Source organism: Copidosoma floridanum, unplaced genomic scaffold, assembly GCF_036245765.1.
Source record: "Copidosoma floridanum isolate Cflo_tuat_1 unplaced genomic scaffold, Cflo_Japanese_pri ptg000019l, whole genome shotgun sequence".
Taxonomy (NCBI): domain Eukaryota; kingdom Metazoa; phylum Arthropoda; class Insecta; order Hymenoptera; family Encyrtidae; genus Copidosoma; species Copidosoma floridanum.
Genome location: NW_028321896.1, coordinates 16480261 through 16551128, shown reverse-complemented (window position 1 = coordinate 16551128; position 70868 = coordinate 16480261). Strand labels below are relative to the sequence as shown.

General features: G+C 40.2%; 6 protein-coding genes across 8 annotated transcripts; 1 reads left to right on the top strand and 5 right to left on the bottom strand.

Moving 5' to 3' along the window:
• Positions 1-15046: 15046 nt before the first annotated feature.
• Positions 15047-30847, bottom strand: LOC106636670 (uncharacterized). Its single transcript, XM_089592550.1, has 19 exons — positions 30743-30847; positions 25957-26052; positions 24899-25742; positions 24096-24388; positions 22539-22634; positions 22235-22414; positions 21938-22153; positions 21565-21821; positions 21105-21294; positions 20808-21024; positions 19149-19243; positions 19011-19034; positions 18698-18742; positions 18386-18453; positions 18143-18303; positions 17295-17421; positions 17108-17215; positions 16867-17019; positions 15047-15736 (listed from the first exon to the last, which is right to left on the bottom strand). Exons 3-19 carry the CDS (start codon positions 25410-25412, stop codon positions 15676-15678), a joined length of 2805 nt encoding a protein of 934 aa, XP_089448676.1. The 5' UTR covers positions 25413-25742; positions 25957-26052; positions 30743-30847; the 3' UTR covers positions 15047-15675.
• Positions 30848-33621: 2774 nt separating this feature from the next.
• ena (ENAH actin regulator enabled) lies at positions 33622-59912 on the bottom strand. Of its 3 annotated transcripts, XM_014349161.2 has the most exons (9): positions 44719-45430; positions 42079-42400; positions 41373-41542; positions 40926-41002; positions 39903-40149; positions 39245-39506; positions 38434-38622; positions 38082-38352; positions 33622-37987 (listed from the first exon to the last, which is right to left on the bottom strand). In XM_014349161.2, exons 1-9 carry the CDS (start codon positions 44991-44993, stop codon positions 37959-37961), a joined length of 1842 nt encoding a protein of 613 aa, XP_014204647.2. In that variant the 5' UTR covers positions 44994-45430; the 3' UTR covers positions 33622-37958. The 3 variants fall into 3 exon arrangements, with proteins under 3 accessions (XP_014204647.2, XP_014204646.2, XP_014204645.2); XM_014349160.2 differs by lacking the exon at positions 44719-45430 and adding an exon at positions 58609-59912 and having other exon boundaries at positions 39245-40149; XM_014349159.2 differs by having other exon boundaries at positions 39245-40149.
• Positions 59913-60371: 459 nt separating this feature from the next.
• Positions 60372-62031, top strand: LOC106636554 (corrinoid adenosyltransferase MMAB). The gene is made up of 4 exons (XM_089593079.1): positions 60372-60402; positions 60639-60756; positions 60972-61308; positions 61458-62031. Exons 2-4 carry the CDS (start codon positions 60680-60682, stop codon positions 61692-61694), a joined length of 651 nt encoding a protein of 216 aa, XP_089449205.1. The 5' UTR covers positions 60372-60402; positions 60639-60679; the 3' UTR covers positions 61695-62031.
• Positions 61967-63498, bottom strand: Sbds (SBDS ribosome maturation factor). Its single transcript, XM_014348953.2, has 2 exons — positions 62921-63498; positions 61967-62787 (listed from the first exon to the last, which is right to left on the bottom strand). Exons 1-2 carry the CDS (start codon positions 63049-63051, stop codon positions 62160-62162), a joined length of 759 nt encoding a protein of 252 aa, XP_014204439.2. The 5' UTR covers positions 63052-63498; the 3' UTR covers positions 61967-62159.
• A 137-nt stretch (positions 63499-63635) lies between these two features.
• LOC106636552 (chymotrypsin-1-like) lies at positions 63636-64942 on the bottom strand. Its single transcript, XM_014348952.2, has 5 exons — positions 64854-64942; positions 64612-64762; positions 64346-64454; positions 64104-64265; positions 63636-64019 (listed from the first exon to the last, which is right to left on the bottom strand). Exons 1-5 carry the CDS (start codon positions 64903-64905, stop codon positions 63702-63704), a joined length of 792 nt encoding a protein of 263 aa, XP_014204438.2. The 5' UTR covers positions 64906-64942; the 3' UTR covers positions 63636-63701.
• A 273-nt stretch (positions 64943-65215) lies between these two features.
• Positions 65216-67571, bottom strand: LOC106636628 (RUS family member 1). The gene is made up of 9 exons (XM_014349048.3): positions 67435-67571; positions 67201-67355; positions 66964-67124; positions 66688-66880; positions 66495-66607; positions 66227-66426; positions 65902-66161; positions 65655-65835; positions 65216-65589 (listed from the first exon to the last, which is right to left on the bottom strand). The coding sequence occupies exons 1-9, from the start codon at positions 67508-67510 to the stop codon at positions 65531-65533; spliced, it is 1398 nt and encodes a 465-aa protein (XP_014204534.2). The 5' UTR covers positions 67511-67571; the 3' UTR covers positions 65216-65530.
• Between the last annotated feature and the right edge of the window lie 3297 nt (positions 67572-70868).

The following is a 70868-nucleotide window of genomic DNA, read 5'->3' as shown; positions in this document are numbered from 1 at the left end:
TTTGAAGTTACTGTATTTTTTAGATTATGTGTAAAATCCAGATATTTTTTTTCCGTTGTTTCGCAATATCTTTTTAATACATGTAACGCTCATTTATACGTGTAATTTTTAATGTAGTTACACTTTCACTCTTACATCAACAAAGTATTAATGTATTATTATAACTATTTAAGCTGATTAATGATCAAATTATACACATAAAACTATCGAGATACATGGGTTTAAAATGAATTTTATGATACATATAGGTATTACATGTATCACATGTATCCCAACAAAAATATAAGCTCACGATGGAAGAGCACAAAAATGTCGGTAACTTCCAGATTTGTAGAAAAAAAAAAAAAAAAAAGTTTTCTTTCGTATTTATTTTCTCCCTACGTTACGTGCAAACTTTTTCCTCGCGCACACGCACGCGTACGTCGACAACTAATGAAGTATGATCTCGCATGGGTATAATAATCACGAATTACAGAGAAAATCCTTTCCTCGGCGAGCTTCAATTTTCAATAAACTCCGTAGGTACGAGTAAAACGCGGTTCTCGAAAGTCACATCCGGCAACGAAAGAGTCGGAGGAAAAAAAAAGGCGGACGAAGGAGAGTATACGCCTGCACACACACACGTACGTAACCATTACAGACGCTAATTGCAACTCGAAGCACCGGCACCACGATATTACTGCTCCCCGGGTTTTTCCGCTAAAAACAATACTTTCTTCTCTTAAACGCTCCAAGACTATGTTGTATGTACGTCGTATCTTTCACATGTGCCTTGTACCATCAGCCGGGCGCGCGTACTTATACACGTGAGTACGAGTAAAAGGTCAATTAGCCGAGTCGGTCTTTACACGCTCGGTAGTCCGGCAAATGAGCGGAGAAAAATGAAAATTGCAGTGTTACACGTGGTTACGTCGTGCGCAAACGGAAAATCCAATATTTTTCCAATCAATCCAGAGTGTAATTACGTACAGCGCGCCGAAAACATTTACCCTTCAAATTGAATGATGGCCGCGCCCCATCACGGCTCCGCCGAACGAGAATCCCGTCCTCCGCGTTTTTTTGCGCCCTAATCGATCCATCGCTTTTTTGCGACTGTACACAATCAACCGTATCCTTCGTTAATGTAGCCATTTCACGGATCCGATGTTCGAAAGATGCGCGTTTTTCCGTATATAGGTGTGGGAACAACACGTCAATGTGTACCTCTATATAGGTGATGGTAGGTGCACCCAGTCACTGTGCGATGCGCAGTTTTGTGCGGTATATGCAATCCACATACAACACACGAGGCGAACCACTTGTAACGCTCGGCTTTTCATTGTTCAAGGTTTCATTGCGCATCATATTATTATTATTTTTATCATCAACATACACGCGATGTCATATCTGTTTCTTGCGCGGTAACTACATCATTACACATATAGGTATAATATAAGGTGGGTTATGAAAAACGTTTATATACACCCCTTTTATGCGTGCGGTTGTATAGAAAACAAATAAAGGATGTATCGATGCAACCTTGAATAGGTTTCGAGGCATTCACCTCGTTTCGCGAGTCCACGATTCATCAACGATTATCTCGCACTCCGCGTCATTGATTCTTGCCCCTTTCCACCTTCGTGTACATTGGTTGATAGCAAACAAGCTCTTCTTCATGCCTCCTTGCGTTAGATTACCACCTCGGACTCGGCCAAGCGGTTCGCCTTTCAAGTAAATATCGAAGAGAGAGAGAGATGAAGTATATAGGTGCGCGCAGTACAAACTAGGGGGTGAAGAAAAAGGCATCGCCTTACAGCCTTTGCACCTCGGCTCGGAAGAGCGGAATTACAGAATACGAGGGCACGAGATTATAGTCGATACGTGAGTATATAAGTAACGAGTTCTTATTCTCATACACATCGGCGTACAGTACACACGTGTGTGTGGACGTTTGCGAGGGCACGTGCATCTGTGGTATATCAAATTATATACAGATATTATATAAGGTGGCGGCTCCTTTCGCCCACGCCGAGTGGCTACAGTGTATATATAATATGATGTACACGCAGTCTCGTGCGAGGGTACAAATTATGCGAGGCGAGACAAGCCAGAGGAAGAATCGAAACAGTAACCCGGCACGCTTTATCATTACGACTTAGTACGTATAACATGTATGTATATACATGTATACCTGACATCACTCGTTCGTCAATAATGTACCGAGGCTGCGTCGTGCATCGCTGTATCTTTAACCATATATCAAAACAGCCTCGTTGCTTCTCTGTACATACTCCCCGGTTGCGCTCTTAGCGAGTGCGTGTCTGTATAGGGCAATTATGTGTTATAAGTGCACGAAAATATAAGTTCTATCATTTTTGGCAAAGATGCCGATATGGATGATTAAGTAATGAAGGATGGGAGTACCTTCGATGCCGGATGGCTCGATCGATGCATAATACAGTTACACATCAGTCGGCTGCACAAGTGGGGTACAATAATTTACGGGCTCTGATTTCACCTGTACGGGCGGTAACATCGCGTGTACGTTTTTTTTTTTTTTTTTTTTTTTTTTCTTATCCCTGATGTAAAAGTGTGCGCTCGGCTTTGAGAGAAAGTCCGTTCGATAGTTGATCCCTTCGATAGTGATCGTCCAATTTTTTTGTTTTTCTTCAAGTATAATTAATAATCATAAAATTAAGATGAAGGAAGACGATCAAACAAATTTTCACCAGTCCAAAAAAAAGGTTATTGACACAAATTCGGTTAACGATACCAGACAGACTATACCATGAGAGCACTTTTTATTTCCTGAGTAAAGTCAGCATTTCATCAAGCAATCTTTTTTCTTTTTTTTTCTAATGCAAATAGTTTTTAGCGTCGTTTTTCTCAACTCGTCAATGTTGGCACTAACGATTTTTTTCCCCGTTGGACGGCAGAGTACTTACTTGAAGCAAGGAACAAATGATGGCCTACGTTGGATAATAGAGATATCGCATCGAACCACAAATCATATTGTCGTGGAGCCCTACACACGTGTATACTGTACGAGCCATATAAGCTTTATAGGTACGTGTGTCTAATCATGTGGCTAGAGACTATGGCCTCCTGGGCTCTTTAGCTTTACGTCGGAGATGACGATAACATGCAACGCGTGTCGCGAACGAGGATGAAAGTCTGTCATTATACCTTGTTCGATCGCCAGTTGGCTTTTTCATCTCGCGTTTTGCTGGCAACAAGGGGAATTAGTGGCTGTACTACATAAGTGTTATTATACAGGCTCATCGAATAATTGTGGCACGGGGCGCCTTTGATCGTTTTCAAAAACTCGATCACCATGACTCTGTGTGAGAAATGGTAACGTATTGCGTGACAATCAACATTTTATCATAGAGATTGCGTTTAAAAGATTAACTTGATTGGTAAAAATAAAATTAATTTTTTTTGTGAGCGAAAACACAAGTATGCTTACATGGTTTGGCTTTTTTTGAGTAATGTCTGTATGTGGGTTGGCCAAAATGTTTATACGTTACGAGCGCAACGTAAAAATAAAAAAATTGCAAAAATTTGGGTGCGCACGACCGCGCTTGAGCCAGGTATTAGCTGACCTGTCATCCCTAGTAGTTGTTATTACAATCTTCTATCACCCTAGTGAGAGGCTCCTGGCTCAGTTTCCCTATCCTACTTTCTATCTGACCCTACAACCCTCAATGTGCTAACTTATGATTCTACTTTAGATCTAGGATTAATTCTACCTTATTTCTATTTTTCTTATTCTACCTTACACCTATTTTTTTATTCTACGTTATTTCTAATTATTATTCTAATTATTCTACCTTAAAGATCTACTCTTATTGTTCTACCTTACATCTAGTCTTACTACTCTACCTTAAATCTACGATTTTTAATTCTACATTAAAATCTATTTGCTTACTGACTAAGGCTTATAGATTAATTAATTTCTACCCAACACCGCTTAAAAACTACGTCGAAGGTTGGGTCTCGAACCCGGACCTCCTGGCAACTCAATATCTGATAGTTAAAGCTTTCATACGCACTTAACCACGCAGCTACTGAGCTCTTAATGCCAGGCTTGTTTAATAGTAAATTTCAATCATTAGTTTGGTATAGATAACAAAATGCCTGTAGGTGAGATACTTGTGTATGTGTTAATTGCTTGGCGTGTCGGTAAGTATATCTATATGCCCGACCAACTTGACTGTAATCGGTTATACAGATATACTGATATCATGCTAGACGTAGGCCGCCCAAATAGTTCTCAAATTCCTTATCAGAGGACGTTGTTTTTGACGTCGAGACCGGTTAACACGTAATGGATAATTTGTAAACGGAACAGTGAGTATACACATCTCAAATAATGACAATCTACCATTTTGAAGTACATTGGAAGAAAAACGGCAACATGAAGCTCTGCGGATGCCATAAACGACGTATTTTAGAGGGCAATTTCCAAGTTTCTCTTAATAAACACAATTGGGATATAATATTATAGTTTTGCATTGGGCTACATCACACAAGGTTTGTATATTTTCAACTTACAAAAAATGTTCTTAGTCTGTTGAATTTCTGTTAGACGAGATACTTGTGAATGTGTTAACTGCTTAGCGTATCGGTAAGTATATCTATATCCCCGGGTAACGTGCCTATAATCGGTTATATAGATATACTGATATCATGCTAGGCTCAAATAGTTCTCACGTTCCTCGTTGGAGGGCACCACTGCGCTCGAGAGTCAAGGCCAGCTGACATGTAATTAGTAATTTGTAAATGCAGCAGTGTGTATACATCTAAAATAATGATATTCTGTTATTATTGTTCTGTTGATTCGATTTTTTGACATTTTAAAGCAACAGTTTTTTGTTATATACTGTGTTGGGACGACATTTTAGACGGAAATGGCAATTGCAAAATGTATGTTCCAATAAAATTCATAACTTTGTCGTTAAAATTTCATCCAAATTTGATACGGAAAAGTTCGATGCTATGAAACGAAATTTTGGCTTTTTTTTTTTAAACGTTTTCACCGTGAGATAACCGATAATTATGTCCTTATACGTGGTATATAGTCATACGTTTTGCACTGATGAAAATATAAATTACTTTTGTGAAACTATCGTACCTAACGAAAAGAAACCGAGAGAAACTATAGAGGACATAGGTAGCGACAGAAACCAAGTACAAACAGTAAAAGGTGTTCGTTGCGAGATGAAAATTCAACCCAAGCCTTTCAATTTCTCCGATGTACGGTAAATAATTATGTTCCAGGTAAAAATCATTTGCAGCCCTCCGTACGAAAGGTATCAGTACACGCCATATATAAGCAGCTGCAGCGGACACCTTTCCAAGACTCCTCGGTTCCGTGAAGTCAATTTCGTGCTGCGCGCCGCCACACGGGGAGCGTATAGGCATTTATTTTTATCCATCGTAATCGTTCTAGCCCTGATGTATGTACCTATACACCCCTTTGAGCCTATTACGTGTATGTCTCGCGGAGGTGCTCCCCGTTCTCTGTCCAATGGAACGATGTAATGGCGCACTCGTATTCAATGTTATCCGCTGGTGCAGGCTGGCTTTCGAAAATAAAGGAAGTGCGTCGACGTCCTTCCATAACGAGCCCTCGACGTGCAGGAATTGATCATCAAACGAAGGAAGATCTCGTCTCATCCTACCAGCCGCATATGAGCACAGTATAATGTTTATGTATAGTGTACCTGTTGTCTTATATACATTGTACCAATATTTTCGTTAGGAATAAAATGTCCCGGAGGAACAGCGAAACAATGCCCCAATACGGATAAATGGGTTTTTTAAGGTAAAAAAAGCTCTGTTTTTTAACGAGCCCATTTTTTTCCCACTAGCTCGACGTGTACATGCGCGGAAACGAGTCGGATCTTCATTAGGCTTCAGGATCAAAGGCAACTCTATCGCACGCTCGTAGACGCGCGCTATTGAACTCAATTAAGATCGCAATCGCGCCATGGGTACTATAACAAATAAAATTGACGAGAGGAAAAAGCAATTATTTTTCTTTTTTTTTTCCCCGCGAATAGCTCGCACGGGTTATTGTACATCGAGCGCGTAAAGTACATGCACGCGGAAACAAAAATTACAGGGGAGCGCGTATATAAGACACGCTCGGTGATGATGTTTATTTTGCGTAATGGTATTTTTTTTTTTTTTTTTTTTATTTAGCGCATCGTGTAACAGGTGCATGTAGAATTTCCAGGTTGTAAATATATATACTCGGGTGCGATTTTTCTCATCGAATAATACGTACCGCGACCGAAATTAAGGTTGAGAAGCACAACTGTGCGAAAACTCATCAGTCGAGCGCTTATTGGTAAAAAAATACCCTCCCAACGCCGAACTCGAATCAAAATGGTAACAGATATTGCCGGAAAAGAAAGAAAAAAAAAAAAAAAAAAAAAAAAAAATGGCCAGGGGTGCAGCTCGCGACAAACGATCGATTGCATAATAACATCTCCGAAGCGACCGATCAGCCGACCAATTCACGCGGTTCACCGCAAACTCGAATAAGACAACAGCCATCCCCCCCACCCACCGTATCCCCCCTCACCATTACAACGTTGATCGAGCAAAAAACTAAAAGGCAATACCACTGCATCGCCAAAGTGCATTACGATATCGCGGAGTGCACCGCCCCCACGGTCGCTCTCACACGGTAAATTATCCCACGTTAGCGCTCCCCACGCGCGAGCGAGCGAGGGGGGATGCGACGACAAAAACACCGACCGCCCCTTTGAAGAGGAAGGAAAAAAAAAAGAAAGAAAGAAAGTTGGTACCTGCGGAGGAAGAAGGAGAAGAAAGACTCGGAACAAAAATCGAGGCTCTCTGCGGTCGAGCGATTCCGTGGGCACTGCCTCCGTACGAATACGTCCCGGAGCGGAAAACGCATTAATGGGGAGGGGGGAGGGGTGGAAGTTACTGCTCTTGTTGCGCCACAAAGGACGGACCGATTGCGTTCTCAGGCGACCACCGGGGCGATGGTACACGAGAAAGCCGGATGATTGGCATCACTGGACTACTTCCTTGCACTTGTCGAATTAGCGGGCGCGGGCCATCAGCACTTGGGGAACGTGATGAATTGTCGTGCCGAAGGAGGAGCCACAGACAATTTCAATTACCTTTTTTTTCTTTTTTGTTGGAGGTGGCATTTATTGCAGAAATTGGTGCTTCCAATCACCTGGGAAGAGGGGTTGTTGCGCACTACGGGGTGATTTTAACTCGCGTTTCGAGGGAGGGGGCGGGATGAATTTTTATTCTGTGCTGTGTACTGTGACACCCGAGTGTCGGGAGTGCAAACACGTGTGTTATTAGTCCTCGGGCGGGTGGAAAACAGCTCGCGATTAATGAGATCGGCGGAAAATAATTACCCAAGGGGGCTCGCGGTTCAAGGGCGTGGTAGGTGTACGTGCGCGTCGGAAGTGTACGCGTAATGAAATGTGGGAAACGCCCTGTACGCGCACTCGAGGAGAAGAGGTAATTGTACGATTTTGCACCTGTCACAAGCGCGGTTCTTTCAATTATCAATCAACGTTGCGTTTCGGACTTTTTTTTACCAATTCACGTGTAATCTTCGCATACGTTGGAGGAAAATGTTCAAGTATCAACGATATTCGTAATTTTTTTACCGGACTCAAATGCACTCGATTACCCGTGATTAATGTACATTTTTTTTTTTTTTTTTTTTTTTTTTTTTAGAGTTTTATCAAAATCCACGCATACAAGTCCGATCTAAAGTGTTAAATAGGCATTATTATTACATTCATTTCTATCTAGTTTATTGTAGAATTTTCATTTATTGCCAGCTATTACTTTAATTATTTATTATTCGAGTAACACGTTCTGCGTATATGCACAGGGGTACTCGATCACCTACGTTTTGTATGCATTGATGATGGAAAGAGCTTCAGTTTATTTTCACAAATGAATAGAAATAAATAAAAATGTTTTTCTACGATTCGCCAATAGTTACGTTCGACTCACCATCCCCCCCCCCCCCCGATGTCATATTATATTGATTTCTCCCTCCTTGAAATGCGGTACTATTTTTGCCAATGAAAATACTTAGCTGTGAAAATATTTGAGACAACACTCTCTGTCTCTGATTTAACGTACATTTTGATACGTGCACCCGTGCACCCGCGTTGCATGTACACATGTATATGTACGCGCGCATCGTGTCGTTCTCGGGGCCAAATTACGATTTACGAGAGCTTGCCATCAGAGATCGAGAGAGGAAGGGTATAATATATATATGTGCTTCGTGAAATTGGCGGTGCGAAGAGAGGAGGGAACTCGCTGCCTCTTTATCGTCGCACATTACACACGAGAGAAAGGGTTTTTACGATGGGTTTACATGGGGTACGGTAGGGAGGGCCCTCGTATTAGAGATCGTAATGTAAAATTGAATTGAAAGGGGAAAAAAATAATAACAAGAGAAAAGAGCCAACGTACACGTACACCTATATATGCACCTCGATGTGTACATACATACAGGTATATATGTTATATCAATTAAGAAAATAAAACGAATCGGGGGGGGGGGGCGAGAGTATCTCAAAAAGGCAGGTACAGTCGTAAAGAGCCCCGACGCGGTTTCACCGCTTTGCTCTTCTGCAAATGCAATTTTCGCCACTTTCTTGTACGTGCAGCAGTTATTATTATATTGCGCACGCGCTCTTTTCGGGCCCTCGCTACAGCCATTACAATATATTATGTACGCAGGTATGCGGTGTACGACCTATCGGTTTTTTTCACAGATGATGCGTCCTCTCGTGTATAGTGCCAATGGAAGTAGTCGACGCGCGCGACACAAGTCTTGTACAATGGGCGCGTGTGTATACGCTACTGCTATTGTTGCTGCTTAATTTTTTTTACGAGCCGCGCGATACGGGCGTTCCCTTTCAAGGCCTCGAGAGAGGACCACTTTGCGGATCGTGTGAGCTTTCGTATATTGACACGCCAACGTGGAAGCTGCCAGTTGAAAGACTTTCTGACCCTTGTATCTTTGCTACTTTACAACGCTATATATAATATGTGTTTCTTCGTTCAAAGGCCTTTGGAATGTACACGTGAAAAGAGAAACAATAATGTATACACCTATACCCATAGTTGGTTGCCGTGCGTTTTGCGAATATTGATTAGGTGAATGGGAATATACTTTAGCGTGTGCACAAGTATTAACTCGAGTCTTGGGGTGGTTTACGAATTTTTTTTTATTTATTTTTTATGTCAATCAATTGGCAAATTATTACAATATGTTCCGACTCGTTGCAAAAGACACAAAAATCTATACCAAACCGACTTTTTTTCCCCCGCAATTATCTGTTATGAAAATTCAATACTTTCCCGAGATTTTCATTTGCTTGATGATAGACCGAATGGATTATTTTAAGACACAGCCCTAAACATCTGACTTTGTGTTTCACCTTGAGAGAACACATTTATAACCTTACAATATTGTTTGGGTTACTTCTCATTCCTGCCCACGCGATGTATAAAATGTGCTATTACAGCACTGTGCGAAAATTGGGCGCTTTGCGCACGGGTGTTCGAACACCGAAGTACGATTAAGTAGAAAAAGTTCAAGTGGGTGTAAAAAATGTGCCATATTTTGCCTTTGCGTAAACACCATTATGCAAAGTAGCCGTTTTGCGCATGGCAGTGTAATCAATCACTTTACGCAGTAGAACGCGCAGAAAGGAAAAGCAATGAGATTTTTATAGCTCCAACTTTGGTTTTGATTTCACTCCGTTTCGTTTGTTTCTCGCCTCGAATCAACGAGTCGTTTGAAAATGAAACTAGCCGCGGACATACAAGCTACACTATCCCCTCATTTGTCACTCCTTATACGACACCGGTCGACAGTGCATGGGAGAGAGGGAGCTGCCTCTCGCGTTCCCGACAGAGTCGCGCGAAATGCTCCGAGAAGGCGTGTCCGGCTGACGATCTGGTAACTGCCTGTGAATAATTTAAGCCTTCCTTTGCTCCCTCATTCGCCCGCGAGGGGGAAAGGGATGCGACGTCGCTCGATCTCATCCGTGGCGAACCGCAGATAAGTGCTTTTTTGTATACACGTGTATATGTATATATACGTACGTACGCCTCGAACTTTTTGCTCGCTATCTTTGCTGTTATTTTTTATTACCCTACAGTCGATTGTACTTTGTTTTACCTTGGTTTCAGCTGCATGTAGCCTAAATAGATTTTTTTTTTTTTTCCTTTATTTTGAAGCGCGTGATAAAATTTCGCGGTTGTTGTTGCTCGTGGGACGGAAAAAAAAAAAAGAAAAAGGAGTAAAACGACATGGTTTAGAGGAAAAATTGTGGTTCGCCCGCAAAGTACATAATTTGGTACACCGCCAAAAACACGATTTTTAATAAAGAAATAATTTTGTTTCTCGAGTATATAACGACTAACCGCAATCTAGTTGTATGATTCATGAAGGTCGATGCTTTTTCGTGTACATATAGGCACACAATGTGCGTCGAATAAGTAGTAATACCCGTGTTGGGTAAGACACTTAGTTTATACGGCTAGTTTTATTAAATTGTGTAATACTTATGGATGGCCTGCCAATCTTGAGGACAATTGTTTTATGAAATTTTCAAACTCTTTGGAATAAAAATTTTTTTTCCTAGAAGTCTAATGTAAACATTTTTTTTTAATTGTTCAGTACAGCTTGTAAGGTACTTGATAAAATTATTTCCAGTGAATAATAGTGTCATAAAATAAATGTTCACTCTGTTTTCTCCTACATTTTTTTCTGTTTTAAAATATAATTCATAATGCATTGAAAAAATACAACACAAATAAAATTATATTACGTAAATTGGACCTACTATAATAAAAATAACTGAGATAACAAGTCTAATTGATTGCTATATAAGAAAAATTTATGTTATGTGCATTAATTGTGTCATGATAAATATATTAGTATTTACAAGTACTACTTGTTTTTTGAGTATCGAATTCAATCGTATGAGACATGGCTTAAAGTATGTTCTGATAAAGCAATCAGCGTTGTATGGTTAGACTGGTTATTGGAGCTCATCTACAAAATACGATCGATACATCAAGTTATTGTGAATCATAAAGTATTAACAGAAATAACTGTAAATTCACTGAAGCGTAAATACTTGGATTGGCGGGTAAAATGTAGCGAAAAATGATGAGAATAAATAAATGAAAAGTTCTCCCACAAGGCTCCGTGCACCCTAGCGATCTCAATACATATTTCACGAGCGCAAAATTTGCAAACTTTTTTTTTCATTTCTCCATCTTCCCCACGGCACACCCATACTCGTCCCATCGTTATACTTCGCACAACCCCCGTACTTGGCATCGATCGACAAGTTTGCGGTAAATGTCCACACACTGTACAGGCCAATACGCAACTTTACAATCATACATCCACTTATCCTTGTATGGATTAACAAGTACGGGCTTGCGTGCGCAGGGATAAACGAGACGCCCTCAATAATCGATTAACCACGAACTTGTTGTACTTTACGCAGCTTTGTATGCCCCTCTACCATGTAATATACGAGCGCGGCAGTGGCTATAGGTACGACGTCCGTCAGTCTGGCTTTTGATGAATTACCCGAGGATATATGTATAGTATGTGTAGTGGATTAGCGAGTGATTGTTTTGATGCGAGTGATGGATGACAAGCTGGAATTTTCGTTCTAATAGCTGCTTATTTTGTGTGCAAGTGTTTTTTGCTACCCCCATTCCCCTTATTTTCGGAGGGAGTCGTAACTGCTTATTGGTGCAAATTGATTTGACTTGACGATTTCGAGGTGATGGACTTCTTCCGTTGATGAGCTTGGTTGTGCTTATTTTCCTGACTTCAAAGGCCAGCACTTTGTTGTTGCAAAAAAATTAATCGTTTCGCTCCTTGCTCGTTGGTTATTCCATTATCTTTGCGGTTCACCTGGATTAATATTTATTGAAAAATTACTGCCTTGCAACTACAGACAAGGGTATTTTTTTTTTTTTTTTTTTTTTATATCCCATCGTATAGTTTTTATTCGTAATATCATCTTCCGTTATCATCAAGACAACTCATCGGAGGCCCAGGAACTATCCCGACGAAAACTCGTTAGCTGGAGAAATAATGTGTACATACAACATCCAGTTGATGCGAAGCTTGCCGAAGTGCGTAATAGAATAGTGCACTCTATATTACCGCACCAAAGTGCGTACACTTGTACTTTGTTGTTAGGAAACGTAAATACAATTTCCGGTAGTATCTTTGCAATTTCCAATGTCACTTTTTCGAGCAATTTCACCCTGATTACTCTTGAGCACAAACTCATGCCACAACCCTCTATACTCATCGGCGTACACGTTTGTAGTTTTATTTCATTATTTTCCTTAGTATGCTATTCCGTGACGTATGATGAAGTTTTTATCGACATATTTGAGCTCGGGACACATTACACCATGACTTCAACGATATGGCAACGTGGCGCATGGGTGGTGATGAGTTACGCGATTGTATAGACGCATAAAAATTGTAATAACCGTAGTTACGGGGTAACGCGGTGCGACAAAAAAAAAAGCAACAAATCACCAGATCATTACACGCGCATACAATTAATTATCCAGGCAATCCAATGAGAGGCAGAGGAAGGGGGTGAAAAGAGAAAAACCAAAACGCGCACGTTTCGCTCTCTCTGCGTCCATTAGGGCAAGATTCATCTCTGCAAAAAAAAAAAAAAAAAATAAGTGTAAAAATAGGTGTACGGAATTGCAAAGAGCGAGTAAAGAGCAAGAACTGATGGGGTGGCAAAGCGTGAAGATGGGGGGGGGGCTGGGGAAATCAGACAGCACGGCTGTCTCTCTCTGCCCCCACCCCCGTTATTTCAATTGGTCGACGCGCGACTGCCCCCACCTCTTTTATGGCGCGGCTCGTTTGGGGCCTGACCCGCTCAGGCTCCGCCTTTTCTAACCAGTGTGTTACACGCTCTCCCCTCCATCGCTGGCCTCGTGTGTACTTTATTTTTACGAGAAAGACGCGTATATAGTGGCTGGCCCAACCGAGTCTCTGTACACCTTTCAGGAGTGCATTCCGCGTGTGTGTGTCTATCATCTCCCTATCAACGTTACCTCGAGGATTTAACGAGCGACAAACAGCCCCGAGATTGATTAAATTACGCGTAAATTTTCTTTTTACCGCCCCTTTGCGGATCCAAAAAGGAGCAAGGTACGTATGCGTATGCGCCTTGCAGAATCATTGCTGTTGCTAATGATGCCCTCTTTTTCTGCACGAGACTGTAATATTACGCAGTGCATTAAGGTCATTTGTACGGTTAAGACCACCGTTGGTTCATTCGTCACTTTCAAGCGTGACTTTTAGAAAATAGGTAACCACACGCAAGTAGTGTTGGAGGGGGGGTTGGAGAAATATTTCGATTGCTCTCCAGGGCATCACTTTGAACGGTGCGCCCAATATACTGTGAATGTACAAGGGATTTTCCAGTCTCATTCGGAAACTTTGCATTCGCTTCAAAATTTATACGGGCCAAGGTTTGATGGTTCTCTCTTTGGGGAGATTTTACGGAGGATAAACAATGGCTTCCAACACCTGTATTTTTTCACATCCATTTTGGTATCTTGCTTTTTCTTCTAGAATCTTTGATGAATTCTACACTAGGTATAGTAAAATAGGAAATCTTTCGCCCATCTCATTAACAAAGCTTTATTCTACAATATAGTGAATAAGGTATAGGTAAGCGGTAGGAACTTTTTTATGTAGCATTTCTATCTAAAAACTTGGATAAAAGCTATGAAAGTAACACTTAGGTTGCGTTAATGATAAACATTAATAAAACATGTAACAATATATTTCGTATCTTATAGTGTTTGATGTTGAAAAATTTGTCAAATAATGACTTAGGTACGTATTAACATTTAAAGTGTAGTAAACTTATCAATTTACATGTATATTTTTTATAAGCTCGGACCTATGGGTAGTGTATTATTTTTACCAAAAACTAATGATTACGAAAACTTAGCATGAATGACAGTAGAACAATGACTTTGCGATTGGACAGTACCTTAAATTATCAGTACTTTTTACTGTATTATCTTAAAGACTGTTCATATCCGTACATCGTCTAATGAATGGATGATAAATATCGGTAAGAATGGCAAAACTTTATTTCACTTACCCACAAAAGTGTCAAATTTATACTTGAGTCGTTTTAAAAAATTCAAATAAATAGACAAGTACAATTAGTCAATGTCAATTTATTGTAGCATACTTGAAATCATCGATGTTATTTGTCACGGTTTACAACACATTATGTCATATTAAAAACTTTTACTTTATATCTCCATTATCAGGCATAACCTAGTTATTGTATATATCTTTGATGTCACAAGCCGTATAAATGTTCTGAAGTATATTATCCATGTACCATAATATAATATATTAATACATCTTATCATACATATCAAGTGTGGGTAACAAGAATATCAATCTATTGATATCTAGGCACTATCAATCGTGTTTTTGTCCATAGGCGCGATCGAAGGGTATATTTTGAATTGTGTATGTGTATGCGTATATATAATATGAATGTATATGAGACTTATCACTCAGTAAAGATGATTGAATGTACACAATTTATCGTAGTTTTAGTAACGTCCCTTTAATTTTTATTGAAAACTCACGCAAATGTTGAATTTTTTTATTTTTCATGTAAGTAAAAAGAATATTATATGAATATATACTCATTAATTTTTTATTTATGCAAAAAACACAATTTTTCTTTATTACAAAAACTACAGATTTGTATGCGACATATCGTTTTATCGAATATATATGTACATAATATATTCGCGTGAAAAAGTTTTTTATCAATATCGTCCCGAGAGTATTGCAATGATGATGTGTTATTAAAATAAAAGCTGTGACACGTGATTCGTTATAAATATAAAAAATTAAGAAGATATTATCTTTGTGCGTCGCATAGTGCGTTTGCTTTGGTTATTTTCATATATATATATATATATGTATATATATAAACTTTTTTTTTCTTATACATAAACAATTAATTGCACATTTGTCTAAAAGTGGTCGTTCAGTCCATATAACACTTACAAAAAATTTTTTCAATAATTCTAAAAGAAAATAAAACATTTAGTAGTATTTTTAAATAAAACAAATGATGCGTAAGATAAAATGCTGAAAAATTTTTATGATTGCTTTTTTGGAGGACCAGAGTTGGAAGATTGACAGATAAAAATATTGCGATAACACTACACGCATGTGGTCACTCGATAAATCATCAAACACACGTATCGCGTATATCGTAGTAAGGACTAGAAAAGCCTTGCTCTCTGAACGAATAATTACAAATTATAATGTAATGATTTCATGAATTGCATCTATAGTTAATAAATAAACAATGTTAATCGTAAAGATATATGTATAGATAACAACAACCGTCTTCGACCAAAATTTCGCAGCGTTAACAGCAGGTACTCGGTCGCTTTCAAACTTTTCGTCTGGTCGAACCTCAAAACTTGAAATAATATGACACACATTGTTACATCATATACACGTACGTATGCGGTGATTGAAAAACGCATATGGAATTCGACGAAGTTATTAACTGCGTCTATGCGTTGATTGGTTCCGCACTAGCAGATCCGCACAGGAGGCTTCCTCTTTAGTTCGGGAGTTGGAGTTTTCACGAATGTCCTGCGAATCAACGAGTTGGCATTTGAATGTTGAAAAGAAACAGAGTACAGTAGAGGATGTGAAAATAATGATGACCCAATTTTTACGTATGTTATCTCTTTCGATTTATTTTTTCGCGTTAACTTCTATTTTGGAAGGTAATCACGACGAATGGATTTTTCGTCCATTATCGACAGTGTCAATTTTTTGTTGGACATTTCTCAAACGTATGCGTAAACACAACTAATATTCACATCCCCTTGAAATTTAAATTGTTGGTGTATAAATATTTTGTTAGTTGATGAAACTTTGTTAAAATTAGTTGTCATGAATTTTATTTCAATAATGCATCTTCTACTTGAACGTAGAAATCTAAAAGCAAGAGATTATTCACGTGCTAATTATTCTATAAAGATCTCGGACTTTCATTTTACATTTTATGCTAAAATTTTTTTTTTTTAATTCATTTAAATTGCAGCTTTTTTTCTATAATGAAGTGTATTGCAAGTAAAATGAGACTCCGAAATGGTTATTTAAAGATAAATGTATTATTATAATTGTAGCCTTAAACATATTTATTGATTAAAATTATTATTATTTTAACCAATAACCAAATAAACCTCTAAAAGTCAATGGTGGCTGAAAAGTGACACTACCAGAAATATTTTCAATAATCAGTTAATTATGCAGATATCGTTAGGTATTAGTTTTAAAATAATAAAAATTACATTGAAGAAAGTGGTGAAGTAAAAAAGCTTTACATGCAGGGATCATGCGGGATGAGAGAAATAATGTTGATGAAAAGATGCCAAGCAAGTTGTCAAAATAAATTTCTTAATGCCAGCTTACCTATCCTACTCGTTCAGAACAGGAAGTAGGGACCTTTGCGGTCAAAAAAAATTGCATTAAGATATGTTTTTATTTTAATCGTGTTTAAAATATCTTCATCTTATCTTTTTTTTTTCAAACAACTTGATACTTAATAGAATACACAATAAACAAAAAGTAAAAATACATATTGTACTCGAAGAAAAAATTATAAAAAAAAAAAAAAAAAAAAAAAAAAACAAATACACAATTACTACAGAAAGATATTTTATGGAATAATTTTACAGAAAAACAAACACTCAAGGGTCGGTGGTTTCACTTACAATTCTATGCTCTGTATGGTGGTGGTCGGGCACATTGACTCAACCTTTACGTGACAGTGTTTATGGCACTTCATTAGACAGTCTCGACATTCATAGCCTTGTTTGCCCAATCTTCGCGCCAGTGTTCTTTTGCACACGTCGCACGTGGTACCTCTGTGTAAAGTGGAAAATCGTATTTATGTGAATAATATCGTGAAAAAATTTCGACTTGAATGTCATTCTCCAGAGAAAATTTATTTACCCCGAAATGTGCTTCGCAATGAATGTGTGGTCGTTGTAAATGTGAAGTTTTGTACCTTTTTTCTTCCATTTACTCTTTTGCGCCAAAGACAACGGAACAAGATAATGTCTGAAAAAAATACGGCGTTTTCGTGGATGAAAATTTTAATCAGTGGTAAAATCAAACAATTAGTAAAGGATCTTCTTACTTTCTGATGCCGTTTTCCAAAGTTTCCAGGACCAATGTCGACGCTTCATTGACGTATGTTTTTGATGATAACCCACTGACGACTGAAACTTCACTAATACTCGATCTCCTCGAGTGCTCATCTCGGCCTTTAAAATAAACGAGTCTTGTACATGAACAGTGGAGGAACGGAATAAAAGAAAAAATCGGGTTTTCTACTCTTTTTTTTCCCTTACTATATTTCTCTTGAAAATTCGCTATGTAGGGACGTGTACAATTTATTTTATCACTTTGCAGTAAGTTAAAATTAAAAGAAGTTGCATAAAAATTTCTTGGGTGCAAATTTAGTTAGTTACAAAACATGGACACATATATTTGAAAATTGAGTAGAAATTAAACAAAAAATACAATTAATCGATATCAATCGAAACTATATTTTTAAATAAACTAACGATCGATCAACATTAAAGTGTGAATGAAAGCACTATCGGTAAAAAAGTTGAAGTATTCATAAAAAATTTGATTAGTATTCACATGAATACAATGTAACTAGTGTAGTAATTAATCATTAAAAATTAAAATGCAGCAATGCTGTGTAACACCATAAATTATGTTACCTATTGCATTTAATGAATTTTATCACTGGTTGATATGATTATTGTGAACAATTTTTCGGATAAGTATCGCGTACCATGTTTTAAATCGCCAACATTAATATACAAATGGATATACATATAAACCATTCGAGAGTCAACAATAATCCACAAATTAATCAAGCATCAAATAGAAATTCAACGAATTTATCTGAGAATTGCTACGCTACCAACTGGGGTCGATAAGAAAAATTGCTGCAAATTCAAAGGCACTTACCGTCTCTAGCCCTATCAGCTGAAATTGACCTCGAATGTGCGTCTTCGTGATTTGGGTCACCGTCTGGTCCGACTGAGCTGCTCCGCGTTTTCGAGCGCCCCAGTCTTTTTTTGATTGTCCCAAAAAAGTCTCTGCGTTTTTTCCTGGTCCTTCCCCTATCCACTGCAATAATTATTGGTATTTTATTTATCGTCGACGGCTAGATTTCAATGTATAATATTAAATTTTATCATTGAAAACATTTTCTTACCATCCGAGTTTGAAGAATTGGCTGTACTGTCATGCCCAAGCGTTGACCTTAAATCTTTGTCCTCGAGCTGAAACAGAATTTCAGTACAGTTTAACAGATAAATAAAAAATGTGATTTCTACTTTATTTCTTTTTTTTTTTCTTGTCTAATAAAATATATACAGTATCTTGACAAAAAAAAACAATAAAAATAATAAATAAATAAATGAAAAAAAATCATAACTAATAAACCAACAAATATTTTGCTGAACGAAATAGTGGGTAAGCGTTTTACTAGCTGCACGCGTTTTTTAAATTTGTATTTACCTCGGAAGACATTTCTTGCCATCCTCCATTCGCGTTCATGGTTACCTGTTAGATTAATAAAAATAAAGAAAAAAACACACAAAAACACTCAAGACATCGATCCGCGCTCGACGTAGCATTTTCACCCCCACCAGAAGTATTCGCATTCAAGTTCGACAAAGTCGTCGGATAAAAAGGAAAAAAAAAAAACTTGCATAATACAAGTTTGAATAAAAAATAATTTTCAAAAAATTAATTTTTGACAATTAGAGATCAAACGTATTATATTTTGGTTTTTGGCCAAACAAAAAAAAAAAAAAAACAACACACTCACCCTAACGATTTGACGCTCGGCCGGCTAAAAGGGGGCAAAAACCATGCGCTGTGATTAGCATTTTTGGAACTTCAAAAACAAATTTCACACACGCGTGTGAAGCTCTGTATTATGTAAATTGCAAGAAAATACTCTCACCCTCTGTTGACTGTGAACGATCAGTGTGCCCTTGTTACCATTTGTCTGGCCACTTCTGTACGGTGAATCCATCGATGTGCCGTTTGTTAAGAAATCTATAAAATAATCGGTATTAGCACGTTGGCAAAGAAAATTGTTTGAAAAAAAAAAAAGGAAAGAAAGTTTTTATCGCTTGAAAAGTCATAATTTGTGTTTCAAGTAAGCAAAGTTCTCGGGAAAAATTAAATTCAAAATCAGAACGTCTACATCTCAGCTAAAAACACGTGCAAATTCTCAAACACTGCAATTCTCAGCGTCAAATTCCAAGTTAGCCGTGCACTAAACTACTTTGCCCTCTTGGGACCGATTCTAATGGGCTTCACATCACGCGAGGAGTAAAATCTCTAATAAACTCTTAACAAACTTTGCAAACATACTTCTTTAATAGCTTAAAAGGTCGTTTACCCATTTTTGGCACGTTTCCTAATTACATCCGTGACGAATTTTTGGCAACAAAATAGCTCGATTCGTCACTCTTCTGGCTTTTAATTTAAATCTCAATTTTTCTCCAATTACGCTCGGGTAATTGCAACCCAGGGCACAAATGATGATTTCAAGTTGTACACGATGAATGAGCGCGAACTAATGAACGTCGCAATGAAAATGGTTCGTGTATACAAATTTTATCAGAGTTTTGATTTTAGAAAATCTTTTTGGAGATCTACATGTACCAAACTGTAAGACCAAAAAACGCAAACTCACACACAATTGTCAATCGCTTGTCTCTACCTCGAATGTTCTACAAAGCGAAGAAAAATCAGGTAAAAGGGGCCATTCACTGTATCCAAAACCCACTGAGATGAAATCAGTTTTGCGGAAAGACTTTCTAAAATGAAAAAAAAAAAAAAATGTTTGATCTCAGCCAATTTTTTTGGTTTCTCTCGCGTGATCCTTGGAAAATGCATGATATCGGAAGAAAAAAAAAAACTTTTTTTAAAAATCAGTTTCAAATGGTCGTGTATTCAATGTGTATAGTCGACAAAATGATTTTCACACGTACGAACACAGACAGATATATAAAAAAACGATTGGCTCAAACATTGGGTATAGTCGTTTTGCATTTTTCCTCGTATTTTATTCAAAACGCATCCACAGTTCACTTACATTTGTCAAATCACGTGAAACCCACTTGATTTACATATACACTTACGCTTGACACCACTGCAACGTCCGAAAATACAATTTAATTTACACAAATATAAATACATACATATGCACATGTATTATATAGGTTTCCAGAAAAAACAAAGTGAATAGCCCCTGGGGAGGGGGGCACGATACGACGATATCTTTCTTCTCTTCTGGCATAAACCACAAAACTGTAACCATCTACTAGTAAAATCCACATAGGGACCAAAGGGTGGGGGTGGAAAGGAGTAAACAATCAGTCAAGGCAGTAATGCACTTTGAAGGCAGGCTGGTGGTTGTAGAAAAATTAATATGGTGATTGGTACAGTGGACAAGATAAACAATTTACACTCGAGTTCGCTTCGATGGAAAAAAAAAAAAAAAAAAAAAAAAAAAAAAAAAAAAAGGATCGATCCATCGACCATCCAGCAAGAGTTCAAGGCGTACACGCGGGGGTTTGATCGCTCACTAGACGATATAATCGATAATTACCGGCTCCCGGCTCGTTCGCAGAGTCGTACAAAATAAGTGTGCTGTTACCGTTGTTGCCGTAACTCGGGCTATTGGGATTGCCCGGCTGTTGTTGCACCAGCCCGCTCGTCGACGGATTGTAGCCGCGAATCGGCGAGCTCGGCGGCTTTATCGTCTCCTTGACCTTGTACGGCTTGTTGCCGATTTGCGGCACCTCCGCACCTTCGATAAACAAAAACTGCCGACAAACGGGCCATCAGTCACCACCGGTGTCATCTCAGGCTGCAAAATATCAATGGACAAGCTCGTGTGTCTTACTTCGACGGTGAGGGTTCCGGTGACCTCGTCCTCCTCGTAAGGCCTCGATTGAAGGGGTATGATCTGCCGCTGGCTCGGGTTCGCCAGGAGCTCCTCGACCCCCACGATCCCCAGGCCCAGGAACCTGTCGCTCTTGTTGACTCTGTCGTAAACCTCGAGCAGCACCTCCGTCGTGTTGTGACTGATGTCGCTGGAAATCCGACACAAAATTCAACACCTACGCCTATGTTTCAGTTTAAATGTACCATACCGATGTGCAGGTACATTGGGAGAAAAACACCATGACGATAAAAATTACCGGTGGCATATTGGTAAATTTGATCTCTAAGGACTATTTGTACTTTTGGCAACGTGACATTTCTATCATTTTGGCCCAGTAATTTTCATCACCCTTCCATTTCTCTAAATAAGGCGTCAAAAACCAACACCTTGGACCATCTATATAAACAAGCAAACGTACAAGAGGAACGCCTCGTCCCAGACGGGGCTCTTGGTCTCCTTCTTCATGGCGGTCTGGTGCCTCTGTGGTGGCTCGTCCACCTCTACGGTGCAGTAAGGCTCCCTGCACTCCTTGTCACCCGCCAGATCGGCCGCCCTCACTACCTTGACGAGCAATCTCCTCTCCCCCGGCGCGTACTGCTGTATCGTCGAGGCCGAGGATTGCAACTGTCCGTGGCGTTGTTGCGGCTGCAACCGATCGATCGCCGAGCCCGAACCCTACCGATCACACATATAGTTTTCCCTCAATACGGTACATTGGCTATACGAACGGGCGTGAGATCACGCAGTAAAATAGTGCACATCGTGCAAGTATATCGAATCAGTGGGGAAACACCAACCATGGGGTCGTATTGTCCAGGCATGGAGTACCCGCCGGTCGGGTTCATCGACTCGCGCCACAGCCGGGGACAGTTGACGTAGTTGGACAGGTTGAGGTGCAGGCTCGTGCTCCGTATCGCCCCGATCACGATTTCCGTGAGCAGGTCCTGCATCTGGCTCTCGTCCAGGTCCTTTTTTATGGCGCCGACCTGGGCCAGCGATACCTTTATCTGCAAATGGAAGATTTTTTTTTTTTTTTTTCATATGTATTTCAATTTTTTCGTCCCATCATTAAACGGGACGGCACTCACTTCCGGCCATCCGTCGCACTTGAGGTCGACGAGGAGCTTCTCCGTTATGCAGAAGATGTTGAGCCGGGCGCGAAACCGGTTGACATTGACTCGGTAGTGGCTCGCTTCGATCTTTTCTCCCTGTTGGCGGAAGGACTTTAGCTGCAGCGCCGGCGTCGCCTCGCAGTCGCACGTTATCGTCTTCGATACAAATCACGCACAAATAATATCAGCACCCGTTTCGTTACTCGTATACATATATACGTATATATGTTGTGTTATACATCAGGTAAAAATCGGTAGGTGGAGATCAAGCGGCACTTACCACGTCGTCCTTTGAGTTGCACTCGCAAAATATGTTGGACAGCACCGGGGGATGCGTCTCTGGGAGGACGCGGACAAACTCGATGCCGATGCCGTGCTGAAGAAAAAAAAAACAACAACAACCAATTCGTCATTTGTCATTGCATTTTTTATTGATCGTAAGGTGAGCTTTTGTGCGTGTATAGAAACGTATAAATCTCTTGTCGTGTTTAATGATGAACGATTTTGCAACGATTGGGATTGTAAAGCGTACTTCGAAGGAAGCAGTTTGCAAAAATGTTTGTACTTACTTCCGCATCGAGCTCAAAAGAAAACGGACGACAAAAAGAGAGAGAGAGAGAGAGGAAATTGTACATCATGCACATACGGGATATATATATAACTCAGCGATTGCCGGGCACGATTGCGTGGGCGTGAATGATATACAGGTATGATATGTGTATTTATGTGCATCTATAAAAGGTGTGTGTGTATATATATATACACAAGCGCATGTAAATTTACAGCAGAGAGAGGAAGGGAGCAGTGGAGTTGGAGGCATCAGCGCGCGGGTAATAGCTATTTCGGGCGGAAAAGTTAAGGGGTGACGTCAGCGTTAAACGGCGTCTATAATACACATCTACTATATATAGGCGATATATTACATACACGTACAACTTGTGTATATATATGCACAGCACGTGTGTGGCTGGTATACGTATATGTATGTATTATTATGCCGCAACGTAACTCCTCGATGCCGATGACGAAACGTCTCGAGACAGTGCGATGCAACACAATGTATGTATATACAAGCGCACAGTGTAATCTTACGTATATATTGTGTTTAACGATTTTTTCTTTTCCCGTCGATGACGCGCTCGATGACGATTATTTGGAGATTACATCTAAAGAGTTTGGGTGTACGGTATATATGCGTATCTCTCGTTTGAATGGTGTGTATGTGTGTGCGCGCGAGAGGGTGGCTATTTTTGAGCGAAGAAACAACAAATAAAATCGGCGTCGGGTACAACGCTTCTCTCGAGTAGGGACGCACGTTGTCATTGTTATTCCCGAATTTCGATTGAGCTGTTCGATCGTAGCAAGTACGAGGACATCGATCGAAAAGGGGAAAAAAGAAAAAAAAAAAAAAAAACTTTTAAAGTCACGAGCACGAAATCATTAGTCATTCGTGTAATTTGACAAGCGAGTTGACAACTCATTGTAGCGTCCAAGGGGTACCCGAGAGCTATACTGCCGTAACAGATACGTATGTACAGATAGGTACGATCAATTGATTTATCGTTAAGCTCGTTAGTGAATGATACCGATTTTCATCCACCAATATAATTCATTCCAAGAACGTAAGTATGTATGATATTTCATCGCGATAGATAAATCTCAATTATACGTATACGCATAGGTATACATCAAAATATCGCGATCGACGCTTCCAAGTGCAACACCTGTTGCTATAAACCTTGAACATGCTATGTGTATACACTCTGTTTCTTGACAATTGATGGCACCATCAGGACAAGCGTACTGACACACACAATAAAGTCGAAATGATCCTCACCTCGTTGACGCTGGAGGCGACAAAGTCGTTGAGCGAGTTGATCCATACCGCGAGTATCTCGTCCAGTACGACGAGATCCGTGTGCAGCCACAGTATCATGTCATTGGTCCAGCGCACGGCATCGGTGTCGGGACCCGTGGCCGCGGGCAGATGCAGGGAGCGCGAGCTCCGCCCCGGACTGACCAGCGGTCCCGAATTTTTTCGCGTCACTCGCTTGCGCAACGGCGGCGTTGGCGGCACGTAACTCGACCCACCACCACCACCACCAAAGGACGTCGAGGTCGTCAATCCACCTGTGGACACGCCACCATCCGGTCAAACACACTATATACAGTCTCCGATCGGTATCGCGCTAATGGCAATCGGATAACATAAAAGGTAAACGGAAGCGATTTGTAATCGTCCCGATACGTGCCGGTGACACACAAGGGCGGTTCATACATGAATCCATACCTATATATGCCCGTTGCAAAGTTGGCAGCTCGACAGGAGCGCGCAACTCGTGGTCGGATCGAAACACACGCGCCCGCGGATCGGATAACAATATCACGGGGTGTGTATCGGCCAAAATTTTTGAGTGAGTATTTTCTGGCGTCGCCACGCCATTTCCCCGACAGTCGGATTCTTGGCGTCAACACTCCCCGTTGCGTCCACGAGACATTTACTATCGGGTGCGTATTAAACAAGAAGTACCAAATCGAGGTACGCGCGCTTTATATATACACCTCATCACTTTGATGTAACGGGCGCAATAAGATGAAGTAGAAAAAAAGATAAGAAAACCTATGAAAAAATAAAATAACGAAAGAGGGGCGTACCAGTGGCGACGTGGCTCCTGGAGGCGTTGACGGACCTAGACCTGGCGACGGCAGCCGCGACCCCGGTAGCCGACGATCCAGCCCCAACCAGAGCCACGCTCTCCCCGATCGCGTGCAATCCAGCCGCTGTGGTGTGGCTCGCGTCCGCCTTGGCCACCGGTGCCGCGGCTACGTTGGCTCGATGATGCAGTCCAGCCGGGGCACCACCACCACCAGCTGCCGATCCCGTGCCACTGCTTGCCCCGCTAGGCGTACCCCCAACCGCACCCGTCGCCTTTGATCGCTGCAGGTGCACCCGGTTGTAGATGAACTTGCCGACGCAGAGGATGACCAGCCCGAGGAGCATCCAGCCAAAGACGAGCATCGACAGGGTGTCCATTGTCCCGCCGGCGGACGAGTCGAAACTGCATATAAGATCGTCCACCCGCTCGGCCAAGTCGGCCATATTGGCCCATCCTCCGGTCAGCCAGCTCCAATTGCCAGATGCCGCCGTGGGCATTCTTCGCCGGCTATTTTCACCCGCTCTCACCGCCGCTGCCGCTGCCGCCTACCCTATTTTTGGCCCGGAGCGCGTATATACGTGCCTATACGCTCTCTGCCCTGGGAGTTGTGTGTCTGTATATCCTCGTTCGCTGCTCCACGTGGCCGTAGCGTCGCCGGTTGTTCGACAAGTGACTGTATACTGCTTGTCGGTTGTGACGGTTCGGCTCTATGTGCTCGCCGTTGGCCCCTCGGTCGTTACCTCCGATATGCTCGTTAAAATACCTCGGCTCGTGCGCGGCGCTTCAAAGGAATTTTATCGCCCATCGCTTTTCGCTTTTATCCTTATCTGAAACATTAATGCGCCGTTGTGGAGTATTATAGCGTCACCAACTTTTTTTAGACGTACGCTCCGTGCACGGTCTTCTTGTTCGGATCGCCGTTACGGCTCGATTTTGCGCGTGCATCGGCGAGAACACACGTGTTTTGTCGATTACTCGGGCTGGGAGGGAGGGGGTTGTTTTTTCTCTCTTTGTTATTCCTTCAATGAACGCGGACCTTACCTATTGTTGTTTTGGTTTTTTCCTACGGCCCGGTGTCATTCTGCGGATCTTGGGTGTATTGTTGGTTCTCGGCATTATTTGTTCCATGCGGTGTCGCTGAAAAGAAAAAAAAAAAAAAAGAATCAACGCGTTAATCGATTATTAAATGTGCTTTTTTGCACAAGTGACACTTTCTGGGTCCACAAGTGTTAGGATGTATATAAAATGTCACCTGCAACGTGCAATATATGCACCAGGTCTGATGACTCACGACGCGCACGTACGGGCAAAGGCCGATTACACGCGTATTACGATGGTTTACGACGAGGCCATCAACTTTATCTCCATAGGCGTATCGTGTTTTTAATTGTCAAGAGTGAGACGAACTTTAAAACATAAGGTCCCAATACAAGAAGCGTCGCGTTCACAAGTGACAAACATGTCGGCAAGTGGTTTACTCACGGACTTGTTATTTATTTATTTATTTTTTTTTTTTATCTAGGTATATATGTCACTGGAAATGAATGTCATGAACTCGTAATACGAAAGTACAGTTGTGGCGAAACGCGTGACCGCGGCTTATCGTGGTACACAGCCTTATCACCGGCTAAACAATATTTCACCCAACGCAAGCTACGGTAATAATCCAAGGCGTCCATCGACTGTCGGTCAACGCCAAAAATAACATTTTTGAAGTTTACGATCGTCGAAGAAAAAAAAAAAAAAAAAAATCGGTTATCAATAAAAGTCAAGTCAGCATCAAAATCCTCAGCTATACACGTAAATGTATTGTGTACCAAGTGGATGGCTAAGCACTTCGAGGATAAATCCGGTCCAATTGGAAGTGCGGCCTTGAGGCCAGGCCGAAATTCTCTCGAGGCACGTGCGCACGCGGTACACAGAGATTTGGGCTCGGTTGGTCCACTGCGCTCATGTAATCACGTGCTCGATCGATCGCCACCTCGTACGCATAAATTGCGCGTTGTTTATTTATTTTATTCACAAATAAATTGTACATTTATACTATATGAGTGAAAAATCAGCTCCCCTTGCCAATGTGTGCCCAGAACAGGAGAGAGAGAGAGAGGGTTGGTCGGCGGTTATTACACCACTGTACGTCGAATCGAGAGAATATATTGCACGTCGTCGTCGCGAGGGCTTCTTTAGGATAATCAAATTAACATTCACTACTTACGCTAATCTGCTTTTTGCATTTTGCTCCCTGAAATCATTGACAATGTGTGTTGTTCCGATGACCGCGGGAGGAAAATTTTTCGAGAATAAATTACACGTCTCTCAAATGTCATTACGTGTTTGGCTTTACGTTTATTAACGCGATGAGCTTTTATTTAATTATGTATCCTCTGGTTAACATTATTTTTATTTTTTTTTTTTTCTCCTGGTTAGGATTTTATTTTTGTGACGCAGTATCAATTCGACACACGAGATATAATTAATCGTACGAGCCTACGTGTGATTTGGTGCTGTACTCACGACTGAACCTTGAATGATTCCTCACGACACTATTGGTTAATCCGTTCGATCATTGTTTTTATTATAACTACCGAACGTGCCGATGGTCAACTCGATTAACGCCGCGCCAGTCGTACTAGGCGGGTACGTGCCTATATTATGATACGCTTGGCATGCGTAAGCTGTCGGAATTAGTTTATATATCTCGCGATAACGTTTTTGGGAACATTTTCTCTTCTTTCCCTCGTTAAATATGACATACTTTGTTAATGACTGGCGATAAGTTTAAATGGATTTCTCGAAAATTATAACCGTATCTTCCGTCAGTTATTTCTTTAGAAAAATAAAAAAAAAATAAAAAAATTGATTGATAAATTTATGCAAAGTAGGTTTTTGGCTCGCATAGCAACGTCGGACACTATAGAATGAAAAGTATTATTGCGTACGCAGTGGTATGAATTATTCATGGATGTATTTGATTTTTTTCGATGTTTCAATGCCGCACAATATAATACAATATTTTGCGAATCGTATATGACGTGCACCTATGCGTGGGTGTGTGAATGCAAATGCGAATGAATCCTCGTTCTTCGTGTTAATTAAACTGCTTCGCTCTTTTTGACAATTTAAATACGTATAAATATTTTTTATATAAAAAAAAAAAAAAATTATTTGCGCCATTACGAACGATTGTTGCCACGTTGCCTCGTGCAAATATTATGTATAACTTGCGTGTCTGTTAAAAGTAATAGCGAAAAAAATAGTTTTGGCTCGTAACATTTTTCATTTGCCAAAAAAAAGCCAGAAAATGATTATACGTACACGCGATGGATATACCTGCGGTAACAACCCGCGCAAGCATTGCATATAGGACAGAGAGAAAGAGGCAAAGAACGTGACTGCTCACAACATAAATAATACGCATCACGCGATAATTTCTCTCTCGCGAAAGACTAAAGCGATGAGACAACGCGACGCGCCGATAAGACGCCGGGAAGTTGTTTCGCCGTATAACTTACACGAGCAAACGAGAAAATAAATAAACCTTTATAGGATAACAGAACAACGCTATGACGCGTGATTGTTTTTTTTTTTCCTCCTTCTTCTCTCGCTTCTGCAGCGAAATTTATATAGTACACACGCGTAAGGTCGGATTTCGCGGCGCGCCTCTATTTTTTTTTAAAACCTCTTCCTCCGCCCGCTCCTACTTACATCCGCAGTTTTATAAATGAAAGATCACCCGGAGATGTGAATAATTAATGATGCGGCTGTTTCGAGGATTGCGCAACGAGCTTCACGTAAGTTTTAGATGCGCATTGTAATTTGGCCCGTTAAAAACTCATAATACTGCCGATGACTTGATAATTTATTACTCGGTCATCGTTTTATGTATATACATGGTGATGTAAAATTTTTTTTTATAGCCACTCTATATATGCGTTCGTTTGTACAGCGTTGAGTCATTGAATTTGCACGGCAAATATTAATGTTGGTACCGGCATCGTGTTTGCGAATGACTAACATTGACAACAGAGTTGTGTTGACGAATCAAGTGACACAAGAAAAAAATATTTATGATTGTTATTACTGATTTTAACAAAAGGCCGTGATAATAAGGAGTATGAAAATGTATGGTCCAGAGAAAAATATTTTCCTCGCTCGTGCGGCGTGTAGTCCCTTTTCTTTCGTTGACGCGGATATTCATTTATTTTCCCCCTCGTTTTCCCCTACTCCGTTGGCTTCCCGACTCCCCTACTCACGGTTTTTCCGCCAATTACCCATCGATTTTTCTCAAAATAGTCCCCACTATAGTTGTGTGCTAAGGCAATATACGGTGAAAATTCAGAGCAACATGTTCATACTATCCATTGTACGTGTTTTCGCCTCTTTTTTTTTCGATACATAGAAAACCAATTGGAGTATCGAAAAACAAAAAAATAAAACCCATGGCGTAAATTATTGATCGGTTAACTGTAAAATTAAAATTCACCGTAAATGTGTGCGCAGCAAGGAAGTAAAAGGCCAAGCCCCAACATCTCTACATTTACATAGTTCGCACAGTAGGAGCAAAAAAAAAAAAAAAAAAAAAACGATCAAATAGACATCAGCCGGCACACCTCTCTCTCTCTCACTTTATTGCGTGCACCCTCGATACGAACACGTATACCATACAATACGGTATTTATCGTGGAGAAACGTAAACGTATAGCATAATATTACAGGATACCGACATAACTTTATGCAAACGTATAAAAAAAAATATATACACGCATGCATACAGACAGCTGATGGGCTGAATTGACCCTCTCTCTCTCTCTTTATCCATCTCCTCCTCCCCCGCGTTGCACTTATACGTGTAGGTGTACGCGAAGCTCCTTTTCCAACTTTTTTTTTTTCCTCCCTCTGCGGTAACGTCAGAGAAAAAAAAAATAATCGACGTGCCGAGTTAGGAATATGTACGTCCAGGATGTCCAAGGATATAAAAAAGTTATTACGCGAGGTCCTTTTGTAAGTGAACTGCAGAGGGTCGCTGTTTATAAAACAACAGCTACACTTTACAAGTATATTATATTGCTCATAGCCGCCAAACAAAATATTATACGGTTCTTATTTATTAATTGTTTTTATATAATTGTCTCATCTCCAAACGTATACAAAGTTAAACGGAGGAGTGTTTAAGAAGGTGGTGCGGGACGTGCGTTGTAAAAGGCTATCGATTGACCCGAAAGCCTACACGTTACAGATGCCGACGCCGATGATGAATGTACATATTTTATATACACATGTATCCTTTTGCCGTATACCGATCCATTTTATTTTCTCTTATATACGCATATATATTGATTCAGACCCGAATCCACGTATAGATTTTTTTCGTAAGCCGCTCTGTCGCGTGCGTGCGGCTATACATATATAAATGTTTGCTTACGAGAGTTACAAAGCGAGCGTCGTCTGCGGATAGACGCACCGTGTTTAACCTATAAACTTCATTATGGAACAAACGCTTTGCACTAACATATACACCTCTGCTGTGTATAATTGGGGAATTTTTTTTTCTTGCCATTTGACACCATCACGACATGTTGGAGCCGATGCGAGTGATAATTAGTGTACTTGGCAGTAACAATGAAACTCTACAACTATACTCCTTATATAAATATACTACTGCACTCCTTATTTTGACAGCTGCACAACACACGACACACACGCCAGAGTCTCGTATTGGCTGATGTACCACATAAGCGCCCAATATTTATCAAAGTACAACATTGAAGATGATCATGATAATAATGGAAGTAGAAAAAATAATGAAAAATACTTATACAAAACGAACCTTCAGGGAAAAATCTAATCACAGCCTTACATCACATTGATACAAATATACGTGCACTGGCACACTCAGCCGCTAAATAAAATGTATAGAAAAAACAACAACAAACTAAAAGGTGTTTTAAGCAGCGGGGGTGTGTGGGCGCGCTTACTCGCGGCTCTGCCGTACCATACTGATACCGAAGAAGTAGATGATACGATGAGGAGGTGCGCGCGTTGGTATATCTCTTTATTCCTTATCCCTTTCTCTCTTGCGCTACTTCTTCCCTCTCGCGTATGGGCGCAACCGTATATTTATATATAGTCTTGACTCCGGTGACTGCACGCGCCAACAAAGATTTTTTTTTTTTTAAAGCCCGCAACAGCCTCACGGTGCTTTGCATCATCTACATGGTATTCCCCTTGGTTTATTGTAGTTGTTTTGACTTTTTACGGGTGGTGCGAGGGAAATATTTTTCATTCATCGGATAACTTGGTTTGTTTCTGATGATGTTAAAAGTGAGCTACAGTAAAATTCAATCAATGTGTCGTTTCAATCATGCGTGAATCAAAATTAATCTGTATTAAAAAAAAAAAAAAAAAACTCGAGCCTGTATATATACGTGTACTTAATTCTCACCCCCAACTGGTGGGCGTACACAAACACACGTTTCACATCGAGGGGAGGAAATCGAAAAAGGATGTGTGCACACACGTGCGCATACGTGCCTATATTCCTACCTATATACATACAAAAATGTGAGACCGACAGAAAAAAATGAATGAGGTGTGGGTGTACACATAACATATTGTATTGTTGAAAGTCGTGGCGCATTGCTCGACTTTCATTGCCCGGAGGGGATAAGTACATCAGGCGGATATTAAAAAACAAGGCTTTGCTTTTTGGTCTTCTCGTTCCTCCCTCGAGGCGCTTTTGGGGCTTTTTTAGGAGATACTTACTCTCTTCTCTCACGTCTCTTGTGTGTCGAGGAGAAACTGGAGCAGCACGAGCCAATAACTTTTCATAAACAATAACATTTCTCTACTGTGTTTTCGAGAGATCGATTTTACCTTCATTAACATTCCCGCATATATGTAGTACATTTTTTGATGAATAAAAAAAAAAAGATGAGGAAATGAACGGAATTTATTCATAAAGTTTGGTACTTAAAATTGTTTCAAGATACGTCAAGTCTAAACTATAGTCAATAAATTTCGTTGAAAACTACTGACCAAGTTTGAAAAACTACTTAAAATTAAAATGTATTTTTCAACAAATGACTAATTTATGACGAATAGGGCGCTTCGGCACGTGAGACAAATTTAATTTATTTGTCAACGCAGTAAACGGTAAATAACGTTTTGCACGAAAAATGAAAGAAAATGTATTACTTTGAAACCTGCAAAATTTCACGAATATAGTATGAAATTTTTTTCATTTCAGCTGCTGGGAATATTCTCCTCTTGATACTAGGGCACCGAAAACCGGATATATACCTACCTATACGTACCACGGACGAGAGAAAAAAATGCTTAGATCGCACGTTTATTGCCACCCGAGATCAAGCCGACATGTATCACTTTCACGTTCTAGGTAAGTGACACAATTTTTAAATCCATACAGTTGATACAAGCAAAATAAATAAATTTTCAAAGTACAATTTTTGTATTGACTGTGCCTTTACGCGTACCACTCGTTATTCGATATTTTTGTAGCTAGTTTTCACAGCGAAACAGAAAAATTTTACGATCAAACTTATTAAATATGAAATTAAGAAAGCAATAAAAAAAATGGAAACTCTTCGGCCAGGAAAAGTAAAAAATTTTTTGTTTTTGTTTGATTATCACCCATTAAAGTTAAACAATTCAAGTGTATTGATTGAATCTCAAGAAAGTAGCCCTACAATTATTTGTTTTCACTCGTTTACAACTCATAGTTGTAGGGGCCTTAAGTAAAGTAATTGCGTGGAACGAAAATGCGAGTATCAAGTTAGTTGCTGGTTAATACCAGAGGTACCTGCATACGAACGTGTAAATTTTTTTAGAAATTTTAATTCTTTGGAAATAAAGCTAACGTTATTTGATATTTAATTTGGACATGTTTGTGTATACGTGGAAAATCAATGAAAATATTTTATTCAAACATTATATTTAATAGAAGCAGTTAAAAAACGTGTATTTTTTATTGAAAGAAAAAAATCTTTTTTCTTACTTTGGGCGTATTTCTTGACCTTACAACGTTCGAGCATCAGACCAGGACAGTCACAAAAACCCTTGTGTTGCCCTAGTAAACGTATACCACTAGTTACCAAAAATATTTTTTCCTACTTCAGGCGTTTTCGAGGGTCGGATGTGCCCTTGGTAAGAAAAACAGTGTTCGGCAGACAAGTGCCATCCACCCGGGGCTACCTTATGGTCAGCAAAATAGCCCCAGAAGCGATGGCACTTTTGTGACGAAAACTACCATTTATTGAAACTTTTATACGCTTATCGTTTCTGATTACACATGTAGTTTGTCAATGTAGCGCAAGAAATATTTATGATCAAAAACAAATGTGATGACTCATATAAAGCTCAGGGTTTAATGATCCATTGTTATAGTACAAGAAAAGACGCTGCAACTTATATACCGCAGTGGTGCTTGTACCGTCCATTACACAAAAAAATATCAATGAATATGAATTATCACAAGTGATTTCTTTAAAATTATATTTTCACATCAAGAGTAAATCGACTGGTTCTATTAATGGGCAATCAGGTCAAAATTTAGAAATAAATAGTACTTACTGTTACTCTTTCCATCATTCCGTTTGCACTGCGATACAGTTGTAAATGAATCATATATTTTAAAATCAAGATAATTTCATATTAATTGTAGAAAATGTCAAGGTCATTTAAATACAATTGTTTAAAAGCCAGTTTTTATTGAAAAATTCAAATAACTCCACAAATTATAACTATTTCAAAGGAGAACTGTCACGTTATTACAAATAATACATAAAAATTCAGCATCCTTTTGTTCATTTCGATAAATTACAGACAATAACTTGCGTAGATATACATTTCCGTTTCCGTCTCTCTCGCTCATTTACATATATCGACGATGCATCGTGTAATTGCGCTCTTGGCTTAACCAACTTTCTTTTCCGCTCTTTTTCTTTTGGCCCTATTTCCCTTATTTTTCTTTGTTTTTTAATGAGTAGTGACACACTGTCCACTCGCACGATTCAACTCGTTAATACAAAGTACAATAATTCACAACTAAGCACTGAAACAGGTGCGAGATAAGCAATGCTTCGAACGTGGACTGGAGCTCGAGTGAAAAGCAACGCACGTTTGTACCGACAAAATACTGATTTTACGAAAATTAAGTCGCTTTTTGATTTTGTCATTCGAGGATTCGATTAAAAAGCTCACATTCACATATTTACTACGTTTAATTCAAAACGCATACATTTAAGTAAATGCAATGTCATAAATACATTTTTTCATCATAGACGATGCAATGTTAAAGTTAAAAAAGAAAAATATTTCTCAAGACAATGACGATCATTTTCACAAGTAAATGTTGTTACATTTAAGAAATGCAGCAACAATTTTATCGCGAGCCGTCTCCGTCGTATGACGTTTGAATGAAAGAAAAACTCGGTCTTTGGTAATACTATACTCCACGCTCAGCATAAAACACGCGGTCCACGCCCGAAAGCATCTTGCCCCCATTTATTTAATGCCGACAATACTTTCGTCATAAGAAAGTGCAATTGAATAATTGGAAAATAAACAAAAGAAAGAAAAGAGTAGAAAGAAAAGTAAAATGTTCCTTCCTTTTTTTTTTTCTGCAACATTTATAATACTCGTCGCTTATTAATTTTTATTTTCACTTTTAGGTCCATCGAGAATCGTAGTCCTACTTAAAGTCTATTATAAACCTTACTCACTTCTTTTTGTCTATAATAATTGCTATACTGTATAAATGCAGCTATTTTTAATACTAACTTCTTTCCGGCGTCTGTTTGCTTGCTTTTCTTTCTTTTCTTTTTATCATAATATTACTGTTACTTTATTATTTAATATTTACGTCATTTTTTACTCGTTACCTATGTTTCTTGTTTTGCGTTAATTTTTTGTTTTTATTTTATTTTATTTTTTTATAAAAAAATTCACCAAGATGCAACAAGTTTGACCAATCGTTTTTCGTTTTAACGAATTTTTTTCCCACAAAAATGTATGGTACTTGTTCCATTAACGCTCGTATTTTTATCGTTTCGCGTTGTGCATTTACAGTCAATATTATGAGTTACACAACGACAATATTACTGAAATATGCCATCAAAAAAGTGGGATCCAAAACCACTGGGGAAAAAACTGTGGTCAAACAGCGGCGGCTCGCCGATTACAAATTTACAATTACGTAGTGTGTGTCGGTTTTTTCTTTTTCTTCATCAACTTGTAAATTGTAGAATAAAAAATAAATATATCATATTGGAAGAGCCCATGTAGAATCATATATATTTATATATATTACAAAAAGGACATGTATTTTGCGCATAAAATCGAAAAAACAAATTAAAGTACTTATTCTATACAATAATGATGTTTGTAAAAATTGACGCTAAATGACGATGAATCAATCAATAAATTTATTAATTACTCTATGAAGAAAAAGGATATACAATGTAACTTATTTTAACGCCATTCGTGGACGCCTCATATAAAAAAGAGAATCACCAAGTGATTGACCATTACTCGGAAAGAGATTATCTGGTTCGTGTCACTAATGTACTTTCTCACTGTCTTTTTACTTATTTCGAAGAGAAGCAAAACGATAAGTTCTTACCTCGTGCAAAGGACGCAAAATAAAACACAAAAGCGTTGAAGAAGCGCCTTATTTAATTTATATGATCCATATAAATATATAAAAAGTATAAAAAAGCCGAAAAAAGATTCAACTTTTTCCGTTTCGTTTTTTTTTATTTTAATTTTTTTTCTTTTTTTCTTCATTTCGTCTTACTTCCACTTTTCTCTGCTTCCCCTCTACGAAAATTAAAAGACAATCGTCTGCTTCCTCCTGTCTTTGTTTCGCCCCTTCTCTCTTTCTTTTTCGTGTTCGTTTCATTAAATAACTAAAATTTAATCGTTTAATTACTTTTGAGACGCTTCGCCGATTTCCACCGATGAAACTATACTCGCGTTACACATTTGCTCGTCGTGTCTAGACTAGAAAATTCGCCATCTCGAAATTTCCCCAAAGTAAAAAAAAACTAAGCCGCAAAGTGGAACGTCGTATAATGCGTTGATGTGAATAAAAACAACAGCAGCTTTCGCACTGGACGATTCCACTTAACGACTGTACAGATATTATTAGGGTTGAATTACTTGAAAAAGTGGTCGGTGGAAGCTCGAGAATAAGCGTTCAAGGATGCCGACAACGCAGAAAGTCTCGCGCCTCAATAATCTGGAAAATCTTAGCAAGACAGAATACTTTAATAAGAGTCTCACACATTCTTGTTCCTAATAGAGTTTAAATCCGTTGCTCGCTCGCACGACCAGTTATCTTGTGTTATACTAATTTTTTTTTTCTCTTTCTCTTTAGCCTACCTTTCGTCATCACTCGAGTCGTACAATTCGATTATGCTCAATTTTTTTTTGTTTTTCTTTTTTTCTCTTTAATTTACATCCTACTTTTCCGACAAATATGTAAACTTTTCAGAAATTTTCGTTTTATTTTGTATAAAGTGTAGGCAAACTGATTTTGTTTCGTATAAAAATTTTTTCGTTATCGCGTCGTCAAGTTTAAAGTAACTCGAATAGTTATCGTGTTTCAAAAGTTCTCTTATTTAAAGATGAAGTTTAAAAGTTTAATTACACGCTTGGACTCAAAAAGTGGGTAAAATGCATCAAACACGTGATTTTTCCAAATCATGACGATCACAATACAAAAATGTGTAAACATCTATACAAAAAAAGGCAGTTTATCGATGCGAAAAAAGTTGAAGATTTCTCAAGTTTTTCGCGGAATGTGAACACACTCGTTGACATTGTAATATTTTATAAAGAAAGTAAATTTCAAAATGCGGAATGCCCATAAACGCCACGAGTTTGTTTTATAAAAAAAACGTTAAAAGTCCCTGGACACCTTTATAAGTAGAATAACTGTAATAATGATATAAACGCTTTGTAAACCCGACAATATAGAAACAGCTTTGTAAGGTAAATAAATTGTAAACACATTATCGAATAGGATTATCAATTATTTGCGTAAACTAAAAAGTAAAAAAATCACAAGTTTCATTTATCTTTTATGTGGTTTGTAAAAATCTACTCATGTGTGTCACAAACAACAATACTTCAGATTTTAATAGAAATCAAACAATCCAGAAAGTGATTTATGGACCGCAACTTGTTCCATCAACTGAGTGAGTTTTTATTGCATAGGCAATACGTCATGATAATATTAATGATTGGCAGTGTGTGTTAAATTTTTCGGTTAGTAAAGCATGGCTTCGTCAATAAGTAGGAGAGATTGTCTGTTTTTTTTTTTTATTTTTTATTGTGCGTGTTGCACATTTTTACGTGCCCACTCATTTGATCCAATAAAAAAAAGGTCGCCGAGTCGCTGCAAAATCACAAAAGGTACGAGTCTGTCAAAGCTCCAGAGATTTCATACACGTCCGTGCATGTATAAAAAAACCGTAACACGCTAATTTTTCATCGAAGCAGGTACATTATACAGTTAAAAAATGTACGTAATGAAACAATTACAGTTTGTGCAACAAATAGGAAATTGTTTTTTTTTAATTAAAAAAAAAAAAAAAAATCATCTCATAAACTCGCGTTTACACTTTGACGTACTCGCACGGTAGACGACTTTTTTTTCTTCACCACGTGTCCTCACTTATCCTTAAAATGCAACGAGCCTGCGTCCGTCTTTGTTTATTTTTTATTTTATTATTATTACTTTTTTAAAATTTTACTTCGTGATATATAACATATCAAGCTATATAATAACGTACTTACACACAAATGGCTGATATACATGGATATAACTACACTGTACTCGCGATTGCGTGATAAAAACTTACGTACACACACGCGCGTGCTCGTATTTATGTAGATGGGTTTGAGTAAATGTCGATGATGCTTCGATTGAGCTATCTAGTCAAATCTCTCGTTCGTTCGTCACTATTGTTAGACCACTTCATTTACTTGAATCCAGTCTGTTTTATTTACGCCCTTCACCTTTACCTTCTATTCAGTTCACTTTTTAGAGCTGAAAAAAAAAAAAATAAATAAATAAACAAAACATGTTTCAAGCATTACGTTAACTTTAAAGAAACATTTTTTTATACAGGCAAAATGCTTACCATCAATAATCTCGAGCTTCATTTTTTGGATCTCTTTCCGGACCTCCTTCACGAGTTCCGCTTTGAAAGCGTCCATCTCTTGTGGCGTGATCGACGGGCCTTCGTTGACGCCGTTAACCTTCAGTAGAGTATCTTCGGACGCGGAGCCAAACCTCTTGCGATGAGCTTTCGGTGATTCGGCGCCATTTGAGAATTTATTATTGCTAGCACTATTTGAGATCGAGGAATTACTTTTGTCCCAGGATTTTTTATCCGGTGAACTATCGGGTTCCTAAAAAAAAAACCATTGACAATTTTATCGAATGCTCGCAACGTCAAAAGGATTCAACAAAGGATTAAAAAAACAACTAACCGGTGTTTGGTCGGGCTGCTTCTTTTCAACAGCAGCTCTTCGGCGAGCTAGAGTTTTGGCCATTTCGACCATCATAGCGTTGATGCCGACTCCTTCGCCTCCGTCTCCGCTGCTGCGTCCCAGAGTCCCGTAATTTCCGCTTCCGCTGCTGCTCGTGCTCGATCCACTGTTTTCTACAGCCTGAGATTGCTGTTCATAGAAACAGAATATCATTATTTTTCAATCCACGCAAAAAACATCCAAACTAAATTAGTATTCAGTCGTGATAACATCGAAAGTTATGAAACATGAGTTGATAAGGATACGATGGTTCTCTCATCTAATATTATGAAACGAAAAAAAGAGATCTAGGACTACGAGATGAAGACGAAAAAAATAAGTTATGTGATGTCCTTTTATGCCGTTCGTGGCAAAAAGGTATGAGGCGAATGAAACTTAAAACAGAGTTGTTAGAAACGTTGAATGTTACCTGCAACTTCCAAAAGTGCAAGCTGTGAAAACGCTATGGGAAGATTTATGAAATTTTACACCATTTTCGAGCCAATAATCGGGAGATCAATTCGTTTGGCAACTATAGTACACAAGAGGTGTAAAATCACACAAACTTCCAGAAGTACTGCGATAAAAACACATGAGGCTGAATGTTATAGATTTAAAAGAGAGTAGCATTGTTAAGTATAAGAAAAAGCCTATCGTGTCGATGCAAAAGATCACGTACAACCAGTTTGGATGGATTGCTTATTATGGAGTGACGAAACCCTTGAGAGCAGAGAAAGGAGAGATAAAACCAGCAAAGCTTCAACAAACAAACCTGTTTCTTTCTGAGCTTGGCCTGCAGAGCAGCCGCGAGCGAGTTGACGTCGAGAGCAGGTGGCGGACCATCGTCTTGCGCAACCAGCCTGGCGCTTGGCGCTGGCGGTGGCGGAGGCGGAGGAGGGGCCGACACCTGCTGCTGCGGTGGCTGTTGCTGCTGCAACTGCATGTGCGGCGCCATCGGGGGCGGAGGCGGCGGAGCAGAGACCACCGTCTGCTGGACGAGGCCTTGGTTCAAGCCAGCCGCCGCCGCGGCGACACTGCCAACGGGAGCATAAGCATTAACCACCTCGGGTTGGGTGCTGATGTAGGCCTGATTGATGCTATTCGCCGGCGTGCCGTAGGGGTTGACGATCACGGGACTACCGGCGGCCGAGACGACGGTGGCAGTCTGCGCCAGGGGCTGCTGCGACACGACCGGGCCGTACGGACCCTGGCTGACGTAAGGGCCAGCTGTCGAGGGCAGCGCCGCGTACTGACTGTTCAGGGACGCCCGACTGCCGTACTGATTGTTCGGAGTGTACTGTTGCACCGGGTACACCATCGTCTGGGGACCCTGAGGCTGCTGCTGCTGCTGTGGCTGGCCGCCGGTTGTCCCGTAGATCCCGCCAACCCCCGCTGAGGCTGCCTGCTGGGACTGGGGCGACTGCGCGTACTGTTGTGCGATGGCCCCGGGGAAGTTGATCATCGACGGAGCCGGTGGCGCCGCTGGTGGCTGAGGCGGTGGCACTGGGGGCATCTGCTGCTGCTGCTGCTGTTGAATCACCACTGCCTGCTGACCCGGGGGCGCCGGGGCCGGAGGCGCTGACGAGGTTCTGTGGTGACCCGACTGTTGCTGCTGCTGCTGCTGTTGGCTCATGTTCGACGGGCAACTGGGTGATATTGCGTTGAGACCATTGGGCACTGTGGAATTAATGAGCGTAAAATTAAAATCATTGCGACCAATTGGTCGGATTCGTTGAATCGAAAGCAGACGAATCGAAGGATGCAAAGTAAAAATAACTCGGACTATAAGTAGACAAGAGCAACGACAGGTCGAGGGATATTTTTAATTGTCAAGCGTTGTCAAGCCGAGGAGGAGTAGTAAATAGATGCGCGAGCGAGAGGTCAATTAGAGCGGCTGTGCGACAAGCGATTACGAACCGGATGCTACTGTGGAATGAAACAAAAAATACATCACACCGCGCGTCTGTGTACCAAGCCTCCGTGAACGAAGCGAGACTCGAGTCGATACGACAAAGTGCTGTACTCGAGCCTATCTACAATCGCGGAATAACAAGTGCGCCCTCAGAGAGCCATAATCGGCGAAATCGTTCGTTAAACCCCGTCGAGGGCGCATTCATAAATTTCATCAGTTTTTTTTTTTTTTTTGACGGCTCTGTGTCAATCCTCCGGGTGCTCGCAAACACGCAAAAACATCAAGCTGTAGAACAGTTAACGGCGGATAATTCGTAAAAGAGAGAACCTGCATTGCAGATAGTGTGTGCGCGGTTAGCGCTGTATACACCAGCGTCGAGCTATCAATACTTTTCTGGGTCAGCGTCGTAAAAGTGAAACGGTTCTGTTTTTTTTTTTTTTCTCCTCTTGTGGGCTCGCTCGGTCGAAACGACAAGTAAGTATGTACCTGCACCTTGTGCGAAACGGAAGAGACGCATTACCGATTCTGTGTATACACTAACCTTGGTTTTGTTGTTGCTGCTGCTGGGACGACATCCTGCGCTCCTGAATTATAGCGACGTCCTCCCTCGTCATGGTCCTGCGGAAAGAAGATACATTATCAACTTTTCCTCGCGCGAATCGTCTGGCGATCCGTTGAAATACCGCGAACCGATACCTCGACTCGATCGGATCAATTTCACCAAAGGGAGTCAAATTGAATTTCCGACGACAAAAGAAAAAAAACAACCCCCCCACGCGCTCAGATAAGACATTCAGTTGGAGAGGAAGCTATAATAGCGTTCGGTTCGCACGCGCGCCTTCCAATCGGGCCCCCGAGCCTTGCACACGCGAAACGGCAGCGCCACTTTGTGCTTCCCCGTTAAAATTGTTAATCGCGCATAATACACGAGCGTAAGTGGGTTGGTACATCCCGCGAGCGATAGATGAGATTTCCCCGCGTCGCTCACCTATATCCCATGTCCTCCTCGTACTGTCCGTTCGGCTGTTGCTGGACGATTTGCTGCTGCTGCTGCTGCTGCTGAGGATAGTTCATCGGCGGTTGCTGCTGTGGCTGCTGAGTGGCGGGAGCTTGTTGGCCGATAGTCCGGGGTATCGTCGTGCCATTACCGCTCAGTATCTGATGAAAGAGCCAAAGAGAAACGCGATCGTTAGTCCAACGGTAAATTAAAGTTTCGATTTATACATCCGATCCCCAATGGATAAAGACTCGAAAACCCTACATGTTTTTTTATATTGATTGATGCATTTTTATAGACTGTTGAGACAATTTCATGATAGCGCACTTGGCGTTCCGTAATTAATCTACGATGTAAACTGAAGCATCACGAGCGGTACATGTAAAATGACAAACAGTAGCACGTACTTCAGATTTTGCGAGTATCAAGTGTATATAATACGCGATATAAAAAGCCAGAACAATAAATCCGCGGAAGCACGACGGAGGGGGGACTCAAGTTCGCGTTTTCCGTACAAAGCCTGAAAATAGATCGTCGCCCAATGTTATTTTTAGTCCTCCTCCGAGGGCGTGTTGTTACAATCTCCAATAATGGATATGGTTAAAAGCTCGCCCAAGTGTGCCCTTTACACCACACCGAAATATAATATTCCCTGGGCGATTGAAGTGATGGGGTGCAGTAGGAAATTGGGCCTTACATCGAGAGCCGAGAGCATGGCCTTGGCGAAGGCGTCGGCGTCCTCTTTGCTGGAAAAGTTGAGCCCGTAGACTTGCTTGTTGTCGCGCCATTGGTGGAAATTGGCGGTCGCCTGGTTGTATTTGAGGCCACGCAGTATCGCGCAGTTCATCACTATCTCGTGGTCCTGGAGTTTCCGGCCGACCACTCGGAAGGTGTTGTTCACCTGGTGGTGGTACAACTGGACCTTGGACAAACCCGACGAGCTGCCCGACGGCACCCACTTCTTGTTCACGTCGTCGTAGACCATCACCGAGGCCCGAGCCGACGATATGCTCACTTCACTGAAAATTGTTCATCACAAGTAAGTACATCTTTCCATTCTTATACATGTAAAACAAATAAACGAATCATTTGTAACGTTGTGTGCATAATCTCATGGAAAGCGAGATGCGAGCGCGGGCACGTGAGCGGTACGAGATTCGTATCGAGTTCCATCGGAGAAAGAAGTCTAAACAAATTGATACCCGCACGGGCATCAGAAGAGATATTGCACGCCGAGAAGAATATAATAGACCTGCACTTGAGTGTCAAGTGTTTTTCTTATCTATTTTCATTGAAAAAAAAAAAAAAAAAAAAAAAAAAAAAAAAAAAAAAAAAAACATATCTAACGACGCGCTTTTTTTAGCTGCAAGTTGCCACGAGGATAACGTGTAATTTGATAAAAGTTCTCTTCATCTCATCTCTTTGTGTGTTATACATGTATATGGTATACGTGCCCACCTAGTTACGCAACGCTTCAAACTGCACGTGCACGAGCACTTCGGAAATAATCGCTTTCTCTCATAAATCTTTGATAATTCTCACGCCGCGCGAGCACGATTTTTCTCTCTTCTTTCCACCTTCACGAATATATTGCACTTATTACTTCGCATTTCGTGCTTATATATACATATAAACGTTTGAATCGAAATGATTATGTAAAAGATTTATGTAATAGGCGTCGTTGGACCGAAGCAAAGAGAAAAACACACAAAGCAAGTTTTATAAGCGCGACGTATATGACTGTTGGGGGGGGTGGAAAGTAAAAGTAAAGGTCAGAGTTTTTTCAAGTCGCGGAAGCCCGGCGCGTCGTTAAAGACGTCGTTTTTCCCGTGGCCGCGTGGCGCGATCGATACATTATCCGCGTGCCTACGCACGTGAAAGCCGACTCTCCTCGCGTGTCCTCCCGGTTTATGCAAGTGGATACGCTAAACGCGCGTAGATCGGTTAACATCAGGTTTGCAGGAACGAAGAGTAAAAAAAAAAAAAAAAAGGTGTTACATCGTGGGTGGTTTTTTTTTTTTGTACGCACTCAATGAAGCGTATTATATTTGAATAAACGGCACACATCGTATATGCGTGTAAATTAATTTGTATACAAGCATAAGTACAATGGTGGAAAAAGTACGACAGAGCGATTTATCATCGTGGCTGTTTTACGGAGAAATTGAGGCTTTGTGGATACAAGATCTTTTGTTATCGATATGTAACGAATGATTGAGTAAATCTATATACACATGACGTTTCTGTGAATCAGCACCTGAAAATCCAATCGACGACGACGCTTGTCTAAACCATCTATACTTTCTTTGTTCCTCAAAGTTAATCGGCGCATATCGTACAATTCGGAATTTCCCTTGCATTTTTTTTTTTTTTTTTTGTGAAAGATTAAGATATCCCAATCAAAGCACGTTTCGAAAGATTCTCCCTGACGCTATCAAGTAAAATGAACAGGCTTTTTTTTGTTTGGTAATACCAAATTCCGATAAACCATTACACTCGAAGTTTGGATCTTCAAACAATTATAAATCGATTTGAAGAATCGCTTCTACGATTTATTTTTATCCTCCTATGTTTATTAATACCTAACGAATATGCTGCAGCGTCAATGCCGATGAAGAGTTGAATTACAAGTAAAAATCGCTTGGGCGGTGAAAACAACAACTATATGATCCAAAGCAAAGGTGACGAGTAAACTTGGCCAAACGGCTCCGTTAAAACGAGAGTTTTCAAATGTACGCGTGACACTTTACGTCATCCCAACGACTCCAAAAGTGGCGATGACCCAAAAAAAAAAAGGCACTTACGCTCCACCACCCACGTGTGAGCGCGGTTTCTCCAACACTCACCCGCGGGAAATCGCTTCGTAAACTCTGAAATTATCCTACGGACACGCGTGCATGTATCCTCTCTCTCTCTCTCTCATGAAACGCCGCGAAAAAAACGGAACCAAAGCAAAGAGGCGATTTTCTCTTTTGACGTTCGAGTTTCCACTCGAAAATAACACAGAGGGGGCCTCTGTACACACACGGTATAGGAAGTAAAAACCCAATGAACGCGACCATGTAATTATTAGTTCCGCTTCCTCCAAAAAGCCCGTATTTAATATATACATGTGTACACATGTGTATAATATGTCGTATAAATGTTCACACAACACCCACTCCCCAATTTCTTATAGCTATACAATATACACTCACAAACCGCAGCATCACCTCCCCCGCGCCCCTTGTTACAAAAGTCGCGCGTATAATATACCGTAACTGTAAATCCTCCGTACACCAGCGAGGCCTCGGTGCACATCGGGTCTATTGTACACACTAGCGGTTATTCTTTTTACCATTTCCAATCGTACTGCTTATTGTAAGCGAGCACCGGAGCATCGACGATCTCGTTGCTGTCGGCGGCTTGTCCCGGTCTGCCACCGGGAAACGTCGGCTCGGCGTAGTGAGTCGAGGAGGACGAGGACGACGAGGACGAGGACCTGCGCCCGTCGCGTCCCGGCGGGCACGGCGACTCGATCGGCCGGGTGGCCAACAGCCGCGCTCGCGAGCGCTTCGACTCCTCGACCCCCATTCGCATCGTGTACAGGCCGCTCGAGCTGAACGCGTTCATTGCTCCTATACTCCTAATATTATATTGTCACGGGTACTTGTAAAGATTCACTGCTTATAATGTACACCACTTTTTTTTTTTCTTTTTGATTCACCATGTACACACAAGCACAATAATTGTCGTTGTTGCTCCTCACGGTACAATAGAACTTGACGCACTACTCGATTGCCGATGAGTTGGTCGAGTTAACGACGAAGCACTCGAGCGCGCGCCGATACAGATAAAAGAATGAGTAGTGCATCATACACATACATGACGTTAAGTATTTTTATACACGTCGCAGCACAGTATAGGTACATAAACACCGAGGAAAAATAATGTAACGCAACGGACGTAAGTAACGGAGGAAAAGCAACTGGCCGTCATCGTTTTGGAGTCCGTGTGACTGGTAAGATCGGTAATGGCATGGCAGCGGTGGCAACCGAGGCACGGGAACTCTCGTCGCGGCAGCGCAACATGACTGACTGACTGACTCCTATATAGGTACACCTTATGCCTGGTTGGCCATCGGCTGCACAGAGGCCGGCTGGCGGGCGCTCTCCTTTCCTTCCCCCTCCCGCCCTTCTCTCTCCTTTTATGTGCCTACCCACACGCTCCGCGAGAAGCTCTATATACTGCGGCGCAGGGAGAGATTCAGAGCGAGAGAGGCCAGAGGAGTGAGTGTGTGTGCTGCGGAGCGCGAAAAACGAGAGCAAATTTAATGTAGGATGAAAATATGGGATACGCCGCGGCGGGACCTCGCGAGCTCTCCTGGCTACTGTGCTGCGCTATATAATATACACGCGAAGGACCCGCGACTTCCTCTCTCTCTCTCTCTCTCTCTTATTTTTCCACTTTGCTCCTTTTTCCCGCTGCTACACTTACCGCTCCCGTAGCATACGCTACAAGTACTTCCAACGCTGTATATATACCTTGCATACACTTGTATATAAAGGTATACGATGATGGGAAAGAAGAGAAAGAGAGCGTCGTATAGTACACCTATATAGGTGCAGCACTTGGGTATATACATCTCAGATTCTGTTACTTAGTTCGTTCGTTTCCCATCTCCCTCTCAACTCCACTACTTACGTATGGACTCGCATACCTACCTACCAACTTCGTTGCTCACTCACTCGCGCGATACGTTTCAGCAACTTCCGGTATGCTTCGCACATGTACGTGTGGTCGCGCGTGCGTGAGTCTATTTTTTTTTTTTTTTTTTAAATGACTCCTATTACTGCTAATTCTCCCCGTTTTCTTTTTTTCTCCTTCTTCTTGTCTACGTATCATTTTTTTATCACCCCCACCTCCACCCCTTGTGAGTTTAGCTTACTCACCATCAACGACAGAGAGTTTTGTTTCTCCTATTTTTTTTTTTTTTTTTTTTAAGGATTACATTATTCCCGGTGTGTCCTTTATTTTGTCGTCCGCGGTGCTCCACTCACGTGGGAAGTGAAAGGGGGCTCCCGAGAAATCAATTGTTTCGGTCTGGACTGTTGGTTCGGGTCGCATATATACTTTATACATACAGCGAGTCTGAGCAAACGATGAGAGACATTGTTGTTTTTTTTTTTTTTTTTTTTTTTTTTGCAATGTCGCGTGTACTTTTTTATCGCAAGGGATGTTTTTAGTAGAAGCATAGTTGTCGTGGTCGTTGCTATCGGCCGAGAGAGGAAACGAAAGCGCGTGAGGAGGACGTTATCGCGGGTAGGATACAAATGTGACTAATTTATTGCGTGCTTTTGATCAACTTGTTTTTCAATTCTCCGGACGACGCTGTACCGCTGCATGAATATATTTTTTGTACTCCTCCGACTGCACCGATTAAGTTGACTTTGAATTCCACGGGTGCCTTTTATGTACCATCGATAGAAATGTCATTGTTTTTTTTTATTTTTTTTTATTATTATTACTCATTGTTTCAGAGTGCAGCTTATGAATATGTCATAGAATCGGAATTAAAAATTATAATCGTCGAGTGGCAGTATCGCCTTATTACGAAGAAGTGTCCTGTAGACAAATAAAATTAATTTACGACTCGACTCGTGCCAAGGTAAAATGATGAATTTTCATGCATTCAAAATATAATTTTCACGAGCAAAATTATATATGTCTAACCGTCAAACTGGAATCACGTAACATAAGTACATTATATTCGTAACGCAACAAACGAATTCACACACAAGCTTTGCTCATTGTATATGAAACAGCAAAATTGTATCGCGACGCTTTTGTTATACTCCAATTCCTCGCTTTATACACTCAATTTTTTTTTTTTTGTCGTAAGAGAAACAACTCGACCTCGTTCCCCTCTTTTTTTTCCGATCCATGCATCTATTTATCCCCCGTGTCTATTGCATTCCGACACTCCAAAGCAGATGCAAAAATCAAAGTCACGCCTTCGCGTGTCAAGAGTCGTTGCGCTGCTGCAGCCTATTTCTCCCTTTGACCCCTTGGTTTTTTTTTATCCTCCTCCATTCATCATCGACCACGTACACGAAAAGCTCCGTCGAGTCAAAGAAAACCACGAAAAGGAATGACACAGTTTCAGCTGCACTTTTACAATTTCTCGCGTATATTTCACACTTTGGTTAATTAAAGCTCGCAAAAGAAGAAGAAAAAAAAAAGGCTATCGCGGCATTTTCATCATTCACGCGTAGCTCACTGAAAGGAGGAAAAAAAGGGTCCCCTTTTAAAAAGAGAGAACAGGATTCAGCGGAGTTTGCGCAAGTGCACATACATACATAAGTACGAGAAAGCAAGCGCGGCTCTCGGACAAAAGAAAGATTTTCGTCACTCGCGGTGTGGGCGTAAGACGCAAGGAGGGGAGCTTTTTTTTTTTCTCTCGATCTTACGCGCACACATATATACCTGTTTATTTCGAAAAGCTTGGAAACACAGGGCTGGTAAAAAGTTTATTTCGAAATGGAGGAAGACTGCCGCTGGAGGGAGGAATAAACGTGATTTATAAGAGCCGCGCGAGAGAGAGAGTCAAAGAATAGGGGGCTGCTTCTTACTATCCGTGCGAGTATCGTGTCTGTGAGCGAATAATCAATAATATTGCCACGCGACTTTTAACTTTTGCGCAGCTACGGAAGGAGAGTTCGTTGCGACCGAAAATTATCATTCGTTGCACTGAAAAATGTATCACAGGAGCTAAAAATTACGATGCCTAGGCACGCGTGCCGAAGTTCATTATAGAGAGACAAAATTCATCAGCAGAGCAGCAAAAAAAAATTATAAAATTAATTCCAACAACATCGACGACGACGTTTGCAGCCGTGATGCGGTTGTGTCTATTTTCCGCGAATTTATTTTATTTGCTTCCCACGAAAGCTCGCAACAAGAGATGGACTCTCTGGTGCTCTTCGGCGAGCACACACCACTCCTCGGACACCGACAAATATTATATATATATATGATACACATACTTGTGTAACGATAACGCGAAAGAGCATCGGTATAATAATACATTGTACATACGAGAAGCATCAGCATTTTGGCTTTCTCTTTTTGTCTCCCTTGAAAGAAAGCAAGAACTCTATATACATGCGTCACTCGAGAAAGGGAGAGCCGTTGCATATACGCGTGGTCCTCCTCCTCTTCTGCTGTACCAAGATAGATGAAGCTGCATGATATTATATACACCATCAGCCAAGGTAAGATGTATACAATATATATATATACTCTTTTTCTCGGCTTACGGTAGCAAAGCAGCAGATAGCCGCAAGGCTCTCTCTTTCTCTCTCGTGCTTATTTTCCCTCTTTTAGCGTAAGCTGAAACTCAAGAGCCTCTGCTGCACTATACATACTTATACTACAAGCAAAGAAAGAGAAGAGCGGATTCTATTTAGCTGCACACGCGTGTGAATATTATGTTTACGCGCATGTATAGTTTTTGCGCAGAATAATGATAATAATTATACTGAAAAAAAAAAAAAATATATGCATCATCATAGACTTTGCTACGTATGGGCTGTGGTAAAAACTACACTACAATCATTCCTGGTTCTTTCAAGCATGGAGCTAAGTTGCGCAGTAGAAGTAATGAGTAATTATTGTCAGTACTAAAAAAAAATCATGCCAGAACAGTAGGCAGTACTCGGTCGTCAGCTTGACTATTTGCTCTATAATACGTTCTTACAGTACTTGGAATCATTTTTTTTCTTTTTTTTTTCAGCGCAGCATATAATATATACGCGGAGCAGAGAGAGCAACCACAACGAGGGCTAGACTCGCCTTAATTTTCTTGTTTCTCATAACATGTATCCGCGTGTATACACCTACACATTATACATACGTGTGTGTGCGCGTGTGTGTATACATTGCGCTCTTTATGCTCTGAAAAGTTTGAATGATCGCACGCGCGCAAAAAAAACCACCTGCTCTCTCTGTACGTGCCATATGACTATATAGCTACTGCGTTTTTTTTAATAATGATTATAAGTGTCGAGAATCTCCATCATGTGGACCACGAATCGAGTAAATTCATCTGTAAGTATAATATGAGGTATGTGCCGTAGAAGCACGGCATGATAAGTTCAATTGCAGTGATATGTATTGTTGTACAAGGTACATATACGTGAGCGCCGCCGCTTACTGGTTACTATATTACAGAACGAGAGAGACAATTAGCGCAATGGCAAGTGGTACGTTACGCGTTATGTATGTGTATATACATATAATAGCATTCATGACTCGAAGCAAAGTCTTTCCTGACTGGTTTTCCAGCTGAAATTCTTCATAATTATTACGTGCATATCACATACACGCGCATAATATGTATATATACCTATATGTATATATATATATAGGTATGCGCTTCGAGTCAAGTCATTTGATTTTCCTCCGCTTCTCGATGTGTAATGTAAATATATAATTACGATGCTTCATTGCGGTATAAACTGCGCGCGTCTGGTTTTTTTCACATACTTTGAGCAAACGCACGAGGAGGACACCCACAACATGAGGGAGTATAGTACACAGGTAGTAGGTATATATCGCTATAATATTTTGTACAAGAGTATGCAAATCCGAGCGAATTGCAATTCACATGGAGCGGCACGTGTAGCGTATCCACACACCCAGGAGATATGTTTTTATTCGAGAATACCCAAAACTTTGTAGCAATGATCATTAATCTGTTTTTTTTTTTTTCCTCTAATTAACGAAAATAACGCGGCGAGTTGTTTTTTTTTTTTTTTTTCTTTTATACTTATATTATTTGAGTACCGTAGTTTTAGAGAAAGTGTTTTTTCTCTACACGTGTAATTCATACATTGAAATACATAACCCGCGCGAGAACCCCTTGACACCGCCCAACAGGATCGTTTACCCAAGAATTTGATGAGGAAGCAAGACACACTAATCTGCCCTTACGTATGATGGTATGATCAATATCTATACGGAGTGCCTACATACACCTACGGCTTACGATGTAAGCACCTTCATCTAATTGGAAGCTCAATTTGTAAAATTGAAGCATACAACTAGTGCACCGTATAATTTATATATTAAATTAAAAATATTTTCACTCGCGAGTCTCGTTTGTTGTTGGTTAATGTATTTCTTAATTAATCAATTATATACGGTTGTTTGTGCACCATATAGTTACATTAACGTAATTTCTAGTAGAAAGTTTGGAAAAAATCGTGCTAGTTTGAATTTTCATTTATAAAGCTTTCATATTGGATTTGTCGGGTGGCTGATGATGCTCGTATATTGATGAAAATTTATCGCGTTCAAGTGATGAAGAAAAAAAAGAAAAAAAAAAAAAAAAAAAAAAAAAAAAAAAAAAAAAAATTGTAATAACACCATGCGCATGAACGGCCTTGCGTGACGGTCCGAATGGAAGCACATGCACGCGTGTGATATTCAATAAATGTTTATTGGTACTCTGTATGCATACATTGTTGTGTATGAATGTCTTGCGTAAATATTTATATACATACAACAGTAAGCTTTGGAAACGTTAAAGTAGATTAAAAATAAAAAAATAGCGAATCCAATTTAACTCGGTACAAAAAGGGTCCACTTTGAACTTTTGAAGGCAAAAAAATATCAATTCACTAGAAAGAAAAAAAAAAAAAAAAAAAAAAAATTACTCCGACCGACAAAGTACTTCAGTGGCCAATATTTAAAAAAAGGGTTTAAAAAAAGGCACAGCCCAGAGTTTATTTCTGATGCGCGGTTCGTTGACCGGAACTCGATTGAAGCACTGCAGGAACTGGTACGATAGGCACCGCTTTTTCTTTTACTTTATTTTTTTGGCATACTACTTTTTTCTTCCTCGTATACATCACGTAATCGGATGCCATCAATTATTCTTACCCACAGTACAATTGCTCGGAAACGACATCAAAATAGTGATAATCATCGTAATGGTAATAATAACAAATAATTTAAAAAAAATTGTTGAAGAGCTTCAAAATAACTATTTTCGGCGCGCATCTGCAATCGAATAATCCATCACGAATATTACTTCAGACACCAGTACCCTCGTGGACGATTAAAGTGCCAGCGATCGATACACGTCCCATTGACACAATAAAAGATAAGAGAGAGAGAGAGGAAAAAAAGTAAAGATGAAGACGACACCGATACAATCAGCAAGCAAAGTAAGTAAGTCGATTGGCGTGTATATATATATACCAGGCGCAGTAGTAGAATAATCGATCCTCCGTATCAGATAAAGATTAAGCGTCGTCTCATCGTGTAAGTAAATATATCTAGAGCGAGATGACGAGGTTTATCGAAGAGCACACAGTGCACCATCGGACGATATCGCCGCGCTCTCCTCCCCCTACCCCATCTTCTTCATCATCTCCTCCTCAACAACAACAGGTGCACCTACTGTGCCCACCTTTCGTAATCTATACCTGAAATATATACTTACACATATATCAAACACGTTTTTCCCCGTCAAACACTTGCAACAATAACAAAAAAAACCGCTTTTCGAAGTGGAGGAATAAAAAAACAGCTTCGCTCTTGCCTCCGTGCAAGAGAGGCTGCATCGTATCAATAATATTATTACGTGGTGTACGCGCATTTTTCCACAATTACGCGTTCGACGACGACGACGTATTTGTCTTCGCACACGTGCCAGACATTCGCGTTTACATTTATTACAAACGCGGAAGAAACGGACCAATGTCCTTGGGGTGTATGCACGCGAAAATTAGGAGTATGAGTATACACTTATGTATACGAGGATCAACCCCTGAGTCACCCGATATAAATACACACACACATATATATATATACACATATAAACCGGCTTCCTTCGAAACTTCATCGGAGGCAGATATCCGCGTGACGTGTACGTACTGTATATAACATATACCATAACGACTGGCGTTCAATGGTGTGCTGGACTACGACATACGGATACCGGCGACCGCCTAATTAAATATAGGTGACTCGTGCGAGAGAAGAGCTCGAGTTGCGCACCCTCCTCCCCCTGGATCGCATGCCCGTAATTCATTGGAGGAGGAGGAGGAGGAGAAGGGATACAATATACTGCACGTGCATTATTTGCACGGAAACGACCCTTGGTACATACGTGAGCACGTACAGTGTGTGGTAGTTGTTGTACCTATTATGTGTATATGTATACGTGTGTGCATTTATTGGGGGACGGATTGACTTTCCTCCCCCCCCCCCTCGCCTGCACGGATGGACGTGCCTCGGCTACGTCGTCGTCCTTTTGGGCTCAGCTCTGGTGTTGTCGCTTTGCGCTCCTTGTGGGGTTTAACGTTTCGTTGAAAGCGCGTGCAATGTAGGTTTTGGCACGGTATAAGGGGGACACCTACAATGTACGTGTGTGTGTGTCGCGAAAAAAGGGGAATTCGTGAAATATATTGCGCTGTGACGTTACTGTACCTTTTTTTTTCCCTCTCTCGTTCAAGGGTGAAGCAGCGACTTTGGTGGCTGTGGTATTAGCTGTGTGTATTTCGCTGCTTTTCTCGGAGAGCTGATTTAAATGCATATGCGCGTAGGGGGAGAGGAAGGCAATTGGAAATTCTTTTCTTTTTCATTTCTTTTTTTTTTTTTTTTTTTTTTTTTGAGGGGGGGGATACACATACTAGGCTCGTGAAAAATGACCAGGTGCTGTCTATGGGGGGAGGGTGAAGCCATATGCTGCCGCTCCTCGGAGTATCACGATTTTTCGGAGACAAAAGAGGAGAAGAGCTCCCAAGGACCTTTTTTTTCGATCAAGAGACAATATTCAAGTAAACAGTTGATGGGCTAATTTGTCGAAATGAATAAGAGTGACCGTTTGGATTTGAACAACTGTAGTCGACAATGTGTATAAAATAAATAAAATTCATTTAAAACCTGAAATATACATATACACACGCTGTCTCAGGATATAGGTATACACATAATATACTTTTCCGCACCCACACCCACCCATATATATATATTATATACGCCCACTCGCGTATACATACAAATGAAACCCAATCGATGGAAAATAATTAAATTCAAATCGCTATATGCATACGCGTCGACAAAAAGAGAGCAAGCACGAAAGAGCCTCCCTGGAGTACGTACACTTTACTCTCGAGAGATATACCTGCGCGTATAGTACATACAGCGGAGCAGTTTTATATAAAGTTATAGCAGCATGCATATATATGGATGTGTGCATACCCATAACGCGCATAAAAGTCAAATATAATACATAAAGTTCCCCGCGCTGTAAGGCGGTGGTGTGCGTTTCAATCCACGAGGGGCTGCTATACGCTCTCATCGTGCACACGTATCCTCATTCGCGGCTCTGGCCGAATTTCCGCGGGCAATATGTATACATGTAAGCACGGACCCCCTTTCGCGATGAGACGACCTCGTTTCGCGCCTTTTGTCACGTATACCTGTACCGCACGCCCTCTTTTCCCCTATGTACACGTGTATTTGCATCCTCCTCCCCCACCTGCGCCCAGATAAAACGAAAGTGACACTCCTCCTCGGGAAGGCATCCTTTTACATTATATACGTACATATAATGGACTTTTCAAAACCTCCGTCGTTCCCGATGGACGTGTGGCGTGTGCGCTCTCTTTTTCGACCTCTACGACTGGCTCTGTGAATAGGTAGAAAAAAAAAAAGGCTTCGATATTCGGGTCGCTGGCAGGATATTACACCCGCATTGTTACAACTCGCGCCCCGATCGATTACGGCGATACTACATACATACGTACTTACAGTCAAGGTTTTTCCGGCTCTCCGATTGCATGACGGGTCGTTTTATCGCATGAATTGACGATCGCGTTTTATTCCTTTTTATAAATACATACGTGCGTATAGCTTTTGTCATTCGGATAATGGAAGAAGTTATCATCCGATTGGGGCAACATATCGTTAGCAAAAAACACAACTGATTATATTTCACGAGCAATCGAGTCTTGACAAATGAATTGCGTCGACGATATTGGTGAACAAATTACTTTTTAATTTTTATACGTGACCACGAGATCGGGATATACTCTATGATAATACGATATAACGGGGTTATCTTGTCAAGGAGAAAAAAAAGAGCTCATCACCTGGTCACGACATCATTTCCACCCGACTGACTCCAAAGTCTTGATTATACGGATACACACTATTGCGGACTATATAGTTGTAACATTTCTCGATGGGGTTACCATATTTCAACCTGATCGCTCGACCGTTACATTTTACTCAACGCATTAATTGCCGTTCGAAAAGATGCAGTAGTGCGGAAAACTATAAATTACTTCTCTCTCTCTCTCGGCTGTACAGGTTATTATGTAAACGTATATATCTGTATGTTGATGAGCCAAAGATTTACCTGTATTGAAAAGACATTTTATTTTTCATCAACATCATCATCACAGCTGCTCCGTACGACGAAGCTATAAAGAGCGCCAATGGCCATTAGTCATACGCAGGGAAATCGGGATAGTCCCAGCAGGTGAGCCACGACATCTTACTTTTTTTTTCCCCCGCACGCGTCACAGCATATACTTCCATTACGTCACGAAGCTTTGATTCATTTGCTGCTGTGTATATGAAAAGGCAGCTCTCGAGGGGGCACCCGAAATTCGATCAACGCCACGATTAATAACTCAGGGAGTGCAAGGCGCAAACTGGGGCAAATTAATACATCGCGAGAGAGTCCCTCTCCTCCGCTCGTTCGCGTTTTACGTGCATAATCCAAATCGGCGGCATTTGTATCACGGCCGGAAAAATTGGGTCGCCGGCCAATATTGCGGCTGCAAAAAAATACAGGCTCTTTGTTTTTTTTCTTTATTAAAGGATACAGTTATATATACCATCAGGGAGCGCGAATTGTTTATTTGCCCGTGGTGGCGGTAGGAGCAGAGAAAAGTATTGGGTGTATGTACGAAAAAAAAAGAGCAAAGAGCGATACCGAGAGTGGTATAATGGAGCAGTGGAGTGTGCAGTAAATATACATAGCTCTGGAGAAAATTTCTCGAGTTCGAGGGATAAATGAGAACCTGGGAGGGGGGAGAAGGCCCGTAATGAGTTTTTTTTGTCCGCCTTTGGAAAAAAAAGGAAACACTCGGCGGCTCTTTGCAGATTGCGGGCGCTGGTTTTCCGTTTATATCTGGTGGAGCGAAAATGTGTATTTTTTTTTTTCTGTTTCAAGAAACTTTTCAAACGCTTTTGATGACTGTGAAATTTTACCGATCGTTAACCTTGCCAAGGTACGCTCAGTCCGAGTCATCATCCTCGTTCATCACGATCGTGTGTGCACGCAAAGTTTTTTTGTTTTTTCTTCTACCGATGCCGGTAAAAAAATATGTCTTCCTTGCACTCTACGATTTCTCGAAAATGCGGTAGCATAATGATGTGAAACGCGTGCGTGACGCATTGAAAAAAAGTACACATCGCCAAAGAATTCGCGAGTGTTTGTACATTCATCGAGTCACCGAGAAACCACACGTAAGTACATGTTAACTTGCACAACTCGGTTAAAAAAGTAAGGAGCGGAGAAAACTAAAAATAGACGACAGGAGGATGCTGGACTGTCTTCCTCAACCCCACCTGTGTGTATACACGTTATTTACGCGTCTCTCTGCTTCCCTCACAAAAAAAAAAAAAAAAAAAAAAAAAAAAAAAAAAAAAAAAAAAAAAATTGAGTGCGCGCAATATTATTCACGGCAACGCGTTTACACAGCTTGATGTGGCGTCAAAGTACAACATAAAAATACACTCTACACAGATACACGCCCTGCTGCTGTGTCCCGCACACGCTCGAATAATCGGTATTTTCCGAATAGTCGTAATTATACTTTCAAGTTGAACATTAATTCGCTACGTCGCATATTTTGCTCCGTACTATACAAACATACGGATATTAAATTTAGATTGTGCGCGCTGCACATATTTTTTTATGTAACCTTGTTTGATACTCTCCTCGTATCGTTACGAAAAAAAAACGTTAAAAACGCACAACAGTGCACACACACCAAAATTCCCATCTCTAAACTGTGCAAGTCCAAATACTTGTACCTACTTACTGCTTATAAATCTACTTGAGAGGAAAATTCAAACTCGCGCTCCGAAAACTACAGCTCCGCGCGAGTGCACCCACACCAATGTATGTATTGACGGTATAGTAACGTACTCATGTATTATATTAAACACACACACACACATTCTATCGTATCTGGCCAACGAGTCCAACGACCCGAGCCTGAACGGCGCGTACTTATATGTATATACAAACCCTGCTGCTGCGCTCGTACATACACGTATAGCGCGCTTCGCCAACATCTGACAGATATATGTTTATATAAATAAAAGCAGGAAGAAAGAAAAAAAAAAGGAGCTGCATCCGATGACGATCGCGCAGCATCAGCCTCCTCGCGCGAACTTTGTGAAAAAGACGAGAAAACCCAAAGAGAGGAGAGAGAGAGAGAATAAAGGAGGACGAGCAGCCGGAGTGTGTATATAGCGAGATAGACGCGTGCGATGAGTGTGACCGAGAATAGCCGGTCGACAAAGGGGGAAAAAAAAAAGTGTAACGGGGATGTAGAGAGGAAGAAGGGCATGACCGAGGAGACGAAGAAAAGCTGCTGCACCGATGGCTCCTATATTTCGCATTCAAAACACAAAAGTCGAACGGCTGTCTCCTGCCTGTCAGGAGGGAGGGGATTGTCCCTTTCTCTCGACTTCGAGACTCATATCTGCTAGAGGTGGAAAAAAAGAAACCCGTGGATGAGTAGAGTGCCAGGGGGGGGGGGGAAAGTTGGCAAGGAAGCAAAAAAAAAAAAAAAAAGAGGGTTGGCATTTTAGTGATAATGGACAATCCGCGACGACAACACCGCCCGCCCACCTCTTCCTCCTCGTGTCTCTATGTCAGCGAATCGTAATCGCCGTCGTCGACTCCTTTTTTTCTCCCCCCCCCCTATCCCGTTCGCTAAACTTATGTATATACATACGTATACACTTGTGATTGTTATTATTCGTCCGTGTCCCTGGAGAGTATCGCATTGTGGGGGCGGCTGTTTCTCTCTCTCTCCGGCGGCCCGCATGCAACAATTAAGTGCAAGGAATACCATAAGACCGAAGAACAAGACCACAGCTATGTAGAGCCAGCAGAGAGAAGACAACGACGACGACGACGACGACGACGAAAAGAAGAGAGAGAATGGAGTACAATAGCCGGGAGGGAAACGTACATCCACACTTGGAACAGAAAGAGAGAGCGAGAGATGAGGGTTTAGCGAAGGGACGAAAGAGAGAGAGAGAAAAGGAAAAGTAGGTACATATAATATATATATGTGTGTGTGGAGTATGGTAAAGGTAAAAGGGAAAAAAAGACGTAAGTTTCTATGTGATGGTATAATACAGGGTGGAGAGAGAGAGAGAGTCTCGTGAGCCGCCGCCTCTCCTCCGTGTGCGCATCGCTGCTCGCCTGCTCCTTTTTTTCTCTCCACCACCAGCTGCAGCTCATTGCAGCTTGTTTCCTTGCTCTTGCAATACATATACCTATATGTGTAATATACGTATCCTTTCTTTGTCAATTTCAACATAAACCACGAGGAAGCTTTATTCGCTACCCACCACCTTTTTTTCTTCCATGACGCGGGGGGAGGGGGGAGGGGACACACTGGCGAAAGCGAAAGGACTCGACAGAGAAGCTCTCTCGTCGCAGGATGTCAACGCACTCCTTGCTTTTCCTCTTGCGATTTAGGTTAGGAAGGCCCGAGTGTGTCATTCTCTCGTTTGCACACCCCCTTGCCGATCCCAGCCCAGCCCCCTCTCGACCCCCTCGCGAATCGATCCTGAGGGTACTGATGTAGGTGTGCGTGAAATGTGTGTGTATGTGTGCGCGTTGCCACCCACACCTCTGGCCTTTGTTTATTTACTTCGCGCCGGGGAGCGAAGCTTAAAGCTAAGGGATGAAACTCTGTTGCCACCAGAGTTGGAAAAAAAGGAAAATGAAAGCAGAACCGTACGTTTACTTGCAAGGACGATGTAGAAAGCTCGAGGATCGAGGGCGATTTGACGGGCTGTCGGCGTGTTTGAATTGAGCAATCAAGGTGTACTTATGTGTGTGTGTTTGTACTGTCGTATAGTATTTTGATTGACAAGGTGATATTAAAAGTACAGGTATGTTGTATATACTAACTTCATGCTTGCGGCGATGGACAGCGAGTGCTATGCTCTCAGGGACGTCCTGTTCTTGATGTTGTTGTTGTTGTTGTTGATGCTACTACTGTTGTTACTGCTGGTGGCTGCTGCGGTCGTGGCTGCACGGCAGAATATCTCACCGATCCCATGAAAGCACGCGAGATTCGGACAGGACTTGCGGTAATCGGACATATAACTCGCGTCTCTCACTCGCTTGCGAAATTGTCGTATGTAATGTACACGCGCGCACAGACACACCAACACTGCAGGAGGTTGCACCTTCCTTCGTACTCCAAAAGCTCTTTCTTTTTCTTCCCGACGTCTTCTCCTCGCCACCTTGGCAATTTATACCTGTATACATGCAAGCCGGCTACTATCAAGGACTTGCGATCGCTATCGAGCATCCGCAGCCTATTACTTTGCAAACGTACAGTAAGTAAGTAAGTAGTAGAGTTTTATGTACGCACACACCGCGGCAGGCAATGCTTCCTGTCGGTAGGTAGGCGAATAATATAGATATACATGTGCATTACCTCTTTGAGGCGGCTAAGTCGAGGTCTTCTTGTAATATAGGTAGTGCCACCAGACTACCAGAGGTGTATACTTACATATATATGTATACATATAGGCGTATAGATACACGACGACGACGACGACGACGACGACGATGGTCGAGGCGCGCGCACAGGAATACAAAATATCACATTTATACACAACACACCAAGGGTAGGCAACTATAGCTGCAGGAAAAGTGACGCGCCCGCACCACCATCAGAGTGAAAAATGTTCAAGTCTCTGCTGATGGGTAATATATGCTACGAAACACCCAATACCTCTAACCCAGGTATCAGGTAGGACTTGTAAGTTGTAGGTCGTACTCCTGGTGGCCCCTGCAGCACCACCATCACCGCGGTAGCCTTTCTGATGCCTGCTTATATAGGTATATTTGGTTTACCTACGAGTTATACGCGTAGTGCTGCGCCGCCGCCGCCGCCTGCTTGCTTTTCACCCGTCGCACATCTGCTCCTGTGTGCTGCTATATATATACTACTATGCCGCTGCAGCTTGCTCTTCTCCTCTCCTCTCCTTCTCACGGTTGTTTTACTGATTTGTGTATAGATACGTATATGAATTTGCGCGTGTAAAATTTACACACGCGATAAATTGTTATATTTCACGAAATTGTACCATCGTGTGTCTCTGATATAGGTACACCCACTGGATACTGTACTATATTTATTATACCGGTATACCATTCACATTTAATTTAACACATGCGGTTTGGTGGTATTTAAATATAAGTGGGTGCAGCAGCTTTGTTGACACCGTCTCTCGCACACGACAATCACAACCCAACCCAGCCGCGCTTGTGACTGCACATCCATGAGAGTTTTTTTGTGCTCTCTTTGACCAGCAAAAAAGTGTGTTTACCATGTGAAGGTAAATAAGCGCTCTGTTTAACCTACATGTCAGTGACCCCAAAGTTTTGCTAACAAAATCAACCACTTCAATAAGTGGAACTAAAGTCATGCAGTTCTGATCATTTAGTTGGATGTTAATGATTTTCCAACGCTTATTAATTTATTACTTTTACGTTTCAAATTCATCAGATAATATACCGTCGAGCTGCCGCTCAAACAACCGATAAAGTTGCGCCCTACACATGACGATCGGAAGGGAGCGGGGCAGACGGGGAAATTGTACCATATACATAATATGTATATAATATATACATATAAGTACACAAATCTGCGACCGAAGCAGTCAACAGTGCAAAATGCAAATTTACAAAGTGAGTAATATAAACTCCTCAATTTCACGAAAAAAACATAAGCAATATCATTTTGTTTGAATACAACGAGTAACGTTTTATCTCTCGAAAAAAAGATAAAATTATCAGGCGCCTTTTGATATTTGCGGCTGCAGCGGCGCCTATTTGTTATCTGTACATTCATTCATTTAAAGGGTGAGGCTCCTCTCGACGAACAGAGAGCGATATAATAATATTGCTTGTTGCTTTCGGGATAGGATTTTGGTTAGTGAGCCGCGCCGCAAGTGCTTTTATAGCCATGGAATTGGCCAGAAACGTCTGGAAAAGATCCTTCATCGTTTACAAATCGTGTGTGCAGCCGTCGTTGCGGTCCAGGTAAGTTGTCAAACACGTGTCTATTGTGCAAAGTCCGGATAACCTTTTCCCTGTCAATATCAGCTTTGTCGCACGTTTTTTTTTATCGCTACTTTATTGCTAAAGTTCGACACTTTTTTCTCAATTGTATGACTCAATGCTTATTGCGTTTTTCCAATAATATGATAGTCTATAAAGTAGCTGGTTCAATAATTTTTTTAATTCAATTTTCACAGTTCGAGCGAAACGGTCAATGTGACTGAAACCCCTGCATCTCCGAGAATATCGGAATTACAGTCGAAAATAAAAGACAAAAAAATTACAAATGCTCTTGGAGCAACAGACGAGCTCTCCTCGTACATAGGCTTGGCCAGAGAATTTGCCAATGACAGCAAAGAAGAGCATCCCTATGCTGACAAGTTAAAGAGGGTTCAAATGATTCTGTTTGACTTGCATCACACAATAGTCAAAGGTCAAGTCGGACCATTTGAGGAAAGACACACCAAAGATCTCGAAGAGTGGATAACAGAGTACTCGGAGCAGTTGCCACCCCCTGAAGATTACATCATCCCGGTAATTATCTCTTAATAATGATATGTAAACAAGCTCTTATTTTTGATGAACAATCGTATCAAAAGATTTGTAATTGTTTCAACTTTGTATTTTTATTTTATTGACGATGAACATTTTTAATTTTATTTAAATTTTATTTGTATGAACAGGGTGGAGGAAAAGCTTGTGCATCACTTCACGTCGCAAAAACAGTTTGTAAAAGAACTGAGCACAGTATAGAACCTCTAGTGGAGAAGGGAATTTTAGATAAAGAAGCACAAAACTATTTAAAACGACTCTCGGACTTCCTTTTAACTATATCTCGTATTGCTGCCAAATGCGACAAACGCACAGAAAACATTTATATTCCTAGAGCAGAAGTATTGAATGAAAAGAAAGTCTCATGAATTCTCGGTTAAGACTTACTTCATGTGAATTGTTAATTTCATTTGATACTTTTTGTGACATAACTTAGAAAATGTCAAATTATATAAATTTGAACAGTGAGGCTTGAACATGAAAATTATTGATTGTCTCTCATCGATTGATTTTCTTAATTAAACTTGTTTGTATATAGAAACTTTAAGTGAACCGATCTGTTCAACTTGTTATGTATATTTGTGTACACAATATTTATTAATCAAATGACAAGTTGTAAGTGAGCAATTGTACATTTTATCAATGTACAAGTTTTGTGTAAATAGTAGCATTTAATAAAAAAATACATTAAGTTTGCAACAAGAATCATGATTTTAAATTTTTTAAATCCTTACATTATCTTAAAATGTTGAGCGAATTATACAGTTGTGCTGAATAGTAAAAATATCTTTATTGATTCAGTAAACAGTAATGTGCACAGTAATACAAAGTGACTACTCCAAAACTTCATCACCTTCAGTTATTTCTTTCAAATTCAACAGCTCTAAGACTCCACAGCCTTTTGTCTCTGTCCTGATCAACTCGTCGATGTCACGGTAATGACCAGGATCAATTAAACATATTAAATCTAATGAACCGTTGTCCCAATTTTCAGTTTCAACTGATGCAGTTAACTTGACAACTTTATCTTTCAATTTTCTAGCCTCTTTACCAGAAATCACAATCCTCAATCTCATCTGAGCTCTCTCAAGAGCTATAGCAGTTTTTAACTGTGGAATAACATCTAAAGCCTGCTTTTTGACATTCTGGTTAGGTTTCACAGAGAAATGAATATCCCTCATAGCTGCTTCTATCAGGGATACAGAATAGGGTCTTTTATTTTCTGGGTTAACACAATTGTGCGCAACAGTGGTGGCTATATCTTTGAACATGGCATCCAAGGCAGAGTGCCTTTCTTTGTCCGAAACTTGCAGTTCACCTTTTGCCAATATCTCTTTGCAAATTTCTGTTTGATCGTCCTTTCCAAAAACTTTGATGAGATCTTCCTTTTTAGCCACTTGTCCTTTTGATACATTTGTGAAGACTGTGTGGGTCTGTAATACTTCATCAATGTCTTTTTCTCTGCAATACAAAATGATTACTATAACACAAAGCTGATATAAAACTGCCTACTCAACTATTTGAATTGAAACTGGGAAAAGTCTTTGTCAGGTTGTAAAGTATGGAATATTGAATAAATCCAGCTTATACTTACAGATTATTTCGCCAGGATACGACTTTGTTCCTGTAGCAGGCGATTTCGAACCTTTTGCCTCCTTTCTTAATGCGGACCACTGCTACGTTAGTTAGCCTTATCTGGTTCACAGGTGTAAATATCTTCGACATTTTCGTTTAAATGTTATCGCCCAGCGAAACAAAACGATGACAAATAAAAAGAATAAATCAACATCAACTGAAACTCCTAGTTATACGTCCAACAGGTAACAGGTACCAAAATTTTACACGCAAAAACCGTCGAACCCTTATAACCTTCTAATCGACTTTGGATTGTTGCAGTGCTCGGATAAATATTGTTTCAAGTGAGCATCGACACAAACGTATTTGACAACCGACAAACAATGCATTCTGACCTCGAAAATTGAACGCGAGTCGCGAGTCGCGAGACTTGAACTTGCTCTCCAAGCACTGATTCTTTAAAAAAACATTCTTTGAGTTTTCTTTTGCTTTACAATTACACTTTAATTGTAAGCACCAGCTGTTTCTGCTTCTTTTTACGGTAAGTATAACGTACAATTCTTTCTTGAAATAGATGTTCAATTCCTTCTCTTTCTCTCTCCATCTAACCTAAAAATACATATATTGTCAATTTGCTCTCTCGCTCCTTTTCATCAGAGAAAGAGAGGGGAGTGGCGCGAGGATTTAATTGCGCACAAATCTCTAGGTAAACCACGTTGACAAATAAACAACGATTTCAATGAAAAATTTATTCATCCATTAATGAAAAATAAAAAAACACCCGATCAAGTATCAATGCATCACAAAGTCCCCGAAGGGATGGAAATCTTGCTGTTGATCCACTTGGCGTAGTAAGCCACGTTCGTGTACACGTCCGGATAACCATTGCCGCAGGGCATCCCGAAGGACACTATTCCAACTTGAACACCGTCTTCGTTGACCAGTGGGGATCCCGAGTCACCGATGCACGCGCCCACACCTCGCGGTGCCTTGGTGCAAATTTGGCCCTTGTTCAAAACGATGAATCTCACGCTCAGCCAAGTGAGGGCGCATATCGTGTAATCTTTTATCTCGTTTTTCACGAAGTGAAGGGTATCCGGCTGATTGTTCGAGTATTTCTGTGCGGAAGAAAACAGTGTTCCAATGTACAACGTATATACACATATATACCGGCAACTGACTTTTCTCGTGTAATATTTTACCTCCGTCTGCCCGTACCCCGAAAGAATGACCGTCGTGTTTTCAGGAATAAAAACCGCGGATTCCAATGGCAACTTGATGGGCTGCACTTTGTCGTTGAACTTTATATCTCCGCTCACCTCGACCAGGGCAATGTCGTTCTTGGAGTACAGGCCGTCCACGCGCTAAAAGTATATTATTTTCATAAACGATACCATATTCGTGATCCGAGAGACATGTGTGTATGAAAAAAAGGAAAGATTACCTTGTGTTGCTCGTGAACAATGATGCGTTTTGCGGGATAGTGATCCCCACCGTCTCCGGTGGAGTTGATAGTGCCGACGACCACTTCCACATTTCTAGGGGACGCCAATCTGTTTACGTACAGATAAGAGGTCAAAATTCGTTGTGTTAAATATATCTCTTTCGCACAATATCGCGTGCAATTGAACAACACTTTTTTTTTCGATATGATTTTTTTTTTTTTTCCAATGAAAAACGTAAAAAAATAAAATAAAGGTAGTAATTTACTGGTAAACACAGCTGGCAGCGGTGAGCACGTAGTTCTTGTGGATGATGGAAGCGCCGCACAAAAAGCCCAAGTTATCCTTGAGGAAGGCCGAGAAGGGAAATTTGTCGATCGGCGCGTCGGAGCCGCCCGATATTCGGCTGACGGCCTCGACTGCAAATGTAAAAAAAAAAAAAAATAGTGGTTGACCAACGAGTTAATTAATAGGGTTTTCTTTTTTTTGTTCCCCCATTCGTAGACTTACCGTAGCTCGTCGAGAGAAAGCCAATGAACAACAAAGCCAAGTAGCTCTTCATTTTGCACGGCTAACTAAAGTTGTGACCGATTAATTTGTGCGCCGGGATCCTTATATACTCTCTTCTAGAAAAGGCTTATCAACTTCGATAAGAAAAATGCGACGTTTGCGAGCAACTTTTCTACAGCCGCGGAGTTTATGTAACCATTAAACTTATTGTTGTAACCCAATTCATCATCGATACAAATGACGCATCTTAACGATAATAGAGAGAGAGAGAAGGAGCGGATATTTCAGCATTTTCATATCTACCAAAGATACACATTTTGAGCATGTGGGTGGAAAAGTTTTGAAATAAAATAGGCGTGCGGTTACAATTTTTCTCATCTTTTTTTATTTTTCATTTGATTATTAAAATAACATTTTGATCGTATATAGGCTTCCAGTCTTGTAATTTTTTAATAATTAAGGACATGGCAAAGTACGTGCAACAAAGTTCTACTTACAAGTTATTTTCGTCTTATTTTCACGCTATGGCTTGGTCAAACGTACTCAATAGTATTAACTAATAACAATTATGATTAAAGTTTAGTAAAAAAATTTTTAAATACCAACGACTTGATCGACAAACGCAAACAATAATAATGTAATTTCTCCAAGCGTATCTTAATAATGTTGAATAGCTATTATTTCCATGAACATCTCCATGACTTTGCAAGCAGTATATTAGCTTTTGATACCCATTCTGAAAATACAGTTAAATTATTTTAACACATAGGTTTTATTTGACGGCTAAACAAGTAATCTTACCACTTTCATCTAATAATTTAATGAACAGGTCACAATCTTCGTGAACCATTTCGTCTACAGTTGTTATCAATTCTGCAGGTACTTGCTTATCACTTTTGCTCAAAGTGGCTTTGCATTTTTTCGAAAACAAAAGTACCTTCATCAGTAGGTGAGATGGACAATTTTTTTGAAATAAAACATCCTGAAACATTTGTTTCCGTAAGCACCTAATTTACATGTACTTCTGAAAATATTCATCGACACATACCGATTTCAATTCCATCATCGAGCTGGCTACAACAGCGTAAATGCACGAATAAAAGTATGCTTTCAAAATTTGTGCATCATCAATCTCCTCGGGAAGGACTATGTGAATTTTTCTTTGCTGAACATCCATTATTGGTAGGTACTTTCTGCGTTGCAAAAGTTCTATCAATAGTGGTAAATCCTTAGACCTTACTAAATTTGTTTTCAAAATGTATTCTACAGAAACGCCGATTTCAATATCGAATCCAAATCGTTTTTTTGCTGAAATAACCAATGATGAATAATGAGTGTGTTATTTCAGTTTTTATATCTTATGTGTAATTTACCTGGGCTATTCCAAAGTAGAAACACTGATTCGCGATCGTTGATTGTAGCAACATTAGAAACTGTGTGATTAAGTATGTAGTCCTCGATGATTAAGCACAAACGATCCTCATTCAAAGTATTTATTTGCAACGACGTCACGGCAAAGTAATTGGATACAATGTGAACAATGACTAGTAAAAAACACAAGTATAAAAAAAGTCTAAAAGTAAACACAACATTGTAAATTGTTAATTAAACGTTTTGTAAGTTGCAATATTTCAGGTTCACCTCTCATGGATGCACAATAATATAAAAATTCCGACTATTGATCCAGCCAAATTCACAAGTGTTCCTTGGCTATGCTCTTTAGCAGATATGTCGGCCAAATTATCTTTGATAGCCTGCAAATAACGCGAAAATCAAACACCTCTTTTGCATCGCGTGCACTTGAGAGTAGATGCTTTAACATAATTGTAAATACATGATGCTGCATTATAGATGTTCTTGTTGCCCCACCAGCTATTCCAACTATGGACTTCATTCCAGTTGTAAGACATAAAGTATAGGAAGATAATACAGGTACATATGGCACAGTTATTTCTAGGGTCATGGCAAAATCGTTTAGAATGTCTGCAAACAGCCTCCACTTCTTACACTGGCTACCTAAATTGTTCCTAAAAATAATCAGTCAGTATGGAATAAAAATGGCACTCTAAAACAACAACAAAAAAAAAAAAAAAAAAATAGAGATACAAACCCTTGCCACCAAGCAAATAAGATTCTTCCAACCATTCCAGTTCCATCCTTTAAGATCCACGTTATGGCAGCTGCTAAAGGAGTTGCTGTGGACTCCCCAACTCCTACACCCTTCATGATTGAATGTGTTGTCAAGGTGCCATTGATGGTACTGGCAAAAGCCTTTGAGAAATGTTATTTTGACGAATATTCAGTTAAACTTTATACTTATTTGGATTTAAAAATGTTGTTAACAAACCTGCAAAGTATCCCAAATCTGATAAGACACATAGTCCTTGTGTACACTGTCGGGAAATCCTTGTGGTAAAAAGACTTCCTTGAAAAACGAGTAGGTGAACGAATCCGCAAACTTTCCGCCTCTTATTGGTTTGAAATTTTTTATGTACGGCTCATCTAACGTAACACACAGAATATATTTATCCTCATACCCAAGGTTATGTTGTTGTGATATCCAAAAAAAATATATACCCACCTGTTGATTTGTGGAAATGTATCTTGTTTCGATGATAGCCGTCACTCTCGCTCAATTCGATCTCCCGATTTGACATTTTTTTCAAGCTAGATCGGTAGTATACTGTGGTGAGCCAGACGCTCAGGTAACATCTTAGCAAATAACGGCAGTGGTGGTGATAATATATACCTTATAGTCATAAGTGTACGTATCTAGTCTGTGTATAGGTATATAATAGTTAACTAGTCCAATGTATAGGTATACGATTGTGATCTTTGTGTTTTTGAATTTCCCTCTTGACATCCAAACACAGCTGTGATTTGACTGGTGGCGTCCCCTACAATATCCGTAGTACATACATGTATTTTATTTTTCATTATTTTTCACTGAAGTATTTGATCGTTATAAGTAAATTCATTTATTCACAATTCAATAGCATTACTTTGTTTTCATAAGAAGTCAATCGCAATACCACTATTATATGTTTTTCGTGTCACAGTTCACTTGAATAGGCACGTTTTTGATCGAATACTAGATTACATAGAAAAATATCTTTATCACATCACACACAGTTCAAACTAAATATTGCTGTCAATTTGATAAGATTATATATAATATTACCTAACTGGTGTGTTTCTTAAAAAATTATTTCTACATCCCTCAAAAATAAAATTTTTCTTATTTTTAATTATATCTTAAAACACACTAAGGTATATAAACTCTAAATTCTTACAAAATTGGGTCCATCCGATCTTTCCGGCTTATGATACGTGTTTACTTATTTTTTAAGTAATCCCTTTTTTCTACAATACGGACTGATGGTCATTCAGTCTACTACGGTGGTTTTGGGTGTTTTGGGTACTTTTCAAAATGCACAAGACGAGGGACTACTTTTATTCATGGCCTATATTAACTTGTACTCTCTCTCTGTTGTTTGTATCCTTGCATTATAATCACAAGTCACCTGCAAGGTTTACTCTTCAATTTTTATATTTGTGAATTTTAAGTACAATTTTATTTTTATTTATTTTTTTTTTTTTCACAAAGGCAACAATATTTCGTTACAATTTATCTTGAAATGATAAAATAATTTTGTTGTTTTATACATCTAATGATATATAAAGTAAAAAATAGATGTATGGTCGATTTTCATGATAACTCTACCAATTTTTGAAACAAAATTTTCTCTATTTTCTGTAAAAATAAAATTTAAATGTATTTTAAACGGTCCCTACGATAAAAAATAAATGATTAATTTTATTATTCAGACTGGAAACATTTAATTTTACTGGAAACAGAAGTTTGATTTTAATTTATACCAATAATGAAATATAAAGCATATTTTTTTAAAAGTATTTCAATTATTTGATAGGTGGTGCCTTTAATTTTCTTTTTCATCCCTTGAATTTGAAGTTACCCTGAAATTTCAAATTGAATGTGTTAAAACTGCAAGTAAATGTATACCGATGTACTAAATTCACGTGTACATTTTATTTCCATTGCATTTATTTGTGTACACTACAACAATTGATTCATACTGACAATATTTGTATTTGTAGTTACTCTTTTTGGGTTTTCATACTTTTAAAAAGATCCGATACTTTTCCAACCAGCTGGTTCAACTCGACCGTACAGTCGACTAATTTTTTCTTTATCCGACGATACTGCTTGTCGGCGCTCGCGTTCGTCGATTTCTTCACTTTTTCTCCCCCCGACGCTGAACTTTCGTCCAACGTCTTATCTCGCGAGGCATGATGATTAAAACTTTTATTTTTACTACTCTTCTTACTCATTGTTTTGCCTCCGGTCTTTATTTTGTCACTTCCATTATTCACCTCCTCATTTCGCGTCTTCTTTTTTCCCGCCATCAACAAACTCATTACATCCACGTCTCCGTTAATTTCATGTTTTTCAGCTATTTTGTTTTTCCCATTTCCCTTGGACGGGTTTTCTCCTTCCTCCCTTTGATTCCTACCCATCAGCCCTTTCCATTTCTTCAACCTGGACGCCAAACTGGTTTTGCCCACTTCTTCGTCCCGTTTTCCCGCGGACGGACTTTTATCATCTCTCGCGTTTACCTTCGATTTCTTCGGCTCCGGCGTATCCTCACCTTCCTTTATTTTCACTGCTACCTTTTCAACATCGTCCCTTTTTCGAGTCGCAGACTTTATTTTCCCACTTCCGCTGATCTCCGGTTTTTCCTTTTCCTCGGGCGAGCTCTTTTTCCTTTTGTTCGCTGCTCGGCTCTCGCCGGCATCGTTTTTTTCGCTGCCGTACGCGCAACAACCTAGAGATTATAAACATTCGCTCATATATGTACTTGTGTTTTTTCAATTCGTCACGCGATCGCGAACAATCACTTCGGTGCAAAGATGATAAATAAACCGATCCTGTACTGATGAATAAAAAAAAGAGGGATAATTGAAGTCACGCCCTCTAGGAAAATAAAATCCAATACGATACCAGCATCAATGTTCATTAACGACCCATTAGATGGAAAAAAAAAAAATCATACGGGCCTTGATCGCTTCAAATCAAATCTAAGAAAAAAAACCCTCGTGCAGTAAAAAAGAAATCCCCTCGTCAGTCTAAACGCACGTACCGGAGTCTTCTCCTTTTGGTTTCGTGGGCCTTTTTTCTTTCGCGGCCTCCCGGCTCTTATTTCCCGTGTAACCGCTACCAGCAGATCTCATCCGAGTATCGTTTAATCTCACTCGTCGCTGTTCTTCTTTGATTCTGCCAGTTCCCGCGTATTGACGCTCATCTGGGCCCCCATCCGCTCTCCTCGAAGACCTCGGGTACTCTGTGCTTCATGAAATTCAAATTTTTTTTTCTCATTTCTCAAGTATTTTATACTTAGGATTTGATTTAAAAAAAACTACTTATTTGCGCGCCATTAGAAAAATCTTTCCATACTTGTGTTTTACAAGATTTATTATTCATTTGAAGGAATCGAATAATCATATTTGTAGAAAAAATTAATAAACTCACGGTATACGTAAATTATCTTTATGCTGTTCAATCTAATGAAAAGTGTAAGTAGTATAGGCAAAAATTTTTCCCTTTCATTGTGTCCGTGCAGAATCACAATAGGTTACTCCATACTGATACGTGTGTCAGACATACATTTTATTGAGGTTTATATTTTTTAATTTGCGAATAGAAACAAAGGGCTTTTTGATTTGTTACTGGACATTATATTGGAGCCATGTACAACTCGAAAAAAAAAGAAAAAAAATAATTGCCAAAAATAAAAGCTGACTGATAACACTATGCGTTACAGGTTGCTTGGGTGTGTTGATCTATGATAGTTTTCAAAGTCAAGCATTTATCGTAACTATTTGGAGGGAGGGTTATAAAATAGGTGCATACTATTCCTCTGGAATTATCAATTACGTTTATGACTAATAAATAAAAAAAAGTAATTTATGATTACTCCTTAATAAATATCTCTG

Coding starts and splice junctions, on each gene's coding strand:
- LOC106636670 (XM_089592550.1), bottom strand. CDS start 25,412: ATGCCCACGGCGGCATCTGGCAATTGGAGCTGGCTGACCGGAGGATGG. Junction 24,389..24,898: donor CACTGGTACGCCCCTCTTTC/GTTATTTTATTT, acceptor GCGTGTCCACAG/GTGGATTGACGACCTCGACG. Junction 18,304..18,385: donor TCAAACTCGGATGGTAAGAA/AATGTTTTCAAT, acceptor AATTATTGCAGT/GGATAGGGGAAGGACCAGGA.
- ena (XM_014349159.2), bottom strand. CDS start 44,993: ATGAACGCGTTCAGCTCGAGCGGCCTGTACACGATGCGAATGGGGGTC. Junction 42,401..44,718: donor AAGCAGTACGATTGGAAATG/GTAAAAAGAATA, acceptor AACAATTTTCAG/TGAAGTGAGCATATCGTCGG. Junction 38,623..39,244: donor CCAAGCTCAGAAAGAAACAG/GTTTGTTTGTTG, acceptor TTCTATGAACAG/CAATCTCAGGCTGTAGAAAA.
- LOC106636554 (XM_089593079.1), top strand. CDS start 60,680: ATGGAATTGGCCAGAAACGTCTGGAAAAGATCCTTCATCGTTTACAAA. Junction 60,757..60,971: donor CAGCCGTCGTTGCGGTCCAG/GTAAGTTGTCAA, acceptor CAATTTTCACAG/TTCGAGCGAAACGGTCAATG. Junction 61,309..61,457: donor CTGAAGATTACATCATCCCG/GTAATTATCTCT, acceptor TTGTATGAACAG/GGTGGAGGAAAAGCTTGTGC.
- Sbds (XM_014348953.2), bottom strand. CDS start 63,051: ATGTCGAAGATATTTACACCTGTGAACCAGATAAGGCTAACTAACGTA. Junction 62,788..62,920: donor GTATCCTGGCGAAATAATCT/GTAAGTATAAGC, acceptor TTTGTATTGCAG/AGAAAAAGACATTGATGAAG.
- LOC106636552 (XM_014348952.2), bottom strand. CDS start 64,905: ATGAAGAGCTACTTGGCTTTGTTGTTCATTGGCTTTCTCTCGACGAGC. Junction 64,266..64,345: donor TTGTTCACGAGCAACACAAG/GTAATCTTTCCT, acceptor ATATACTTTTAG/CGCGTGGACGGCCTGTACTC. Junction 64,020..64,103: donor CGGGGTACGGGCAGACGGAG/GTAAAATATTAC, acceptor TCTTCCGCACAG/AAATACTCGAACAATCAGCC.
- LOC106636628 (XM_014349048.3), bottom strand. CDS start 67,510: ATGTCAAATCGGGAGATCGAATTGAGCGAGAGTGACGGCTATCATCGA. Junction 67,356..67,434: donor ACATTTCCACAAATCAACAG/GTGGGTATATAT, acceptor GTGTTACGTTAG/ATGAGCCGTACATAAAAAAT. Junction 66,427..66,494: donor TTATTGTGCATCCATGAGAG/GTGAACCTGAAA, acceptor GTTTACTTTTAG/ACTTTTTTTATACTTGTGTT.